At 35.7% G+C, this 72,089-nt stretch overlaps 3 protein-coding genes and 1 long non-coding RNA gene across 6 annotated transcripts; 3 read left to right on the top strand and 1 right to left on the bottom strand.

The window, feature by feature from the left end:
• Window positions 1-4,033: 4,033 nt before the first annotated feature.
• Window positions 4,034-9,841, top strand: LOC110791678 (pyridoxal reductase, chloroplastic). 2 transcript variants are annotated; one of them, XM_056833684.1, is made up of 8 exons: window positions 4,034-4,532; window positions 7,991-8,075; window positions 8,306-8,422; window positions 8,769-8,849; window positions 8,920-9,007; window positions 9,109-9,188; window positions 9,337-9,448; window positions 9,547-9,841. In XM_056833684.1, the coding sequence occupies exons 1-8, from the start codon at window positions 4,235-4,237 to the stop codon at window positions 9,685-9,687; spliced, it is 1,002 nt and encodes a 333-aa protein (XP_056689662.1). In that variant the 5' UTR covers window positions 4,034-4,234; the 3' UTR covers window positions 9,688-9,841. The 2 variants fall into 2 exon arrangements, with proteins under 2 accessions (XP_056689662.1, XP_056689661.1); XM_056833683.1 differs by lacking the exons at window positions 8,920-9,007; window positions 9,109-9,188 and having other exon boundaries at window positions 4,047-4,532; window positions 8,769-8,833; window positions 9,547-9,829.
• Window positions 9,842-16,538: 6,697 nt separating this feature from the next.
• Window positions 16,539-17,401, top strand: LOC110791667 (uncharacterized). Its single transcript, XR_002534144.2, has 2 exons — window positions 16,539-17,014; window positions 17,143-17,401. It is a non-coding gene; the product is annotated as an uncharacterized lncRNA (long non-coding RNA).
• Window positions 17,402-24,534: 7,133 nt separating this feature from the next.
• Window positions 24,535-29,825, top strand: LOC110791666 (uncharacterized). Of its 2 annotated transcripts, none has more exons than XM_021996431.2 (7): window positions 24,535-24,650; window positions 25,758-25,814; window positions 26,157-26,306; window positions 26,459-26,532; window positions 27,068-27,186; window positions 27,885-27,968; window positions 29,390-29,825. In XM_021996431.2, the coding sequence occupies exons 2-7, from the start codon at window positions 25,808-25,810 to the stop codon at window positions 29,487-29,489; spliced, it is 534 nt and encodes a 177-aa protein (XP_021852123.2). In that variant the 5' UTR covers window positions 24,535-24,650; window positions 25,758-25,807; the 3' UTR covers window positions 29,490-29,825. The 2 variants fall into 2 exon arrangements, with proteins under 2 accessions (XP_021852123.2, XP_021852124.2); XM_021996432.2 differs by lacking the exon at window positions 24,535-24,650 and adding an exon at window positions 25,087-25,293.
• A 403-nt stretch (window positions 29,826-30,228) lies between these two features.
• On the bottom strand, window positions 30,229-57,762 carry LOC110791677 (DNA polymerase epsilon catalytic subunit A). The gene is made up of 49 exons (XM_056830536.1): window positions 57,486-57,762; window positions 57,305-57,370; window positions 57,157-57,216; window positions 56,918-57,013; window positions 54,948-55,112; window positions 54,722-54,806; window positions 54,413-54,630; window positions 54,003-54,089; window positions 53,782-53,916; window positions 53,377-53,499; window positions 52,229-52,312; window positions 51,527-51,691; window positions 51,264-51,440; window positions 50,103-50,216; window positions 49,702-49,806; window positions 47,665-47,783; window positions 47,435-47,576; window positions 47,262-47,356; window positions 46,956-47,061; window positions 46,768-46,847; window positions 46,502-46,678; window positions 46,291-46,378; window positions 45,831-45,911; window positions 45,609-45,752; window positions 45,133-45,228; window positions 44,735-44,935; window positions 44,423-44,477; window positions 44,193-44,335; window positions 43,690-44,117; window positions 41,798-41,945; window positions 41,514-41,711; window positions 41,364-41,438; window positions 40,287-40,477; window positions 39,132-39,315; window positions 38,982-39,046; window positions 37,628-37,760; window positions 37,438-37,539; window positions 37,269-37,352; window positions 36,845-36,919; window positions 36,521-36,580; window positions 36,171-36,433; window positions 36,039-36,087; window positions 35,352-35,512; window positions 35,216-35,282; window positions 34,335-34,481; window positions 33,510-33,680; window positions 33,193-33,405; window positions 32,040-32,146; window positions 30,229-30,751 (listed from the first exon to the last, which is right to left on the bottom strand). The coding sequence occupies exons 1-49, from the start codon at window positions 57,645-57,647 to the stop codon at window positions 30,391-30,393; spliced, it is 6,651 nt and encodes a 2,216-aa protein (XP_056686514.1). The 5' UTR covers window positions 57,648-57,762; the 3' UTR covers window positions 30,229-30,390.
• Between the last annotated feature and the right edge of the window lie 14,327 nt (window positions 57,763-72,089).

Genomic DNA, 72,089 nt, shown 5'->3' with positions numbered 1-72,089 from the left:
ATTTGCACCGCATGATCACTTGAAGTGGGAACGACAATCATCGCAATTATGACACTTGTCAAGTTGTCATAAATGCCCGAAATCATAAGACCTTTTTGAATTAAAACGGCGGGACTTTTGGACTTCAAAACCGATAAGTGGAAAATTAATACCCATTCATTTAACCCTAAATGAAATGAGTCTGGGGGGGCATGTTATTTGGGTGCCAAATTGTCTATCAATTGGACTTGCTGCCCAAAATACCACTTGGCTAGCACAAACATAAAGACAACTCTCCCTCATTGGCTCTACACCTCATATAAGCGGCCCAAGGCTAATTTGTATCAAAGCCCTACATGCATTTACTACACGCGCGCTATAAATATGTCGCCTTAGCGCACATATCAAGATACGTACGTTCATTTATTTCTTTCACACTTATATTTCTCTAGAGAACTCTCTCTAGATCCGAACATAGTGTTTACTTAGGCATCGGAGGGGCTTTCCTCGAAAACACCCCAAGACTAGTAATCTCACTTGTATGCAGGTATTATTGGACTCACAACAAATCAAAAGCAATCTATATCTTCCACATCAAAGAAAGGGCCTTCATCTCGAAACCCATTGTTTCATACCTGAACGTAAATGTATTTTAAAAGTGGCTTATGGAACCACCATGTTATCGGTGAACCAGTTTAACTATTTCCATTGTTTCTTATTGTTTATATTTTAGAGTACGGTAAAACCTCCTTACCCGTGGTTCAAAGGGTACGATTCTTGTTAGGGACATGGGGAGCGGGGTTAAAGCGATGTTTGTGGGATAGCCTAAATATGTAGACACATGTCTCTAGTACGTGTCTAATTTAAGATATAATGCAATTAAACTGCTAAATTTTGTTATTAAAATTAATTTGTTGTTGTTACATAGATGGAGCGAAGGATAATCAGACTGAAGAACAAGCAAAAGAAGTGAGGAGCATAAAATGAATTGAAGTGGAAAACTCAAGAAAGTTTGTCTTACATTTCTGCTTGTATACACATTTTTATATTTCTCCAATTTGACTCCGCTTAATTTGAGAGACTCTCAATTTATCAACATTGTCTAATTAAGATAAAAACCTTGATTTCATCTGTCATCTTTTGTGAATATCAACTAGATTACTTAGTTGGTTAAAGTAATAAAGGTCTTTCATGACCACGTACTGGTATATCCATGATTATCACATAGGGTATGTATGTTGTATGCAAATTTATATATTACGACAAAAGGTAACATTTATTTACTTTTTAATTAAAACTTTAATATGAATATGACAATTAACAAGAGAGGTAAGTAACGATAATAAAAACATAGGAAATGCATCATTACAAGTATAGGTAAAAGATAGAAAATTAAACTGTCAAAGATAAAATAAAGTAAAAAGTATAATGTACTCCATCCGTAGTTTTACAGGAGTTACATGTTGACCGGCACAATTATTAAGGAATGAGAATTGAATTTCTTATAATAATAATGCATGCAAGTGATGAGTGTGTTAATTATTTATTGTAAATATTTGATATTGGCTGATTTCTCTACAAATTGTTAAGCTAAAACTAATTCCCAATTACATTTGTTTATAAAATATTTCTCGTAGGTTCAGGTACGAAATATAATAATATTTGTTTTAGCACACAACCGCTAACATATGTTAAACCGCTAACATATGTTAAACCGCTATCATTGGTAGTGGTTTTCCTTTAATAAAAAAAACTTCAAACACTGCATGCTCATTCTTAGTTATTCCTACACAGTTAGTCACACAAATATAAAACATAAAAGAATCGCAAACACCAGTAGCAGTTCCTATGTTAAACAACTACTGATGCTAGCGGTTTTTCTTATTAAACCGCTTACCGGTGTTAGCGGTTTTATGCAAAATTAAAAAAATTAAAACAAAAAACCTCGTATCCGATCTTACATGGACGGTAACACGGGAAATAGTTTTCAATCTAATAAAAATTGAGAACTAATTACTTCGTATTGTTTTAGCTATTTCTAGGGAAGTCATTCTTTGATATCGGGTGAATAATTTATTCTGAGAAAAGATGATTCTCTTATTTTCTCTCCTATTTCTCTACCTATTTTATAATTTATTTATTCCATTCTCCCTCTTGAACATCAATTGTTGGATGTTGCTAAACATGCTTTAAACAATATTGTTTTATTTAATTGCAAAAGTGAAACTAATGTGCAAAAGATAGAAGATACTTTTGGTGTTTGCTAAGTGTTGTTGGAGTATTTTATTAAGTTGAAGTCCAAACTCTTAGATGATACTATGAGGGAATAGAGAGAAATTGTGGTAGTCCTTCTATGTTTAGCTTGGTAATTAAGATAGTCTTCCACCATTTAACAAAAGGAGAATAGAAAAATCATTCTCCGAAAAATATGTTCGTCAATAGACTCAATCAACTCTAGTTTTTGTATGGGTAAAGATATTGCCAAATAAATATTAATTGTGTTGCTAATATTTAATTATCTTCTTATACAATGGATTTTACTTATAATTTTCCTTTTAAACTTGGTGAAATAAATAATAGTCTTTCATCAAATTGTCTAATGGAGACCTTTTACAAGAATTAAAATAAAGTACATAAACAAATAATAAGGCTTTGTTTTGTTCTACTTATTTTGACTTATTTCAGACAAAATAAGTTTAGATAAGTTCAGATAAGTTAAATTAAATTTAGTTAAGTTCAGAAATATCTAGGAGTGTCTCTCTCTTCTAGGAAACTATCTGTTATGCAATGTGAACCTTTGATAAGAAAGGACGTTGCAAGAATTGAGAGTTGGACTTGTAGATTTATCTCCTATGCCATAGGTCGGGTGTAATTGATCAAGTCAGTTCTTTTCAGCATCCAAATGTATTGGTGTCAGGTATTTTTTATTACCAAGAAGGTTCTTAAGCTTCTCCAGACTGCTTGTAGAACTTTTCTTTGGGCTGGTCACACAGGTGTTTCGAAGAGAGTTCTTGTGGCCTGAGAACATCTTTGCCTTCCTAAAGCTTCTGATGGTTGGAATATTATTGATGCTTTCTTGAAATAAGGTTTCCATATGCAAACTCCTATGGTGTCTTTCTCAAAAGAAAGACAAGTTGTGGATCAAATGGGTTCATTTATATTATGTTACGAACAGGAATTGCACTTCTATGTCAGTGCCTAATCAACATCTTGGGTGATTAAGAAGACTTTTGGTGGTGGTGCTGCTTATCTTGGTAATGAAAGACATCTGATTGGTAGCTCTCAATTCTCAATCAGGAAGACTTACCATATGATTAGGGGAGATACACCTAGGAAAATCATTTGTAATTCCCTTGCCCCTCTTAAATTCATTTTTATTGGTTGGCTCACTTTGTTGGGTATACTTGCTACTTAATTCTGACATAATCACTAAATTTGGTATTCTCTGTTATCCATGTTGTATTTGTGTGAGGTGGAGAATGAAAGTAGGGATCACTTGTTCTTTAAATGTGGTTTTGCTGCTGGTGTTTGGCAACATATTTTGACTTGGCTTGGAGTCAACCGAGCTAGTAGAGATTGGCCTACTTACTGAGATTCAGATTGTTTCTCAGTTTAATGGTAACTCTGCTACTCATCAGGTTTATAGGATGTGTCTTTTGGTCACATGCACTTTGTTTTATCTGGAAGGAAATGAGCCAAAGAAGATTTCAAGGTACAAGACACATTATTTTGAGCATTATTAGGCAGGTGCAATTTGTTATATATAGTAGATGTTTCCACATCCAGAAACTTCATTTTGTTGGTGATAGACTTTAAAGACTTTGAGCATAGAACTTGTACGATTCCTAGCTAGGGCACTTTCCCAGAAGGGTTGTCTAGTCTTGGTTTCTTTATCCTGCTCCCGTGTCTGATTTAGCTTTTGTTGTTGAGCTTGTATACATAACTTTGGTTGATAAAGTTTCTTTCATTCACCAAAAAAAAATATACTATAAATTCAGAAAAAATAAGTTTTTATTCAGCATTTTTACATACAATAAGTTTTTTAGATAAAATAAATACAGTTAAGTGCAGTAAAGTATAGATAAATTTTATTAAATTTAAATAAGTTCAATTAAATCCAAATAAGTTAACTTCAAATCCTAACATAAGTTTAATACGTTTGAAAAATTCAATTCAATCCTCGTAACTTCTTATCCTCGTCTCACAACACTCGCTACTCTACTCCGATTCATTTCATTGGAAAACGAGAGAGAAAATGTTGACATTCCTTCACCTCAACTCTCTAAAAGCCATTAAAATCAACACCCATACTCGGCGTAACTCGATAAGACTTGGTCGGAGATCAGTCAGGTGCGACTCGACGGTGGAGATGTCGACGGAGAAACACCAAATTAAGGTGAGTAACGGGGACGATTCGGTGGAGATATGCCGAGTTTTGAACGGAATGTGGCAAACAAGTGGTAGATGGGGACGTATCGACCGAGATAACGTCGTTGAATCCATGCTCCGCTATTCTGATGCTGGGCTTTCCACCTTCGACATGGCTGATCACTGTAATTTTGCTGCCCCTCCTATTTGGTTTATTTTCGCTTTTGTCCTTAGAATTTTCTGGTCATAATCTACACCACTTGGCCTAAACATATCCTCATTTCACCAAAACAAAAAAAAGACATATTCTCATTTCAACTTTATGTTTTTTCTATTTTAGTATGAAATTGTCGCTTGATAAATGTTGATAAACATAAAAGTTGATAAACGTTCATGTATACGTAGTATGACATATTTCGTCAAACACTATTTGTTTCAAATTTGTTAGGGGACATTATGTAGTTTATTTGACCCATTAATTGTCCAAGACTCAAGAGTGTCCATTGTACGCCTCACCAGTCACCGCTCTTGCTCGGGTATTGGTATATTGCACTCTACCTAACATAGTTATAAACTTACTCCCATCATGAGTTTTGGCCATAAATAAATGTTTTTCATCTTGTGGTTGTTTCTTTGTAGGTAAATGTCTTTGATTGATTTCTTTTGTTACACCCATTATAGGTGGATTTTTCTCTATCTTTTATGGCAACTATGTGAACACTTGGAGGGCATAAGTACGTGAAATTACGTGTAGGAGCATGACCAGTTGTGTAAATATGTGAACGCATAGAGGGCATTTAAGTCATTGAGTTTTTTAATAACAAACGGCTGGCTGCTGAACAAGGGATGCAGATAGAATACAAAAACCAAAACTCAGCTCATAAGTTCCTCCGTTTTTTGTAGCATAATAAGCAGGCCTAAAAATGATAGAAATCTTACCTTATTCTTGCAACAAATTGGTGTTTTCTTCTGTAAGAACTAAAACTAGGACAAGAAATGTTACTGGAGCAGTTAAATTGAGGCCAATTTCTTGTGTAGCAACTGAAGCTGAAAAGAGTAGTGTTGTAGTTATGAATGGTAAGGATTGTTTGGAAATGTGTGGAGTCGTTAATGGAATGTGGCAAACGAGTGGTGGGTGGGGAAAAATCGATAGGGACAATGCGGTTGATGCCATGCTTCGATATGCTGATGTTGGGCTTGCCACTTTTGATATGGCTGATATATGTAAGCAATAAGATAGTTGGAAAACAAAGAACATATAATTTGGTCTATAGGTTGTTTTCACTTTTGGCATGTCAAAATACTTATTTTGGAGCAAGCTGTTCATTAATGTGTACATGAATGCAGTTTTTTGTAACTGAAATGTGCTTCTAGTATTGTAGGTGTGTTTTTTTTTTTCCGGCGAAGTATTGGATTTCGAATATCCCCTATGGGTTTTGGAAGATTTTTGAATTTCGTAGGAGTCGCCACCAAACATTGTTTAAGGGTCCGGTTTGGGAGGACCTTGATTGACTCTCATAGATAAGCCATTGAATCTTAGAAACGGATGGGTGAGATCTGGGCAAGGGAACAAGATGCTTATTTTACGAGCTTTTGAAATTGTATTCGAGTACATGACAAGAATAGTTTTCGAATAATCCTAGTCATAACACTAAGTTGGTTTGAGCATGCATTTTAGAACATAGAAATTGCTACTTGTACGTGGTCACTTCGCTTTAAAGTTAATTAAAGGAACCTAAGGCCGGTTTGTCCAAGAATTATCTTTGTTAAGCGTGATGTAACCTTTTGTATGTTATTGAATTTAGCATGTGAGGTCATGAAAGCAATAAACACGTAAAGCATCATCACAATATAGCAGGAATTATTGAAATACGTACAAAACCACATAACCTTGGAAAAGGTGAGTAAAGAGTGCGGAATTGAAATTGCAATAGTAAAGGTGCGATATTGAAATGCGGTATTGAAAGATGCGATATAGAAATGCGTTATTGAAATTGCGATATTGAAATTGCGATATTGAAATTGTATTATTGTATTTGAGATCCGAACGCCAAACGACTACTTAATAATAAGTGCGTCCGACACGAATTCAATTCTAAAAATCTCAACTTTAGGATGAGTTGCTCATCACAAAGTGTCTTAGATTTTGATTGTTGAAATTGAACTTTGAACATTGAACTTTGAATATTGAATCTTGAATATTGAATCTTGAATATTGAATCTTGAACTTAGGAGGCTAAATGCTTAAAGTCCAAATCTTTTAATGTGAAAAAGATCTCAACTTTAATATGCTCCATAACTTGACATTGATTCTAGTTTAAAGAAGTGATTACAAACAACCTTAAACATCATAGAATCCATAACTTGTATTTGAATCATAAAAGGGTTTTGATTTTGTAAAAATGTGTGATTGTTGTAAGTAACACTTTTTAAGAGTAATAGTGTCAACTTTACTAATCATTTTTGGAATCAAGATTGAATCTTGTATGACATAATGGAAATGGTGTTTTGGATAATCATTTGCACAGGGTTTCAAGAGTGAAACCTCCCAAAGATGACACCTTTTCCATAGTTTTTCCTAGTTAATCAAGGGTATGAACCCTAATGATAACATCATTGGATTTTGCATTTAGAAAGGTAGAAGAGTAGAAAACATTATAGATTTAAGTAGGGATTCGGAATTACCTAGTTAGGATTAGATTGGATTTCCGATTAGTGCTCCCAATTGCTTAAATGCTTGAAATTGTATAGGAAATTGTAGTTTAGGATTTGATTTTGTATTTTGATTTTGAGAGCAGATTTTGAAATTACGACGATGTGTTTGTGATTTGCTGCCCCAAATGCTTAGGAAATGAGGGCTTAAATAGAGAATTAACCGGCTAAAATCCAAAATCTAGTTGCGCCTAGCGCAGGTGGCGTGGCTCAAAATCCGCCAAAGCAAGGACGATGACGTCGTCCTTGCCTTTGTCTCATATGGTTGTACCTTTGTACGAATGGTACGAAATTGGCACATAGTGATTGCTTAAGGATTAAGGCTTTATTTGCGTCTAAAAACAAGCCGTTATGAATTTCGAAAGCGTGTTTGAACTCGGTTTTACGGGACAGGGCCCGGCATGCTCGATTTTGTGGGTCGACGCCCGAATTTGGATTGATTAATGTCATTTTGACTGAAAAAGGCCTTTTAAAGCCAATGGAGAGGTCCATTGGGTGAGATTGTGTTTGTATTTTGAAATTGATTTTTGGAAATTGAACTTTGTACCGAGTTCCGTAATGGGAACGGGCTCGGGAATTGGATTTTGGATTTTGGAATACATTTTAGCAATTGGGACGAAGTTGCACCAACCATCTAGCAAGGATAATAATATCGTCATCATCCCATTAGGGGAGACACGATTTAGGTGTCTACAAGTATTCTGCAACTAACTAGGAAAGATATAAGAACTTGATTGTGCACTTGTATTCTTAGTTCTTTCTTGATGATTACTTTCCCCTGCATAGCTGCGCTGATTATATGTTTTGTTAATGTATCGCCTCATACTTTGGAGAAATCATTCTGCTCTGCCTCTTCGAGTCTTATATCAAGGAAGAATCTTTTTAGAAATCAATGGTAGGTGATTCAGTTTCTAGCCTGTGCTTGTTTCAGATGGACCTGCTGAAGATCTTTATGGAATTTTTATTAATCGAGTCCGTCGTGAGCGCCCACCTGATGTTTTAGAAAAAGTCAGAGGGTGAGTTAGAATTTTCAGACTCTACTAACTGTTATTCTTTTTGTTGATTATTGTCCTTCACATATTGTTTTTTTTTTGGACATGGGACAGCGTTGTAAACTGATACACTTCTAGCTGTTGATTTGAAAGATCTCACTCAGCTTAGATATGTAATATTGTAGTTGAGTGGTTTTGCTGGTGTATCTAATTGTTTCAACTCTAATTTTGCTTCCGAATGATGGTTTTTGTAGTCTCACAAAATGGGTTCCCTCACCAGTTAAAATGACGAGGAGTTTTGTAGAAAGCAATATTAATGTTTCAAGGAAAAGAATGGATGTTTCTTGCTTGGGTATGCTACAGTTCCACTGGTATGAATGCTCCGGATTTTATCCATCTTCCATTTGCAATTTGAATGAAGTGAAATATTTGATGTTGTTAGAAAATAATAGTGTGTCCTAACATCCTAAGTACTACATTTGGAACTTTTGAGTGTCTTATGCCATGTTGCCTAATTTGATCCTATATTATTTATTCCTTCTATGTATTGTTGATTGAGAATAATAATCTTTTAAATCTGCAATGTTTCTGATTTCTGCTCTTAATTACTATGCGTATGGAGTATACATGGAATCTTGCTAGAAATTGCTTCTGACTCTTAGCGGTTAGGTACTTCAACATTCAACCTTCTGTTAACCTCTTTTCACCTTGAAACAGGTGGGACTATGCCAATTCTTGGTGTCTAGATGCATTGAAACATCTTGCAGATCTTAAAGATGAAGGTTATTTCCCTTTTAGGTCTTGTTCTCTACCATCAATGTCAGTAACCTTAAAAGTCTGAAGGACTTGAATCATTAGATGTGTCAAGAAAAACTAAAATTGTGGCTCTTACAAATTTTCATACGGAGAGATTGCGAATAATTCTTGAAAATGAGATTTCCGTTGTTAGCAACCAGGTCAGTCAATCTGTTGGTGTGATTCTTGTTGTCTGGGACTCGTTTTTAAGATTTTCAACTCAGTAATCAGTATGTTTAATCTAATGCCTGAACTACTTTAGGTGCAACATTCGATTATTAACATGCGTCCTCAACAGAAAATGGCAGAGTTTTGCCAACAAACTGGAGTTAAACTTATAACGTATTTTTTTAACCTTTTTTCTTCTTAATTTCCTTAACTCTTAAAACCAAATATTATGTCTTTAGTTGATAATTTGGATCCAAAGGTCCATCTGATTGTGATGATGACAATAAAATATGTACAGGATCTTATATGATTATATCTGCAGGTATGGAACAGTTATGGGTGGTCTTTTATCAGAGCAGTTCCTTGATACCAACTTATCCATTCCGTTTGTTGGTCCTTCACTTAATACTCCCTCCCTACAAAAGTACAAAAGGGTACACTTTTTCCTAAAACAATCTTGTTCTTGAACTTCAAAACTAAAATTTCCTTTTTACTTATATGCATTTTGTGATTCCCTGTATATGGCTGGAAGATGGTTGATGCATGGGGAGGATGGAGTCTATTCCAAGTATTGCTTCAAGTGCTGAACAAAATAGCTAGGAAGCACCGTGTGTCCATTTCAACTGTTGCTGTTAAATACTATAGGAAATACATAATTTATATTATTATTTAATCTATTTTCCATAACTGATTTCTGTTATTAGTTGGTTAGGGTCTTTGTATATATTCCCTAGTCTACTTGCTTCTCAAGGAATGAATTCTGTTTTCATTCATTTACTACATTCTGAATATAATTCTCTTCTTCTCTCTCTGATATTCTGCTCAAATTCTCTGATATTCTGCTCGAACTCTTCATGGTATCAGAGCAATAATCTCTGATAAAGAGATTGAGGTTTCTCAATTTGAGATTTACTCTTCGATCTTCTCAGAATTAATAGTGTTTGATCACTGAAGTTCTTGCTGGAATTTTTGCTGCGAAATTTCTTGCGATTGATTGCGAAATTTCTTGCACAAAACTGAAGAAATTGATTCTTACTAAAACTATCTTCTGCAATGGCGATTGGAAACACTGAAAGTGAAGGTTCTCAATCAAATTCTGAAGGTAACAACAATAATTTTGATCCTTATTTCATAGCAAACTCAGACAATCCTACTTCCAGTTTAGTTGCTGTTCCTTTTAATGGTGCGAATTTTGTTCGATGGAGTAGGAATGTCAAAAGAGCTCTAATAGCTAAGAATAAGGAAGGTTTCATTAATGGTGAATTGCTTAAACCTACTGTTAATCATAAGGATTACTTGAAGTGGAAACGAGCTGATTTTATGGTAGTAAGCTGGATTTTAAGTTCTATGAATCATGATTTAGCTGATGATTTTGGCTATATTGATAATGCTGCTGACCTATGGCTTGAACTGGCTGAAAGATTTGGACAGTCTAATGGTCCATTGATTTATCAATTGAAGAAGGAAATAGAGAATTTGACTCAAGAAAATATGACTATAGTGTCATATTACAGTAAACTGAAGAAGTTATGGGATGAGATGCAGACTCTAAGAGCCTTTCCTACTTGTACTTGTGGTGTTATGTTGACATGTAGTTGTCAATTTTTAAAGAAAGTGGCTGAGTTTGAAGAAGAGGACAAAATGATGAAGTTCTTGCTTGGTTTGAATGGAGGTTTTGACAGTACCATCACTAATGTGTTAGCTATGGATCCTATGCCTAATTTGAATAGAGTGTTTTCAATCACTCAGCAGATTGAAAAACAGAAGGAAGTGAGTAATGCTGTTGTTGAGCATAACATTCTAAATAGCAGTGCCATGGCTGCACAATTTTACAAAGGCAATCAGGTCCAGAAGAATGATGGAAATCATGGAAAGAAAGATTGGAAAGAGCTTAAGAAAGAGAAGTTGAATAGGTTTTGTACTCATTGCAAAGGGAAAGGTCATACTGCAGAACAATGTTTCAAGATAATTGGTTATCCTGATTGGTACAATTCTATCAAGGCTTCTAAAGGAAGTAACTCAAGCAACACTAGATTTGCTGCCAATGTAAATTCTGCAACTGATGCTGGTGATGATCCTCTTGATAATACAGCTGCAGACAATGGTTTGGTTAACAGTACAATGCTTAATGCAATTTGTCAAGAAGTCATGAAGGTGATGAAAGGACAACAATCTCAGAATACAAATACTTCTGCAGCAAGTTGTTCTTATGCTAACTATGCAGGTACTATTTCTCATTCTTTTAACTGCACTACAACTGAATTAAGTCATGATCATTTATGGATTGTTGATTCTGGTGCTTGTGATCATATGACCTTTGATAAAAATATATTGACCAACATAAGAGTTCTTATTCAGCCTATCAAAGTTGGTTTGCCTGATGGAACTCAGATGACAGTTGAGAAAATTGGGGATACTGTCCTCAGTGATGATTTGGTCTTACATAATGTGCTACTAGTGAAAGGTTTTAGGCATAATTTGCTGTCTGTTGGGAGATTGATTGAACATACTGGAATCCTAGTAACATTTACCAAAACTGGATACATTTTCCAGGACCCCCCTAATTCCAAGAAACTTGGTGCTGGAAAAAGGACAAATGGACTCTACTATTTTGTCACAACTCCAGTTGATATCTGTCAAGGTAATAGTTCTCAGTTACCTAGATGCAATACAGTTGATAGTATGGTTGATGTACATATGATGAGATTGCCAAATAAAACTTCCACTAGTATTTCTAAGACTAAGGATGATGCTAGAAATACTCTGGATTTGTTACATGCTAGATTGGGTCACCCTTCTTTGTCAAAAATGAAATTTGTGAATGCTGAATGTTGCAAAGGAATCACTGAATACAACTGTGATATCTGTTATAGTGCCAAACAGCATAAATTTCCTTTTTCTGTGAGTCACAGTAGAGCTGCTGCATGTTTTGATCTGATTCACATTGATCTTTGGGGTTCATACAAAGTCAAAAATTTAGATGGAGCTTCTTATTTCTTAACTATAGTTGATGATCATAGCAGAATAACTTGGACTTATCTGATTCATAACAAGTTGCAAGTTCAGAAAATCATCTCTGAATTCCTCTCTATGGTTCAGACTCAGTTTAATCAACTAGTGAAGAAAATTAGAACTGATAATGGCACTGAAATAATCAAAGAATCTTGTAGAAACATGTTTGCCAGCAAGGGCATTTTACATGAAAGAAGTGTGCCTTATGTTCCTCAACAGAATGGTAGAGTTGAGAGGAAACATAGAAGCTTGCTGGAAATTGCTAGAGCCCTAAGATTTCATGCAGGTCTCCCTAAGAAATTCTGGGGAGAGTGTGTTCTCACTGCTACTCATTTGATCAACAAAATCCCTTCCAAAGTCTTAAATGGGAAAACTCCTTTTGAGATCATGTTTAATACTCCTCCTGTTTATGAAAATCTCAGAGTTTTTGGCTCTCTGTGTTTTGTTCACAATTCTCACATTCAGAGAGACAAATTTGACTCAAGAACTAAAAGGTGTTTGTTCATTGGGTATCCTGCTGGATGTAAAGCTTTTAAATTATATGATCTTGACACACACAAAGTGTTTGTTTCAAGGGATGTAATATTCTTTGAGACTGTTTTTCCTTACAAACTAGCATCTGTATCTGATATTCCAATGATTACTTCTCCTCCTATGATTGATCTAAGCACTAATTCTTGTCAAACACCAATCTTAAACACTTCTTCTTCCACTGTATCCACTCCTACTCTAAATTCTTCACCCCATATTTCCCTAACTTCACCAAATGACATTGATCATATTTCTCCTCCTACTTCTCCTACTCCTTACATACAGACCACTTCTCCTAATTCTTCACAATCTATGCCTACTTCTATTACTTCTGACTCCTCTACTCATTCTCCCCTTCCTCTTGTTCCTAATCTGAGTGCCATTCCTGTTCAAAGGAAATCTACAAGACCTATCAAACCTCCTGTTGTCTTAAAAAATTTTGTTGGAAGCTATGTTCCACACAGAGATGAACCAGAACCACAGACTAGTGATTCTCTTTCCTTTTCTGTTGATTCTTCTATTCCTACAGAAACAAATAATTTTGATGATGATAGTTGGTTATTAAATCTAGCTTTGGACAGTTATGATATTTGGGATTCTCTTGCCTTTTCTGTAAGTCTTTCTTCCAATGATCCCAAAACCTATCATCAAGCTAAAGATGATACCAATTGGATACAAGCCATGGAGAAAGAAATCATTGCTCTTGAGAGCAATGATACTTGGGATTTAACCTTGTTACCCAAGGACAAAAAGGCAATAGGCTCTAAATGGGTGTACAGAACAAAACTGAATCCAGATTACTCCATAGACAAGTACAAAGCCAGATTGGTAGCTATTGGTTATCAACAAATTGAGGGCAAGGATTTCACACAAACTTTATCTCCTGTTGCTAAACTGGCTACAGTTCGAATTGTTATTGCCTTAGCAGCTGTTAAGGGTTGGAATTTGTGTCAATTGGATGTGAATAATGCTTTTTTGCATGGATTTCTGGATGAAGAGGTGTACATGAAACCACCTGTTGGTTACACCAAAGCAAAACCAGGTGAGGTTTGCAGACTTAAAAGATCTCTTTATGGCTTGAAACAAGCTTCCAGACAATGGAACAAGGAGCTTAGCAAGTTTCTGAAAGTGTTGAAATTTCAGCAATCAACACAGGATTACTCTCTATTCACAAGAAATCTAGATGGAGAGTTTTTGGTTCTCTTAGTCTATGTTGATGATATTTTGTTGACTGGAACATCATTAACTCAAATGCAAGAAGTCAAGACAGCTTTGGATAAGGCATTCACAATCAAAGATCTAGGTCAGTTGGCCTATTTCTTGGGGATTGAAATTCACAGAACTGACAAAGGTATTTTTCTTTCTCAAAGAAAATATATCACTGATATACTTGCTGATGCTGGTATGCTTGATTGTGAATCTTCTCCTGCTCCTTTGTCCTGTGGTTTGAAATTATCCACTGAAGCTGGTGATCTACTGGAAGAACCAGATGTTTACAGAAGGCTTGTTGGAAGATTGTTGTACTTGGGCATCACTAGACCAAACTTGTCTTACTGTGTTCAACATCTAAGTCAGTTTGTGCACTCTCCAAGAATACCTCACTTGCGTGCTGCACTTCATGTTCTTAAATATCTCAAAGGAACTTTGGACAATGGCTTATGGTACTCTTCCAGTTCTGACTTGCAAATCTCAGCTTACAGTGATGCTGACTGGAGTTCTTGTCAATACAGCAGCAGATCACTTAGTGCCTATGCTGTTTTCCTTGGTTCTAATCTGATATCTTGGAAAACTAAAAAGCAAAGGAGTGTGAGCAAATCTTCTGCTGAAGCAGAATACAGAAGCATGTCTGCAACTGCTAGTGAACTGGTTTGGATACAAGGATTATTGGAAGATCTTCAAGTTCATATTCAGCTGCCTGTTACTCTTTACTGTGATAATACATCAGCTGAACATCTTGCACATAATCCAGTTTATCATGACAAAACTAAACATCTCAAACGAGAAATGCATTACATTAGAGAACAGGTGGAAGCTGGCTTCATCAACACTTCTCATGTTCCTAGTTCTCAGCAATTAGCAGATTTGCTTACCAAACCTCTCCCTTCTTCTCAACACCATTCATTATCTGCCAAGCTTGGTCTCTTATCCAAGGTCCAGCTTGAGGGGGGAGTATAGGAAATACATAATTTATATTATTATTTAATCTATTTTCCATAACTGATTTCTGTTATTAGTTGGTTAGGGTCTTTGTATATATTCCCTAGTCTACTTGCTTCTCAAGGAATGAATTCTGTTTTCATTCATTTACTACATTCTGAATATAATTCTCTTCTTCTCTCTCTGATATTCTGCTCAAATTCTCTGATATTCTGCTCGAACTCTTCAAATACATACTAGATCAGGTAACATTGTCCTATTTATCTATATTTACTAAGAAATTGATTTTAAGAAACTGAATTTTGCGATACTGGTGGAGCAACTGCAGCCGGCTGTAGCAGGCTCCATGATAGGTGTCAGACTTGGGCTATCAGAGCATATTAAAGATGTTAATTCTGTATTTTTGCTTGAACTTGATGAGGAAGATGCCGACAACATTCATGAAGTGTCTATCAGGGGGAGGGATCTAATGACAGTGATTGGTGATTGTGGAGATGAGTATAGGCGCGCTTAATTAATGCTGAAAATGGGGCTGTTTTTCATGCTTGATCTTTCTGCCTGTTTTTCATATAGTGTAATACGGATTGGGAGTTTTGGACTTCGTTTACTTTACTTGTTTTCTTACAAATATTGCGAAGGGTTGTGGTTCTTAGATGCGGTGATGTTGGGAAGGTGATGACTGCCCGACTGGGGTAGGGACGGAGCAACATGAAGGAGGCGTCGAGAGAACCACTGCAAAGCATCAATGCTCATAAAATTATGATACTCTTATCCAAATGATCTACTACTTAATAATGACGAAAACATATTACTTCATAAATATTATCGAGTATTTTGTACATCATCGATCATAGATAATTGGGCTATGAGTTCACGAATCAGGGGCGATGCTAAGCTTGGGGTTTAAATCATAAAACCATGCATTCAAGCATGAGCTAGGTTATCAAGCATTTCCAAGTTTAAAGTTTTTAAGTTTAATCTACCTTAAATTCAACTTGAGTTTAAAATTAATCAACTCCTTTATGTCAACAATTCATAAATAATTTTTTGATATATATTTTTAGCTTCTAATCATATTGGGAAAATCTTCACTATTAACAAAACAAAATAAAAATTATCCATCAAAGTTGACATATACTACCTCCGTTCCTCAATGATCTTTACGCTTACTATTTGCACGGTAATTAAGGAATTTTTGTGAACATGTGATGGTGGGGTAACAAATGGAAAATGAGTGACTATAAATTGTCCAACAATGTGAGTGGATGGAAATTAATACAATCCCTTTATTTTCTATGTTAATTTCATGGTTTTATATTTGATCTAAATAAGATGGTTTGATTAGTAAATGAATAAATTTAATTAAGAGAAAAATTGTTATTCAAATAGATACATTTTGTGCATTAAATTTGTATAGAAGTACATTCATAAGTACGACTTTTCTCTTTTAAAAATTATTTTAGAGTCATAAGTTGGAGTGATGGATAAAACTTTGCATTAACATACAAGAAGTCATGAGTTCAAGGATGGATGTCAACATTTTTTGTGAGGACATATATAATTAACAATATTGTATACGTGTATGACATGGCGAGAGGATGCCATGTCATTTGCCATGTCACCGCGACACATGGAGAGATGATATGAATTGCCTTGGAGTTTTAATATATATATTTTTGGAAGAACATAGAGAAAGGCTCCCGTAAGAACACTTCTTACGGTGAGAACACTTCCTTACGGTAAGAACACCTTCTTAACCGTTGGATTGTTTCTAATCTAACCACCCAAAATGAATCAATTTTAACAAATCTGGACCTTTAAATATTTTACGGTTGGGATTAAAAACAAAAAATAATATTTTTTTTCAGATTTTTTTTTTCACTATTTCCCACTCTCTCTCTCTCTTCAGTTCCTCTCCCTCTCTCTCTTTCGAACACCATGTTTGTTGCCGCTGTTGCTCGCCGGTCGCCGGTCACCGCTCGCCGCTCACCTATCGCTGGTCGCCTCTCGCCGCTCACGGTTGTGGCGGCGGTTGTTATGTATTTTCAATTCGATCCCCACTCTCCCCTTTTCGAACGCACATCGGGCCACCGCTCGTAGCCACCACCACCATCCAGCTCGCCGCCGCTCTCTGATCTCCGCTCGCCGCCGCTCTCTGATCTCCGTTCGCCTCCGCTCTCTGATCTCCGCTCGCCGACACTCGCTGCTCGCTGCAATTCTAATCGCCGGTGGCAACGCTGTTTCTGGTGGCCGCGAAATCGAACCAGAAATCCAGCAATTTCAATCGGCAATTTCAATTGGTAATTTCAATCCAGAAATTCTCATTTCTCGATTTCTCAATTCAGAAATTACAATCGATTTCAATTGAATTCTGGTGGCCGGGAATCAGATCCGTGAATTAGTTTTGGTGATTTCTCGTGATTCGCAGGTGTAGTTGGTGATTTCTCGTGATTCGCCGGTCTGTGTTGGTGCTGAGCGAGGCAGCGAATCCTAGCTCTTCCGAACCAGCAGTGGTGGCGGCAACGGCGGAGTCTGGAAGCACAATCATGAACTTCTTCCATATACCTGTAAACATCTTTGTTTGCATCATAAATTTATTCAAGCACAATAATGAACCTTTTTTTTATCGATTTTCAGTTTAAAATTAGACATAATTATCAAAATTTATCCACTGTCTTTTTTGTCAATTTCTGAATATTTGCAATAAATTTAAAACATGTTTGAATATATTTTAGAACATTCTTGAATATATTTTAGAACATTCTTGAATAGATTTAGAACATGCTTAAATAAGTTTAAAACATGTTTGAATAAGTTTAGAACTTTGTTCAAAATGTTAAAACATGCTTGAATAAATTTAGAACACGCATGAATAAATTTAGAAATGCTTGAATAAATTTTGAAACACGGTAGAACATGGTTGGATACATTTAGAAAGCTTGAATAAATTTATAACGTGCTTAATAATTTTAGAACATGCTTGAATGACTTTAGAACGTGAGCTTGAATTTTTAGAACATGTATATATGTATATGTGTGGACTAGTTCTCATGTTCTAAATTTAGAACATTGTTGAATAAATTTAGAACATCGTTGAATAAATTTGGAACATGCTTGAATAAATTTAGAACATGAGCTTGAAAATTTAGAACATGGTTGAATAATTTTAGAACATGCTTAGAACATGAGCTTGAAAATTTAGAACATGGTCGAATAAATTTAGAACATGCTTGAAAAATTTCGAAATATCGTTGAATAAATTTAGAACATGTTTGAATTAATTTAGAACATGAACTTAAAAAATTAGAACAAGGTTGAATTAATTTAGAACATGCTTGAACAAATTTAGAACATCGTTGAATAAATTTAGACCATGCTTGAATAAATTTAGAACATGGTTGAATAAATTTATAACATGTTTAATAATTTTAGAACATGCTTGAATTAATTTAGAACATGAGCTTGAAATTTTAGAACATGTATATAAATATGTGTGTTGACTAGGTTCTCATGTTCTAAATTTAGAACATGCTTGAATGGATTTAAAACATGTTTGAATAAGTTTAGAACATGCTTGAATAAATTTTGGAATACAATGAATAAAGTTAGAACATGCTGAAAGCTTGAATAAATTTAAAAAATCCTTGAATAATTTAGAACATGCTTGAATGGATTTAGAACAAGCTTGAATAAATTTAGAATATGGTTGAATAAATTTAGAACAAGTTTAATAATATTAGAACATGAGCTTGAAATTTTAGAACATGTATATATTTATATGTGTTGACTAGGTTCTCATGTTCTGAATTTAGAACATGCTTGGATAAATTTAGAACATGGTTGAACAAATTTAGAGCATCGTTGAATAAATTTAGAACATGCTTGAATAAATTTAGAACATGAGCTTGAAAATTTAAAACATGGTTGAATAATTTTAGAACATGTTTGAATTAATTTAGAACATGAGCTTAAAAATTTAGAACATGGTTGAATAAAATTAAAACATGCTTGAATAAATTTAGAACATGGTTGAACAATTTAGAACATCGTTGAATAAATTTAGAACATGGTTGAATAAATTTAGAACATGAGCTTGATAATTTAGAACATGGTTGAACAAATTTAGAACATGGTTGAACAAATTTAGAACATGATTGAACATCGTTGAATAAATTTAGAACATGCTGTTCTAAATTTAGAACATGAGCTTGAAAATTTAGAACATGGTTGAATAAATTTAGAACATGGTTGAATAAATTTAGAACATCATTGAATAAATTTAGAACATGGTTGAATAAATTTAGAACATGAGCTTGAAAATTTAGAACATGGTTGAACAAATTTAGAACATGGTTGAACAAATTTAGAACATAGTTGAACAAATTTAGAACGTGGAGAGTCAAATTTTAACATGCTTGAACAAATTTAGAACATAGGGAGTCAAATTTTAACATGCTTGAACAAATTTAGAACATGGAGAGTGTAAAAGTGTTCTTACCATAAGAAGTGTTCTTACATAAGGAGGTGTTCTTACCGGATCCCTCCCCTAGGGGAGGGATCCGGTGAGAACACCTCCTTATGTAAGAATACTTCTTATGGTGAGAACACTTTTGCACTCTCTATGTTCTATATTTATTCAACAATGTTCTAAATTTTCAAACTCATGTTCTAAATTTATTCAACGATGTTCTAAATTTATTTAACCATATTCTAAATTGGTTAAACCATGTTATAAATTTATTCAAGCATGTTTTAATTTTATTCAACCATGTTCTAAATTTTTAACTTCATGTTCTAGATTAATTCAAACATGTTCTAAAATTATTCAACCATGTTCTAAATTTTTAACCTCATGTTCTAGATTAATTCAAGCATGTTCTAAAAATATAAATGATGTTCTAAATTTATTCAACGATGTTCTAAATTTGTTCAACCATGTTCTAAATTTATTCAAAGATGTTCTAAATTTATTCAACAATGTTCTAAATTTAGAACATGAGAATGTAGTCAACACATATACATATATACATGTTCTAAACTTTTAAGCTCATGTTCTAAATTAATTCAAACATGTTCTAAAACTATTAAACATGTTATAAAATTATTCAAGCATCTTCAAAATTAATTCAAGCATGTTCTAAATTTATTCAATCATGTTATAAATTTTCAAGCTCATGTTCTAAATTTATTCAAGCATGTTCTAAATTTATTATATGATGTTCTAAATTTTTTCAAGCATGTTCTAAATTTATTCAAGCATGTTCTAAATTTATTCAACCATGTTCTACATTTATTTAAACATGTTCTAAATTCATTCAAACATGTTCTAAATTTATTCAAGCATGTTCTAACTTTTTCAACGGTGTTCTAACTTTATTCAAACATGTTTTAAATGTATTCAAGCAAGTTCTAAAATTTATTATAGCATGTTTTAATGCTGCCACTTTTCTTTATTGCCAATGTACACTTGATATATGTTGGCAATTAAGAAGAGATACATACAGAAAAATAAAATAAAGATAAACTAATTGCGCAACCATGTACTACGATAAGCCACGGTGTTCACAGCGTAATTTTGCAAATTTAGAGGCTACAATCAACACTTTGAGAGTGAAATATTTACCAAACAACTTCCAGGTTTACACAATCTAAATAGATAAACTCCGATATTCTACCGCACCAGCACCAAAGAAATAACAGAATATACCAGTATACAATTGCAGGTTTCCAAAATATTAAGGTCGTACTGATTGGAATGTAATTAAAAACATCTGGTAAAGTTGCTAGAAACATTCGAAGTTTGATTTGCAGGTTCACATATGTTTTGATTTCGAAGAATCGATTGAAAATTGCCGATTAAAATTGATTTTGAATTGAGGAGTGAGAATTGCTGGATTGAAATTACCGGTTGAAATTGATGATTGAAATTAGTGGATTTCTGGTTCAATTTGACCGGCGAATTTGTTCGAGCGGCGACGAGAAGAGAAGCAACCACCGCGAGCAACGACGGCGATCGATTTAGGCGAGGTTGAATTGAGAAATCAATTGTGGCGAGATTAAAATTGATTTCAATTCGATTTCGAAGAATTTCAGCGAGATTGAATTGCTGAATTGCTGAATTGAAATTACTTTTACCTTATTCGCGAACCACAGCTAACGCCACCACCATTTTTGGTTCGATTTCAGGTTCGGCGACCTACGATGGAATTGCTGGGAGCAGCGGCGATCTGCGGCGGCGAGCAACGTCGAGCGGCGGAGGCGAGCAGCGGCGAGAAGCGGCGGCGATCGGCGGCGACGAGCAGCGAACTGAGCAGTGAGAGAAGCGTTCGAAAGGAGAGAGAGAGAGGGGAATCGAAGAGAGAGAAATAGGGCTGGAAATAATGAAAAAAATGGTTAAAAAATAATTATATTGGGATATTTGTTCATAATAATTACGAAAATGCCAATATTAAAAAGTGTTCTCACCGTAAAGAAGTGTTCTCACCGTAAGGAAGTGTTCTCACGAGAGCCTCTCTCTCTCTCTCTCTCTCTCTCTCTCTCTCTCTCTATATATATATATATATATATATATATATATATATATATATATATATATATATATATATATATATATATATATATATATATATATATATATATATATATATATATATATATATATATATATATATATATATATATATATTAGTATGTTTATGGTGTTTAATGAGTATTTGATTGTAATTTTTAGGTAACGAATCATCGATTTGGTTAGAGCATTGTGTGTAGCCTACGCCCTACCTAACTTTGACCTGTCCGGATTCTTGCGTTAATTATTAATTTCTGATTAGTGCTAAAGTTTGTGAATTTATCTTGGTTATCCAATGAGTATCAATTGGTATCGTGTGGTTAAAGAATTTTTGTTATTAATATCTGATTGTAAATGCATCAGTGTTGATTTTGTGTATGTGTGGTTGTTGTAGTTCTTAAGTCAATACTGCTAATAAGAATAAGAGAATGTATACAGTGATTTCACGTGTACTAACTTTACTTTGGCCTGATTCTAGGGTTTCTCTTGAAAACAAAGAATTGATTTTTGAACATATATACACAAATTATTATTGTTATGCTTGGTATTAATTCTGATGTGATTTTGGAACAATTAAATTTTTGTTGTAAAAATGTAGGGTTTCAGGTTTGTCATTCAATAGGAAGTGGTACTGGATCAGGTATGGGAACCCTCTTGATATCAAAAATCATAGAGGAGTACGCACACAGAATGATGCTGACCTTTTTCGGCCTTCCCATCCCCTAAGGTGTCCTAGTTATAACAATTTTTTATTGCCTAAAATTTTTGGGGATAGATGTATTAGCACAATTTTTAGCTTTTAATACTCTCGAACGCATCGCGTGCATATAAGAGTAGTCATTAAATATCTCACCATACGGGTCTCACTTGCCCCATTAAATCCACTCAACTTCATTTTTTTGTTATCTATACTATTAAATCTCCATGGGAAATCATGTCACGCCGCTATGTGCCACCTTCTCTAAACATGACAAGACTTCACATCAACAATGACACGGAGGATATGCTTTTTCTATATTAATACACAAAATATTTCTGTTAGGGTTTGAACATGGAACCAACAAGAAATATAGTAGAAAACTTACCATCTTATCTATACTATTATTTATGTCTTTTAACTCTATTCAAATATATTTAAGTGGGATAGGATTAGTGTACGTGTATTTACACTATTTTTTCACATGTTTATGTTATTCATTTTCTAATTTCACCACATAGTGATTGCAAGAAAATTTAATTTTATTACCATTATTGAAATTAGTTTTGAATAAAGACTGCATTTTTAATTTGTCCGTTTTCTACATATAATAGAACACGTTTTTTCATTAATTAGTCAACAGTTGTGTTAGCATATGTGGATCATAACATATATATACACAAAACATTTATTAGATATTGGACATGATTTACAAATATTAATTAACAACCCAAAAGGGAAGAACACCATTATTGAAAATTGATACGTACCATACAATACATCACATCCAAATAAAATAAACAATCTCTGAATAGTTATTAAAAAAAGTTCAAACTCGCATACGCAACACATGTAAATAATGCGTAAAAAATTCGTGTATTATCCAACATTGTACCCGGGGCACACACTAGTTATTTTTTATATTGTCACATAGACACACGGTCACCTACTTTTCCTGACCTTATTACCTTATTGCAAATTTTAAAGAAAGAATTAGAGTGAATAATTTCTTAAATAACCATAATTCAATAGAACATATTAGGTGCACTCCGTGTGTACCTTGCACCATCTCACACTCCTTATATGTGAGGGGAAAATGTGAGAGAGACCATCAATGAACATTAAAATATTTCTGGTTGCACGGTGCACTCGAATGCAACTAATAATTTTTATAAATCTTATATTGACTATTGTAATATTATAAATTAAACACCATCCCTTTAGGGCGTGTTGAATTGTTAGATCACCAAATTGCACATGTAATACTTTCCTCTAATCAAACAAGTCCAAATCTTCAACTTAATCACTATCAATTTTCAAAGAACATAAGCATAAAATAAAACATTATGTTTAACTTCTAATGACTAAATTTTCATTCTTACTTTACGAGTCCAAATCTAACAGCACCCCACATAAAAACTATACGATTAATTACAAATTTAAAACACAACCCATGGCTGTAAATGAAAAACAAGAATAGGGGGTATTTCATAAACAACTTCGCCAAAATTTAGAAATTTTGCCAAAGTATTTCAAAAAAATTCATTCACCCATTTTTTTTGCTTTTCTCCAAGTGGCATATCCTCAATACATTCTTCACAAAAGTTCAATATACCCCAAATTTTCCCTTAATATCACACACTTAACCAGTGAAATACTCCCTCCGTCCCATAATATAGTGCCCGTTTGACCAAAATCACGGTTATTAAGGTAAAAGATAGCATTGATAATAAAAACAATAATTATTTGTACTTTCAACATAAAGTACATGTTAGTTGGCTTTTATGGAGAGATAAATTAAAGATTAAAGGTGTGTACATAATAAATACTCCCTCCGTCCCATAATTATCTTCCTGTTTGACCAAAAACACGGATTTTTAGAAAAGTGGAATATAGTACATGAAAAAGTGGAATAAAGTACAAATAATGATTGAGTTGTATGGAAAAGTGGAATAAAGTACATGTGAAGGAGAATATAGTACATGGGAAAAGTGGAATATAGTACATGGGTGGGGTTTTCAATTAAATTTTAATTAATGTAGTACATGAGAAAGTGGGGATCTTAGTAGCCAAAATTAGAAACAGGAATATAATTTTGAGACGCTCGTTTAGGAAAACAGGAAGATAATTTTGGGACGGAGGGAGTAGGCCTAAAAAAGACAAAATTCAAGCACATGAGTTGAATAAAAGTCAGAAAGTACAATTTTCAAAGTAAAAATTATGACTTTTTTAGACAATATTGGAATTACAATTAGTGCATGAGGGTATTATGGGTAAAAATTAATGGTTTAAAATAGAAATAGGCACATCATTTAGGGACACTATTTTAGGAAAACAGGCACTATATTATAGACGGAGAGAATATTCCCAAATCCCAAGAATTCCAAAACCCCTTTTGGTAATTTATGGGTCCAAAATATTAGTACACGCACCACTCAGCAACAGAACTACATAAGGCAGTGTTTTTGTGTGCAGTTCTGAATTTAGGAGAGAGAAAAGGCTAAAATGGTAAATACCTTTATATACCCCTCTTTTTTTCACCTCAACGACTCTCCCCCTCTCTGACTATTTTGTGTACAAACCGTACAAACCACCTTAAACCCCCATTTTCTCTCTCCTTTCTTCACTCTCTCCTCCAAAATTCTAAATTCAAAGCAGTGTTTTTATTCTAGTAAGTCTTTTAACTTCTTTTTTTGGTTTTGTGTTTGATTTCTTCATTTTCAGTGTTACATTTCGCGTTTTTGATGTCGAATGTCTCAGTAGTGCCGGGATCATCTGGGCTTGTTAATGTGACACGGAATAATTTGTTTTTGATGCGATTTTGCATGTTGTTTTTATTTTTTCATATTCGCGTATTTTGTTGAGGAATTTCTACAATGTTGTCTTACTTTTGCTAATGTGTGTTGAAATTTTTTGTCCTTTTTTTTTGTTCTTCATGTTTGTTTTGAAATTTTCCGGAAAAGTTGATAATTTTATTTTGGCGAAGTAAATGAGCGACTGTGATGAAATTATTTTAAGATTGTATATTGCAAATAGACTATATATTGCAATTTTTAGATTGTATATTTATTCATTATAATTAGGAGAATGCCGGGGATTGTTTTGAAATCTCTTGCTCTAGGCTAAAGAACCCTTGTTGTTACTTGAGAGTTGAGAGTTCTGAAGAAGTATAAAGACTCCTACAAAACAGGCAAGAGAGAGTAGCAATTTCTTTCCCTCGCTTCTGCAACTTCAATTGCAGTATATCTCCATAATTTATAGTTTCATACCCACCTTAACTCTCGTCAACTTCATTTCCATTGTTTTCTCATCAGGTAAGCTTTCTCTCTCTTCATCACTCTTTATCTCTCTCGTCTTTTCTGTTACTCCGGCAAAATCCCCCCAAAGACCACAACAGGAAAAACGATGAAGAATGGAGAAGTAGCCATTTTTATCCTTCATTAACCCCTTTATGAAATCTAGTATTTTAGTTCATTGATTACAATATCATGCTCCTCGATTATCTGGCAGACTGGCACGATCCTCATGCGGTGTGTTCTAAAGCTTGTGTTTTTCGGAATGCATATTACCTGTTTGATGAAATGCGGCAATGAATTCTAATTTGTATCCTTTCCCTTTTCTTCATTTTATTTTTTATTATTTCTTGTCTTTGATTTCTGGGGTTTTGAATACTTTTGGCTATCTTTGTTTCCAGTGCTGCAGAACCCCAATTATCATTTAATCAACTTTGTTCAATATTCTTACCCATCTTGTTGCATTGTGTTGTGGTGAATTTCAGGTTTTAGTGCTCTCTTTTTCATATCTAATTAAGAGGAGCAGAAGACAAACATGGATGGTACGTGAGATTTTGTCAACTTGTCATTGAAACAATGTTTTTGTTTATAGGCAAGAAACACCAAATGCACTAATATATTTTGAGGTGCCAAAAATGTAGAGGAACTTTGTAGATTTGCTTTGATAAGTTATTGCTGATTTGGTTTATATTAAGGGTGCTAAAAAGGATTGATTGTTTAAGATGTTTGTCTATATCAAAAGATTTAGTGTTCTTTAACTTTAAGGATTAAGGAAGGTTGCTACTGACATACTATACTAATAAGATTGGAATGTAGAAAGGAAAGATTTTGGCTTTGTTAACCAAAAGCAGTTAACTTCTGATTATTCTGTTGGGTATATGCAGTCGATTCGCAGGAAATGATGGAGGAAACCATTTTGGTTGGTGACGATTTAATGACGGGACCTCCATCACCTCTCATCCCCCCAGAAATTGCTCCGCATGTGCTTGAAGGCGTCAACTTGTGTGATGGGTTGCTGAGGAGTTTATATTTGTGTAAGGCTTTCTTGATAGTGTATTATTTATAATTTCCAAACCCATGCCCTGTTGTATAATACCTGAACTTTAAAAAAAATTGGACAACAGTCTATCCCTTTCTTCTAGAGCTGAGTGTTTTTTTGTGTCATGGTTTGCATTTTGTGCTGTAGGTTTACAGATTCATGATATTGAGCCATTCTGTCAAGATGAGATTGCTTTGTACCGACAGTGTGTAGAAAGAAGAGTAAGATTAGTCTGATATTCATAGTACTTCTTTTTCTTAATAATTTCCTCTGTCCTAAGTCTGACCTCAGTAACATCAATTATCCTATACTATGTACTTCGTGTTAAGAAGTGTTTTTAACCAAGTCCATATGCCATGTGGTGTTCTCCATTCTTCAGCGGTTTTCATTCCATGTCTTCTTTATACATAGTTATACAAAATAATAAAAATGTGGTTTGGAGTTTGGACAAGATTTCAAGCAAAAAAAAATTTGCTAAAATTTATATTCGTAAAGGCATATAATGAAAATTGCCAATATAATGAAAAAACAAATGAAGGATTCAATCATAAAATTTATATTCGTAAAGGCATAATTATTGTTAACGTACAACTAGATAAATTATGGTGAAAGTTTGATCGTACATACCTTGAAAAGTCAAAAAAGAAACTTTGTTTTGGAGCCGAGGGAGTAGTATAATTCATATGTGAGTCTAGTTTCTAAAATTTTACTACTCTGGTGCTAAATTCAACTTGCACCCCGTCTGCAAGTTTGTAGGACAAGGAAATCAGACAAAGGCTTCAAGAGAGTGAACACAAACTAGGATTGTCGATGCCCCTTGATCAAGCCAAGGAAAGAGCTGTTCTACTGGAATCAGAAGTCACGAAACTGGAAAGGTATGCAGTGCATGATTGGTTGATCTTATGAGTTGTCTCTTGCCATAATTATCATCTGGCAATTTTATGTGAGTTTAAAATTTGGCAAAGGCTGTTTTCTTGAAAAATGTTTTAGTGAGATACCAAGGAATAACTTGTAGTAAAATGTTTTAGTGAGATACCAAGAAATAACTTGTAGTAAAATGTTTTAGTGAGATACCAAGGAATAACTTGTAGTAAAATTATCCACTCAAGTTGCATGTCAAATTGTCAATAGTGAGATACCACTGAGGCCCTAGAGAGACTGGTTTGCACTTATCTTATTATTATCCTTGAATCCTGATTTTATACATACCAAAAGGCCAAAGAGAAATCCTTTAACCACCTTCCCAATTCCAGTTGCCACTTGAGACGCATCTTTTGCTATTGTATGATTTGTATCTAATGCATCTGCCCTTTATGCTGTATAACAAAGGAACTAAACTAGCACAAATCATTTAGCTTTTTTTTTTGTCTAAAAGTAATTGCTTGAGACACTCCCTAAAGAATGTTCCTTGGTTACTCTGTCAAATTGAGGGTTCGGTGCTTCATTGTATGTTCCCAGTTCCCCGGAAAAATGCAGAATCAGAAGTGTTCCCCTGCTGTTATGTGTTTATGTAACGAGGAATTCTCTATATCTTTGTGTCCTGTCTTACTAAGTATTTTCAAATGATTTTCAGGCGTTTGATTCTTGCCAGTGGAACTGAAGGCGTTGAAGGATTTCGCCAAAGATGGAGTTTACATGGGAGTCTCACAGACATGAGGTAAAATCTATTCAACTCGTGATCCTATGGTATATCTAGAATGGGCGAAGATCCCTGATGCCATCCCCCACCCCCAGCTTTTTTATTTGTATGTGGGAAGTAATGCAAGTTAGATGGTAAATTGCATATGCTCTCAGCTTATAGCAGAAGAGAAAATCTATCTATCTATCTATCTTCTATAACTTATACTAAAAGAAACCCCAACTGACATCACTACTGGTGACACGAGGACACGAGGATTTTCAGTCCTCTGCTCTACCAAAAAGCTGATGTCATTAATCTGTATTTTTTCTTTCCTTGGGTTGCAATTTAATAATACTCCATAGTCCATACAACATTGTATTTGGACTTAGCTTGGGAAAATTAAACTGCACCGTTTCTTTCCCCCAAATAACAGTATACCACACTCTCTCTTTCACTTCACTCTCTCTCTCTCTCTCTCAAATTTCTTTTGATTCAACAGTTTTGCAATTTAAGATGATATTCATCCATGGTTTTTAGTCTTTTCTATCTTCAATATGATCAAAATTTTAGAGCACCAAACAGCGCCAAATATCTCTGTCAAGAAAAGGGGAAAAAAATAGCACCAATGATTTTAATATCCCTTGTTCATGTGGTTTTTCTTTCTTTCAAATTTGTCATCTTTTCTATTTCCACAATCCACTATTCTTAAAACCTCACTTCCTTTTTTTTTTCTCCTTAAACCTCCTTTCATTATTTTATGAGGTGGTGGTTTGTTTAGAACTTTAGATTGCTTCTGTGTAATTTCTCTCTTCCATTTTCTCTTCCTTTTCAATCTACAAAGTATTACCAAATTCTTTCACTCTCTTCTTTTTTAAAAGCATTATTTGATAATATGATTGACGTTTTTTCCAATAATTTTTCAATCATTTTATATGTGGAATTTGAGGCTATGATTCGATTTGGTTGATTGTTGTCTTTTTTAACCATTACTCCGTATAAACATTATACTATGTACTTATCTAATGGGTATAATAGTTTAGCCATCATAAACATTATAAACAATAACCAATACAAGTTGGTGGAGTTGGTGGGGAACACACCTTGTGACTTGGAGGTCACAGGGTCGAGCCCCATCAACTGTGAAATGCTTAAGAGTGGCTCAAGCTATGACATGCGTAACTGGGTTAGCTAAAAAACATTCTAAACAATAACAATATGATGTGTTTTTTAATCTAAACTTATTTTGTCTTAAATAAACTTATTTGTGTGTGAAAATTTCTGAAAAAAACTTATTTTTGCTTATCTGAACTTATTTTGACTTATTCAAACAAAGCCTAATTGTAATAATGTAAGGGCTCGGTGTGTTTTTACTGAAATCTTTGAAAGAAAGTAAAATCTTCACTACAATAATCAGTATATCTGATTTATAAGCTTATATTTCTAACTTGGAATTACAGGAATAGGTTAGAGTCTTTGAAGCAGGGACTGGAAAAGAGAAAACCTGATGAGCCAGTTGAAACTCCATCAACCAGAAGATGGTTTTTCTGGACAAAGTAGACTGAAGAAGCGAGACGGGACTCTTTAAGATCACTGCAAGGATACATCACCATGAGAAGCAGTCGAAACTGGAGTCGCACAGATATATTTGGAGCTTAATTTATGAAGTCTATTTTTCCTTTTCTTTAAGTTTATTGTGATATTCTAAAACCAGTGCATCATATAATACCTGCCAGGTTATATTTTTATTTAACCTAAGGATAAAACCTAACTGATACATTTTGGTGTAGTTTTAGACACTCAGTTATACTTCTATGTAACAGTCAATAATAAACTAACTAGATTTTGGGCTCGGGCGATGCCCCGAAGGCCGAGTCATCACTTGAATAATTGTAACTATGCCTATTTTTCTGTGAAAAAAATAAAAACAAATCATAATTAATTCCTATTTTTATTAAAATCATTTTTCTTTCTTTACTATCACTTTATTATATATCGTTTGCAAAATATAACACGTACATTTGCATAGCCAAGTGGATAAGTCATTAGTGGTTTCAATCACCAAGTCATGGGTTCGAATTTTGTATTTGTAATTTTTGAATAATATTGGATGACACGTAATGACATGTGTCAAATTGAAAGAGGAGGGCGCCACATGGCATTGTATATTTTCTTACAAACGCCTTTTAATATACTAGTATAGATTACAGTGCCATGTTTGGAGTTTAGAAGTTGCTTTCAAAATTATTCGAACAAATTTGCCCATAGCTGAGTTAGCAAATAAAATGCTGTCTAAAAATTACTGTAAAATGATCATGAATTTATGGTACATAAACCTGAGAATGAATAATTGCACATTATATACACAAATGAATAGCTAATTAGCTATTTACATGCAAATATGGAGTATATACTAGTCGTATATACAACCAACAACCTAAGTAAAGATAAATAACTTGGATTACCTACTTTCTAAAATCCATGAGATACATTCTCTCAAAAGTTGGAAATTTTGTTGCTCTGCAATTCTATAGAAAACTTGCATCTTCTTGTGAAATTCAGATGCATCTTCCAGGCACTTAAAAGCACCGGCACATTTACACTGCTCAGTCAAGTGACTATCTTTCACCATATGACACTTCACACATACCAAGTCTTGCAGATGGTAAAGGCGTTCACGCTGTCTCACAATTTGAAGAAGTGAGTTTTCCATTATCTCTTTGTCGTAAGGCTGCCCGCACTGTGGCACTGTACACCGCCAATCTTGTGTGAGTAGTGACGGGTCTCTTCCCAGGTCAAGATCTCGGACATCATTGCAATAGCTGTTGCAATACAAATTATTAGCCCATTCCACAACAAGTGACTTAAAATTATGCACACTTATTAAGAAAAGTTTAGTTATCACATCAGTTATAACATCGCGTTTGGCAATTTATACTAGCAAGAAATATTGCACAAGTGACGGACATGAAATACGTGAGTTCAGTTTAATGGGTGGAAAAAATTATTAAAAAGTCAAGAGAGTAGCCCAACTCCTTATCCCATGGTAAAACTAAATCCAATACTTGTTATTTTTTTTAACACAAGCCTAGACAGAAAAGATAAAAACAATGCCAAAATGGGTAAAATCTCAACACCAAACAAGGGATGAGCAGCTCCAGCGCTGAACCTTTTACTCCAAAGGTCTCGGAGGGTAGGTCTGAGCCTCTAAGCACCATACAAGAGATTAAAGCCTAAAACACAGCTAAGAAGCCTAAGGATAACTAGGGTGAAGCCTGAGTCTGCTAACAGAAAGAAGGTTTCAGGAATCAGGAACAGGTGGATTCAGATAGTGTCCAAATAAGCAGGGATTTGGTAAGTATATATCCGATTTCCATGTTTATCTCGATTACCACCTAGTTCACTGAAACCACCCAAACAACCCCCTTCCCCAATTTCCCGAAAAAAATAAGATAAAACTATAGAGAAACGCTGCGATTAAGGACACAGACCATCATTACCATCTTAAAGTTCAGGATGAAATTCACACAGCTTCCTAGGTCAGGATAAGGTTGTTCTTGAGTGATACTGATAGGGGATATGGAAAGATGCATACATGCTACAAATAGTAGTCTAATGCAAGAATATCATTCCCAGAGAGGATCATGGGAAGGGGTTGAAAATGCATGTAAGCTTACCCATACCTTAGCTATAGTTTATGAGCAATAAGGGCTCTTCTTTTAAACCTCTGACCTCCTGATTCACAATGGAGCAATTCTATCCATAAATTTTGGTTCTATCACCATTTATTATTCTTGTACTTTCCCTCTATAATTTGTTCTAATTTATAAAACACCAGGAGAACACTAGGAGTTAGATGGGGAAAAGAGAGAGGGGTGGGGGGGGTGGGGGGGGGGGGGGGGGGGGTGGGGGGTGGTGGTTCTTTCATTTCCCCCCACTTCGGAGTACTAGCTTTTTAAGGTTGTCATTGTGGGGAGATGAGCTGTCTAAGCAATCGTACTAGCAAGCAGTTAAACTTTTGCTTCATCAGCAGTTAACATCACTGTGATTTTTTTGTTTTCAAACTTCTTAGAAAAAAGGGGAAAGATAAGGGATTCTTTGTAAAATTACCTGCAGATGATGTTTGGTAATACAAAAGATGGTGGAGGAGGAGAAAACTCTGCTTCTGGAGCAAACTCTCTCACATGTACTAGTCTTAGCAAATTCCTTCTCATAACCTGGAGTATACACAAGAAAATCATGCACTTCACATATTCCACTTAGAACAAAAGCTTCTGGATAAGAACATCAATCTCAAGCAATAAAGGACATGTCATAGAGGGTAGTGGGACATATATAGAGGCAAAGATACAAAAAAAATTCTATACATCCAGCAACAAATTAGCTATATGTTATCCAGTTTACTCCTTTCCATAACAGCTAGATGTTCAGTAATACAGTTTAGTACTACCATTCATTATCATTACAATTTAGTACTATCTGAAAGTAAAATATCTTGTAAAAGCGAATGAAACTAGTTTATACTGCAGAAGATTTAGCTAAAGCCAGAAAGTTGTCCGCAGCTGATGCAGCCAAACAAAAGCAATAGAAGGCCAACAACCAGAAGGTGTTTCGTAAATAAACTTTTATCTTGTATTACTTTTTCAATCTTTATCTTGGGTTAGTTTCTCAATTTAGCACAAAACAATGTGATAAGAAAATACACAACCATCCGTATGAACCTCGTATTAAGGATGAAAGGTTGAATTAATGAATGTATGCAACTAGATTTCCTGTTTCTCAATTCTCACCCATACCCTTTGTCAGCTGTTATATGTAAATTCCAGAATCCAAAGGGTCTCCAAAGGATGTAAAGTATATTGATTTCCAGAATATCACAAATAGGAACTATACATATTTATCAGTTATGAAATCAACTTATGGAACAAGCAAAAGCAAAAATGAACAAACAATTGTAAAAGAGGATCAAGAGAACAAAATTAATCACGGAACCATTTAAGAATTCAGTCTCAAATTCAAACATAAAAAAAGAGGCTTCGCCAGCCCAAAGGTCAGAAATGTCATTGTAAGAATCTGATTCTATCGTACAAATAGTAACAACTAACAACTGTCGAAATATAATGCAGCTTCGACAGCTGACAGTTAGATCACGATGTGGTGTTCACTTAAGGTTTAATCATACATAAACTACAGGGGTAAAGAGAGTCAGCAGACAATGTCATTTAGAAGCCCTTATATTTACAGAAATCTTAGACATGCTTACCAGAACATCATGCTGAACATTTTGGTCCATAGCCAAAACAGCACAAATGTGTTTGATAAATTCCAAAGCAACATCCTCTGTATGAGCAAGGCCAGTTAGCTGAGGGTCCACTTGTAACAATTCTTCATCACTCTGAAGCCTCTTTGTTCCCTTTGAGTGATGAGTTATCTCACGGACGATCGTAAAAAGTGATTTAGAGAAATAAGAGCTGATCTGCAGCATAAAACATCCTTCATAAATAACGCAGTATATATACAAACTATGGATACAAACAGCAACAAAATTGACCTATATTATGTCCAGTATTTTGTCTCAACCTGATCTTTGAGATATTCAGTCAAATGCGACTCAAACTTCTCGGCGATTGGAGCTGTGATTGATGGTGTACATAAGTCGCCATCCCCAAGAAATGCTTCATTTGCAGCATGACTCAGAGCATACTCCCATGGTTTATACATAAACTCAGAGATCATTACAACAAAATGGTCCTGTCAAGGAAGTCAACAAGAAGAATTGTGAGTTTTGATTCCTGATATTAGAAATGTTGAGCCAACAAAGGTGACAATATATAAAAGGAATCTTGTGAGTTTTTTTTTTTTTTTTTGCAGGGGTGGGGGTGGGGGGGTTTAGGTTCTGAGAGGGGTGTTCATCTGACCAAATCCTTACAGATCAATATGCCAATTTATTTATAGCAGAAATAGCATGAACAATTAGCTGCCACCACACCACATTACAAAAATTAGTATTCAAAAGAAGAAAAAAAATGTTCACTGGAAATACGTATTCAAACCCACATTGAAATGACTCTGGGAGATCTCATAACCTTTCACAGAAACATAATACTCTTCACGTTATAGATTGCTCGACTACATTATAGTTGTTTAGGATTTTGACCAACCAATGCAGTATCTAACATAAAATCCCATTGTGATTCAATCGTAGTTGCATTCAGGTTCACCTTGTATAATCCACAGGGAATTTTTTAAGCTTAAGGTAGAAATATCTCAATTTTCTGGTGTGCCATAGCAATTTCGGAAAATTTAAGTGTAGCCGCATGCATTTTCACCGTTTTTAAGTAACAATCGACTAAAGATTAATTTTGCAATATTTTCTCTTCTACTGAAATTTAAAGAAAGGATTACCTGAGTACTCTTTGGCAAGTGTTCAGCAATATTCCAACTCGACACAATGTCTACTTGTAGATCACCGGGTAAACATCTGCTAGAGGATGCAGAAATGCTGGTAGAAGTTTCATCCTGGTCTTTGGCCTGTATTCCTCCATAGTTAAACTGTCACGTAAAAGAGTTGGACTTTAAAAACCTCACGCATGAGCAACTTTTTATTTTCCTTATTCTTGGTAACTCAAAAAGAAATAACATCAAGCAGCCACAATTTAGGTGCATCAAGTCTATCAACTTTCAGATTCCGTCCCAGTGTGAAAATTGAAAAGTATCTTTGAGATAAATCTTTCAAAAAAAATAATAACCTCTGAAAGAAGAAAAGTGCTTAAACAATATTAGCTGATTAGCATCCATAATAACCCTTTTTAAGGCTTTTTTAGGTCGAGAAAATACCTCCAACTCTCCAACTATAATTTTCTTTCTAGTGTAGCACTGTAGCCTCATGCCTCATTATTTACACTGTGTTTGGTTAGAAATCTTATAGCAAAGGAAATGGATTGGACTCTTTCAAAGCTTTTCAATATTAGAAGGATCTGGATTACTAAAACGGTAAATAAAACTAGATCACTCTGGTTTCTTTCTCTTTCCTTCCCATTCCATGTATCCAATTGAGGAAAAATGAGTCCCTCAAACCCCTTTCCTCAAATTTTCTCATCCAAACACACTGTATCAATACAATCTGCAGTAACACATGCTGATTTTAACTAATCCTCTAACCCATCCACAATACGGCCCCAAAACCGCACAAAACTATGCATCAGAGGTCAGACTCTTTAAACTCCAATGAAAAGAAGTGTTCTTATGCTCTATGCACGGTGATTTTTTTGGATAGAAGAGCTTACTTGATCCATGAAAAGCAAGGAGTGCCAAAAGTGTTGTGGTTCAATCTCAATCCACTCAAACATGTCCCTGTGGAAAACAACTAATTAACCCCAGAAACACATGACAGATGAAATAAACCACAATCAGATATCTCACCTTGTCTGTAGTGCTTTTAGTAGACTATCACAATAAGCTCTTGCTGCAGCTAAATCGGCTTTCCCAGTGTCTAATATAACCTTGGAAAAATTTGCAAAAATGACTGTAGCACCCAATTTGCGAAACTCTGCCAATAGCAATGCAAACACCTTTTGCATAACCTGTGAATGTTAAATCATAGATATCAATGTTGTGATTAGTTTGGAATTGACTTGAATAATGCATTCTTAGTTCTTGTTCCAAAAATTGATACTCCACAATTTGAAAAAGAATATGCCCACTAAAGATCAACCACATACAAAACACGCAAGAACTGATGCCCAGGTATCTATCTGTTCATGTTCATGAAACATACATCACGAGAGTTAAGTCAATGAAGCACTGGAGTCACTGAGTGTCATTCAACAATCGTATGTACTCCCTCCAACCCCCCACCCCCATCCCACCCAACCCCATGATTAAGAACACCTTAATAACAGTTTTCTTCTTTTCATCCTCTTCATCATTCCTTTTAAGTGGGGTATGTTTGGAAAAGTTTTACCTATATCTACTTTTAGGAAATGTGACAACTTTTTCCACATATCCCAAAATAACATTGGGAACTATTTATCCCATAGAGGGAGTATCTGACAAGCATTAGTCTACTTTTTTGCAGCAGCTCTTCATCGTGTACAAATATGCATTTACCTTGCAAAGCATTCTATATAGAGCTGGATCATGAAGTTTCGATTGTGGGCTGAAATAAGAATGAAAACAAACTGATTAGTGTTACTTTCATATCATAAAACGGGCATCTCTAGAAACATCAAATATACCGACCTACAAAGCCAGCGATATAGATGTTGTAATATTGCATCAGCATACACATTTCCTGAAGTGACTGCATCTTGTAAGCATCTTTGTACTAGTTGTTTCAATACCCGAAATGCAGGTCCACAGAAGGTCGACTCATCAAAGTCATATTGTTCACTGGATGTACATAGATTTGAATCTGTGTCTTGCTCAAAACCATGTAAACCACTGCCCTCTATTTCATTAATTTGGCTGCTCTTCAGAAGGGCATTAACAACCAAGTGATGTATCTGCAAAGAGAAAACACAACAAATAATATTAATCCATAACTCTAGCACACCTGGGGAAGCTGTAAGTAGGGTGTAATTTCTCTGAACCTTTAGCTCCACAGAAATCTTTCTATATGCTCCAGGGTAAACAAGAACAGGTTGATTGACCTATAAAATGCCAAAGATAATGAGTTGCGTAAAATATAGAACTGGTGCCATATGTGGTCTGTTAATGCTTTTGAAGCGAAAGATAGGAGATAAGTAATAAATGTCTGTATGTATACAGGTTTAACAGCATAATCAGACAAGAAAACTACCATGGGAATCAAGGAATGCCAATGTACATTAAAGGGAAATGAAACAAAAGAAACCAGCTACAGCACAGAAGCTTTTTCAACACATGCAAATAGTATTTGGATTATTTATTCAAACCTCATCAACGAAGCATGCATCCTCTTCACTAAAGCCACCAAGATCTGGAAGACCGTCATTAGAAATCCAAAGTACCTGGAAAAATCAGAGCTTGAAAATCAGAATAAACCAATAATGGAATCACTATATAGAGCATTTCACTGGCCTGGCAGTTCTACACTCCCTTAAAGAGTTTCTGGCTGTCTTTTGCTCATTTTTTATATCCTTTGTCTTTCCCACATCCATATTAGTATTGTCATACTGTGTACCCTAGAATCGACAAATCTGAGACCAGACACCAATCAACAACCTAAGATCTTCTGGTGGAGAGTTGATGCTGATGAGCAAAAAGACCCATTGACGCTAGAAACCCTTGTGATAAAGTACCCCAAACTTCAATTATGTTCCGACGTACAAATATTTACATCAAGCAAGAACATGATACCTGTTGTTGATCCCGTAATGCTCTTGAGAAGAAGATATCTATAGTGTATATAATCCAATCAAGTTCAAGGTTCCCCAGGGGTACCTGCATGACGGGAAAAATAGTTCAGTTTCAGTTATGGGCAGTTAATGCAGAGTGAAAGCTCCAGCATTAGGCATTGAACACTTGCATGGGCATATCTTGAGAGAGAAATCCTCTCATTTAACCATTGAGTTGATGATGCACATCTCTGCAGAGCAATTTTTGCTGCCACAGTTTGCCAACCAACAGCCTGCACACAGCCTGATATTAATCACCATCCATAAAAAGCTAAAAGCATGCATGTATATTGAGGAACAATTAAATTAAGAGAGTAGTACCGGGTAGTGACTATCGCGAGCATTGGCAGGGATGCTCACACATGGAAGATCATTTAACGCTTGTATACCTGATTTCAATAGATGAACATTTGGACACTCGATGACAGCAAGGCCAGGTCTGTGATTGTCCGGCCTGCATATGCAAAGGAATATTCGTGAAAAAGATCAGTGAGGTTCACACAACCAAAATAACTTCCTAGCTAGTGGCAACTGGAGACCATAGAATTGATCACGCGGGGTTCATATTTTTCTTCCTTTTAGGAACTTTTCAGAATGGCTGGCAGCAAGTTATGATTTCCACTCTCCAGGGAGGAAATTGAGAGGGGGGGGGGGGGTGAAACAGTGAAATAAGATTAGGAAACTCTACCAAACAAATTACATGTCACTAAATAAGCGCCACAATTCCGCCAATATGTGTAGCAATTAAATACATTAAATATTTAAATACTCCCTCACGTATTTTATTAAGTGATACACTTTCCTTATTCGGCCGTATTTTAATGTGATACACTTTCTATTTTTGGCATGTCATGGTCCCCACTCCCAATTATATTAGTCTCTCTCTCCCTCTCATGGTCCCCACACTTACTCACATCCTCTTTTTACTATAATAAATCATTTCCCACTATCAATTTCTTAGTTCTTACAATAAATAATAACTCACTACCCCACTTCCATCTTATTTTAATAAAATCAACTCACTCTCCTAAAACCTCGTGCCGGTCAAAATGGATCACTTAATAATATACAGAGGGAGTAATTACTACTTCGTATATTGGTACCATATTAATGGTAGAATGGAACTATGGAAGTGACTGTTTCAATTGTCTAGATTTTTCACGAAGATTAAAGACGTGTATAAATGGATCAAATAAACTATTGGAAATGAAAAACGTAAAGAAAAATGACTAAAAGTCCAAGATATAAACCTGAAGAACATGATTGAAGTTTTATGAAAGAAGATTAAAGTCATTTCTTTAAGCTAGAATGTGCTTGAAACTGTTCTTGGAATTCCCTCCCCATTGAAACTTAGTGCTATCTTTTTATTTTCAAAAAAAAAAGAAAAAAAACTTCCTCTGTTTTCTATTTTATAATATGATAGCATAAGATAACACCCACATTAGCAATTTTGGTGTTGTATATTACTGTATGTTCTATTATCTCGAGTTTCTCGCCTTAAATGGTTTTTACAACTTGCATCCTCGCACACCCATACAAAAGTAGTAAAAGTATTAGAGAAGAGTATCCAAGCTTTTTGTTTGGGTAGTTTGGTTCAATGCAGAAGGAATTTTGACCAAGTGTGCTAATTCAATACAGTACTCAAGCACCACATGCAAAAGGATCTGAGTAAAACCTGTGTCCAGTTATTATTTTCTGCATGATCTTTTCAGCTTCATCATTTTGAACAACATAGTCCACCTGGTTTTCAGAGTACATAATAAGGATCAGTTTCATGTTTCTAGAAGTAAACAGCAAATTTTCTTATACAAGTTCTCCAACTTGCCTTGTATGATATGACACTCTGAGAAATTGAAGATTCCACAGATAAAGCTTGGCAAACTTCATGATAAAATCTCTTAATGTTAGTAGGATTCAAACTTCGGTTCTGGTGGGGATCCACCACAACAAAGGAAATCATGTTAGACACAGGGAAGTATCCACCATATACAGCTCTCCCTTCACAGCAACTGAAGTATTCAGAAGGAAAATGTTGGTCATAATAATGTTTGAACACACAAATGCATGTGTTGAAAATAATAAAAGGGACGACTGCAGTAATAAAAAAGATGCAATACGTTAATTCATGAGAATATCCACCTAGCTCTTCAATTTTTTTGGTAAGAGGAAGGGGGGTGGGGGGGGCTCAAGCGAGCATGTTTTTTTTTATAAGGGCTAAAGAAGTATATCCAGGGTGAGGAATTTTATAAGCTTATCAGAATCGATTATCGAAAAATGCAAACATCTATTTTGGGTCCCGTCTCTAGAGGGTGCCTAAAGGCCACATATTAATGGAATCTAGATGTGGTTTCTATTCATATTAAAGAACCAACATCACCCCTGCAACCCACTAAAATAACAACAAGATCCAGTGTGAATCCTGCAACTGCAAGGTTTAGGAAGTTCAGATATACATGGCCTTTCCCAGTTGCCCCTGAGTAATGAAAAGAGGCTGTAACAAAATGCATAACAAAAATATTTTTGTAGATGAAAAGATAACAATAGTACTTGAAAACGAAAAGGAAAGGAATCTTAAGAGAATTGAACAGTAAAAACATTAAAATAAGGGAGCAAACGGAGTAGATGATAACCAGCTTAGCACCTATACCTACCACCAGTTATTCGATGAGATTAAAATATTAATGAGTAGATTATAACCAGCTTAGTAACTATTTTCATGCAATTCAAGAACCCAGTACAAATATACCATGAAACCTACAGTCGGGAGACTCTGGATTCTTCATCCACTGATGAAGATAACATAATCTTAGAGAGGGTTAGGAAATTATCGAATCGGCGCCCCTTTTCAAATGTGATTGTTTACCTTACAAACAAAAGTACAGCAATTTTGCTCTTGCTTTGAACCAAATATCACACGTAAAGGATGGGCTGTATCAAATACCTCCAACTTACGAACAATTTATGAACTAAAATCACTTACCTGTGATATAAGTAAAAAAAGGGGAGAGAATTGTCCAGATATCGACACTCCGCTGTGGTCTTCATCTGCAATTCATTCAGACTCCAGATAGCTTGAACATTTCGTTTCTTAGCTGCTTTATCAACTTTACAGACACATCCAATCTGGAGCAAAGCATTAAGTTCTGGTGGCACCTTGGTTTCATAAATGCCCTAACCAAACAAGTTATGTTAAGAAACTTAGCACAAAAGAAACTCAGCAAACAATCACAGAAAGACCAGAGAACCACTATTCATATATCTGGAGTACAAGAGGAAGTTACAAAATTGAATATTTGCTATATTAAAAAAGGTTAATTATTGTTGTTGCCTATTTCAACCAAAAAATATTAAAGAAGGATAAATATTTCAACCAAAAAATAGTCTCTTATCCGGGTGCACCCGTTAGCGAGATCGCTTCAATTATAAAGCTTCCAACCAGATTTAAAAAGGAAAAGGCTGTTTATATCATTGTAGGAACAGTTTACATCACAACTCACTTGAAGCTGCAAGGGTGACTAATTAGCATGTACGACAAGGTGATTTGCTTCAAAATCAATGAAAAAGAAACCATCTTGATTTGACTTCACATAGAAATGGAAAGACTAAAGATACAAAGGGAAAAAAATTAACGGGGTAATTCATTTTTCTTATGCTTTCACTTTCCTTAGTACCCAAGCAGCTTTTATAGATTAAACCCTCTTTTCACTTTTAAGAAGTTGAGGAATTATTGTTAATTTCCTTCTTTGACGAGAGCCTAGGAAGCCAAATCTAAGAGCCACTACAGAGCTAAATACATTGTGTTCTTATTGATACAATAGTACTAGTCTACAGGTTCAGAAACTCAAATGATAGCAGCATCAATTTTTAAAGTATCTATTTTCATGAAATCTGCTTTCATTGCATGCTTTTATCCATATACTTTATATATTTCTGATAAATCCATAACTCCATAAGGCTGATCCTACCAAATGCAAGCCATTGTATGACAGCTCTAACTAATATGACAATCTAAAAAATTGAAAAAACGAGAGATTTTCAGGAAGGTGAACAATCAAACCTCGACTTCTGGATCTGCAAGATGAGCCATAAGTCTCTTGCTTTCTTCTCTGAATTCTTTCTCGTCAATTATTATCTATAGTGGGAAATAACAAATATTAAATCCTAGAACTTAACCAAATATCCAAATATGACATCGCAAGCTGGGTACCTCAATCAGGTTGTAGCTGCGATGTCCATGAGGAAGAATCTTGTTAACACGTTTTCCAGGAAATTCTTCAGTTATTGGAGCTTTGGAATTGAGATAGAACGCTCTAGGAACAGTGATTGGAACCTTAAGCATGCTACCTTCCACAATAACCCAAGCGAAAAACTGACCAGGAAAATCACTTGGGACAAGCTGCATAACCTGAAAAGGTACCAAGTTAAGCATTAGAAGACCAGGAGAGCAATAGTCCAAACACAAAAGCCAAAAATAATAGGAAACAATTATACCTGCCAGTAGCTGCTTGTGAGAGACAATTCTTGCCTTCTGAAGTAGGAAGTAACTCCTGTTTTCCCCAGATTTCTTTTCCGATTAGTCAAGCTCTCATGTAAGTCTGAAACACCAGTAGCTTGTTTTGGTGTCTTTGCATTAGATAACCTGTCACATCAAATCTTAAAAACATTACCAATAATATCGAACAGACAACTATGTAGTATTTACAACATGAAAGCAATGCAATTTCTGCAAGTAAGGGTGTTCAGAAACCGTTACAGACAAGAAAAAAGGACCTGTCCCAGTTTAGTCTCCTTTGGTCTCGTATGGTCCGGTAAAACCCTAAAAAAACGGTTTCGAACCGAATGCTTTTTAGTTTTAAAATATGCATACAAAAGCTTAATAAGTTTACTTTTCTCCCTCATTATGTTGAGAAGTTTATTATATTGTACTGAAGCCGGTTTTAAGTTTTAAAATATGCACGCAAAGACTTAATCAGGTTACTTTTCTCCTTCACTATGTTGGGAAGTATAGTGTATCATCCACCCTATAACGACATCAAATGATAAGTTTTCTTTCCTCCTTTTTTCCATATTACTCGAGGAAAAAAAACTAAAAGTGGTCTAAACTGGTTTGTTCGGGGTTTGGACCTGTTTTACCGTTCCGGTCTAGGCATAACTGGTTTGGTCACCAGGCAGTGTATTGTCAAAGTTTTGGTCTACCCTACCTGCGAATAGTCTACACCTATTTTCAAACTACACTAAAATTAATATTACGAGGATATGGGAAAAAATGTGAATAAAAATCTAACTCGTAAAAAATGATCAATTTTGTTCCCTTCTCCTTGTAGCCGTTGTAGGAACTAGCTTTCTCTCCTGATCTTGATAACCCCCTTTTAATGAGAACAAAATATAAGATTCAACTTCATTAAATGTTTATTAGCTCTTCCTTTGTGATTCAAGAAGAAGTAATAGAGACTCTCCTGCTTGGTTCAACTTATTTTAATTTAATTTGACTTATTCCCGTAAATCTAAGTTCAGATAACATCAAATTAATAGATAAATTGACAAAAGGAGTTTTATTGAAACAATGTGAGGAAGAAGAAAAATCATACAATTTTTCACATAAATAAGACGATTTCAGACAAAATTAAGTTTTTTGTCCAGACAAAAAAAAAAGTACAAATAAAATAATTTCAGAGAGGTTAAGTTAAGATGAGTTCAGACAAAATACGTTCAACAAAACAGAGTCTAACCTCTCGCGATAATTTTCTGATTGATAACCTTAAGATACAATACTTTAATTGTATGCCCTTTTCTAGGAGATTATAATGTGGAACCTCTTGCAGTTTGTACTTCCAAACACATAGGGGTAAATCAACCAAGGTCCAAAACAGAGCTTAAAAGGAGAATATAAGTTGATAGGATGTGATCGGACAAATCTTCATGGAAATAATATATCTATAATTACCAGTGATCATAAATGCAACAGTAGGTTCAGGGGTCCTATGATAAACGTATTCCCTAATCTACAACTTCAAGCAATTTAAAATTGAATTTCCATCCATGACCATTGTGCGTCTGGTTTCTCTTCCTTTGGTGTAAAATAAACATCTTACCACATGATTGCAAATTTGTTCAACGCATTTTGCAGATGCTAATATGCTAGTATCAAATATTTTAGAGACAATGGCCTTGAATCATCTTCTGGTGCACAAGATGGTGGCTTAACTGTAAATTGAGTAAATAGTTTTATGATTCTTTTAGGGAAACGGCAATATACTCTCCCGTATACAGGTTTTTTGTACAGCACTCTCCCCTTTACGTAATATAGAGATGTGAGCAAAAGAAAAACCACTAATGAAAATTCAAATAGGAGTATATGAGTTTTAAGGATATAAGAAAAGCACCTTTGTCTCTTTCGTTTCTCTCGGTTCTGTTTCCACTTTCGCTTCTTCTGCTCAAGCCATCCTGCATAGTCGTCAGTCTTATCTATTTCAATAAAGCTGCCATCGTGTGTATATGTACTTTCATGTTGACTTTGGTGATTTAAGGTTGTCGTTTGCAAAGTATGCTGTCCATTTACTTTATAACTATGCACAACAGGTCTACTACCAACCCCGGTTCCACTTGAGTTTCCAAAGTCCTCCAAATCCAGAACTTTGTGTTTATCTATTCCATTATCTACAGAGTTAGAAGCAGCATCAGCTTTTTCCATTGCATCCCTCTTAGAAGAGAATATATCCTTTATTTTCTTTTGGCGAAATTTGTCTTCCTTTTCCCTGACTTTCTTGTGTAACCAGTCAGGATGAACCACCCTAGGTACTGGGTTCGCGACCTGAAAGTTTAAACTCACTTTTAGAAGTTGCGATAGGGTTTTCTAAAGCAACCAGCCAAAATAACTCATTAGCACCTTCTGCATTGCAGCTGGAATTGTTATGATTTTCTGAATGGCTGAACTTAGACGTTGCTTGTAATAAGACCAGTCAATGATGGATCTAATGCCAACATCCGACGATGTCTTGCACCATTTTCGCACATAGAACTTCATAAGTTCTGAAAACAAAGGCATTAACCAGATGTACTTCCAGCAATACACAATGATAAAAATAAATAAAAATTGAAAGTGGTTAGCAGCATTACCAATTTCAGTTTCGAATATTGCGACAGGAATAGCTCGCTCACTTACTGGTGTTCCCTGACAATTCAAAACAAGAGTGGCATTTAGCATCAATGTTCAAAAGATATGCATTAAGAAACTAGTTCAGGAACCCATCAAAAATAAAATTAAAAAATAAACATGTGTTATGTGTCCATTACTACCCCTTAAAAGCTACTTTTATACCAAAAAGAGCTAAATAAGGGACCCTTAATATACAATAATATTTTGTGACAATTTGCAAAGCTGACTAGATGCGTAAACGAAGTAAATTTCACAAGATAGATATGTCCCACCTTCGGCTCAGATGCAACTATGTACTGACAGAGGAGCCCTTTATCTTTGACCATGGTATCTCCAAGAAAATCAGCAAGACGCTTGGCAGTGGTCACTGCACAAGATTTCTGTTGACCGTAGTCCGCCAAAGACTTGCTCATTGTGCTTGATTCAGAAATGTAATGTAGCAGCTCACTATCTGCTATATCTTTCCCTTGGCTCTGACAACAGTACAATGCAGTAAACTGATCAGCTATTGTATCTTGTTTTTCCTTCAACCTTTCCCTAAGTATGCTAATCATATAAACTTCATACAAAATAGAAACAAAAGAACTAAAAGGGTAGGCTGCTAAAAGCCTAAGACCCTGATACAAAATACATATAAATATTCCATTCTTTTCTCGTTCTGCTTACGTACATCAAGAAGATCAAGCCAGCGGTCGGCAACTGCAGCAACTGCTGCATAGCACTCTTCTAAAGTCGATCCATTGAGAAACTTGTCAAAAAGCTCAGCCTACAAAATTTTAAAAAAAAATCAAAACAGCAGGCTATAATAAAAATTAGCAACAAGAACTCAAGTAATATTTATTCAGATCTGGAAAGCATTATGATTTGGTGGCTTGTATGTTATCTAAGATATTGATGAACAACAAACCATAGAATTAGTGACTACTATTCAGTACTTTATGCATGAATTTGCCACTCCAGGTATAGTACGATTAAACCTCTGAAGAACATAAACGTGAAAAGACTCTTAAAAAGGTAGCAAATGTATTAAAGACATCCAGAAAAAATTTCTTAGGGCAACATAAAATATTAGCCAGAAAAATGGTTTACTGTGCATGAGTAAACATGTGGGGGGGACATCATCAGAAGGCATAACGACAGTGATACCTGAAAAACTTTGATGAGCTTAAGCTCACCTCTGCGCTTGATCTCAAAACCTTTAAGCTCTGCAAGGGTTCCATCATCATTAAAAACTGCATAGCGCTTCTTGATAAGTATCCCTTCTTCCTTGGAGGCTGGAATTATCATGGCCTATATTCCAAAGAGAGAGAATGGGCACACTGATAGATTTTGAAATGACAATGATATCCGTACAGAAATGCAGACTACCTTGTAAGGGCCGTCCACTTCAAACTCAATTGAGCATTCACTATGTGTTGCGTATGTTCTATTGACAGGATCCTTCAGTGTCTGTTGACAATTGCGATAAGAATTCAGAAACACAACAGAATTAGTTGGAGGGAGAAAACGAAAGAAAAAGTAAGTAAATCCTCTAGGGCATTACAGGAAATGGAAATACAATTATAGGTTGAACAATTTTTCAACATAGAGATCGTCTTAGCACTTCCTGATCCTCAATGCCCTCAGATAAATTGTCAGCTTTTTTACTTTTTCTTAAATTACATCTTACGGTAATCTTGCTCTGATATCTCCTTATTTTAATATCATGCAGAATACAAAGATATAGTAAAAGACAAAAGGCTTTGCTTTTGACAAGAATCACAAAAAAGAAGAGACTCCATAATAAAAAACTTTGACATTGAACAATCAGCAAAAGAATACAACAGACCTGGTACTGATCGTTTGTATTATTTCTCGCTACATCTACATTAAGCATCACACATGGATAAGAGATTGTCAGCTTCCTCTTTGAATCTCTGTGACACAAGATAAGAGTACATTATCAGTATCCCCAATTCATTATGGAAATAGGAATAGTACCATATGGTTGTATGTACTAATTTACAGGCAAGTAAGCAAAAGAAAAACTGAGACATTACTTTGTTTTGAAGGTGAAGTTCTCAGGAAATGAACCGGGTAATGCACACCAGATTCCATCTGTATCTAGCTCGAGTGGTCGACCAATTTTCTCAACCAATAAGCGAGCATTTTGAATGATTTTGGCTCCTGTATAAGTGACAACCCCAGCCATTTCCATGGAATACCATCTTGCACCCCTACCAAAAAGGGAAAAGGTAACCAAGAATTTATTATCTTATTCATGAGCCATAATCAAAATGAAAAGGGATTAAAGCAAGCCACTTACTTGCGCATGACATATCCGTAAAATGAATTGAGGATACACTTATGAGCAAGCTGCAAAGAATCATAGACAACAACCATATCCTGCAATCATCACAGCAATGGAAAAAGTTATTTGAGAAGTGCTGCAAATAAAGAGAAGCCTCTAACATGAGGTTTCAAGAAAAAATTAATACTTGCATACATCAATACCTGAGCTTCCTGGATCTTAAGAGGATCTTTACTTGCTTTTGCATCAGACAACTTTCCCTTCCAGACTTTATTGAGTCCTTTATATTCATATCTTCTATCTCGAAAGCTTGAACAATAGAAAAGTGAAACAAATTCAAATATTAAAGCCAACAAAATGCAAGTATTGCTTGACTTACGCCCGATGACAGCTAAACAGCATGTCCTGATGAAAATTAATTTCAAGAGTAGGAGCCTCAAAGAAATTTATATGCTGTTGTTGATGCCCCTTACTCCATAACACAAAACAAAGAAATTTCCAATTCTTACCTGCGCACGGTGTCAACATAAAATGGATTTTCCCTCATACAGATTCCAGCTTCTCGAAGCTCGGTAGAAGGCTTGTCAAGAACCCTCTTATACGCCTATGGATGGCATAGAAACTGATATCAGCATAGTTTATATAAAAAGAAAATGATGTCAGAAAAAGAAGCACGAAATACCTTCTGACAAAATAATTTAAGACGTTCCTTTAACTTAGACTGCTGGTCTGCCTTTGGAAGGTCAAGGAAAGACTTAGAATGTTGCCCATGAATGCTACCCGCCGATTCCGATTCTATCTGCCTCTTCAAGTGTTTGTAATCACTGATATGGTTAAAGAAACATGGAAACAGCGCTTAGTTCCTACAATACGACATTCCCCAATGAACTACTACATTGTGAGATTATATACCTTTTCTTTGCCGTGTAAGTTTCTCCACGCCAAACCCATTCAAGTGTTCGGAGACAAGTTTTTCCAGGGCGATTGAAATCACAAGCAGTACAGTCCTCGTCTGTAACTATTGATGGGGGCTGGAAGTAAAATCAAAGTCAAAAACACTGCATGTATGTATTTATGTATAATCAGAACAGAAAAACAAGGAAATCAAATGGAAAATGGGCAAATTGGAAACTAAAAAGTTTGAGCAAGAGAAGCCAAAAGCAGTCCCAGAGTAGTTAGGAAAGAAGAATCTGTAGCAATATTACAGTTTTTTTCCCTTTCCATTGAAGATACACACAACTGTCACTTGGACATACAGAATAAAATAACCAGTCTTTAAAATACAACACCCATTGCCTTTTTAACTTAACAAATCAATATTTATGAGTCATAAAGGTCTTTGCTATGAATCGTCCTTGCACCGTTCTGTTCCATCTAGGATTAGAAATAGGTGAAATCTGACCTGTTTGATACATCTCTCGTTATTTGGGACCGTATTCATCTCATCAGGCTTCTATTGAATCGAAAAATAGGTTTGACAGGGCGATATAACCAATGAAGGCTGATAGAGACCAATAACAAGCTGATACGGTTGTTGAATAAAATATATTACATTAATTACGAGTTCAAGGCCCTTCATGTGTCACCAACAAACTACCCATCCCGGAAGAAGTGGCTATCTAAAGTAACCTAAAGTAAGAGTTATTTTACTTTCTTTCTTTAGCTAACAAACAGTTATTCCTTTCTTTCTTATACCAACAAAGGGTTATTAAAATCACAAAGGAGCTCATCACAAAGTATTAATAAATTATAGCAATATCGGTTAACAAGCATGAAGTAACGTGCAATACTCTAGAGAAGATGACAACATAGTTTGAAAATTATTCACTTCACCTGAGCACCAAAAGGGAAACCAACGGAATTCTACCAGATTAAAAATGGTTAAGTTAATGAAACCTTGGGAGAACATTCCTTTTGCAAAGTCATTCGCTGATACTTCAGAACGAAGCTACTTCACCTAAATATTTGATACTCCCTACTTTATTGATTTTACTCTTTAAGGTCACTCCAAATGTAAAACAATCTTAATATTTTTCCCTAAACCAAAATAAAAGTATTCTGGATGGATCTTCTGGAAAGTCTTTCTGTTGCTTGTCTAGTTACTCTAGTATAGTTGAGGGTAAGGCCACATACATCTTAACCTCCCTAAACCCCGAGATCCATGTTAGTATTCATTTTTGCATTAGTATAAATAACTTTACCTTTCAGTTACCAAGTGCAAAGAGGTGTTTTTCTTGTTCTATGACTTCTATCCTCTCCTACATTATTCTATTTTTGGCAACAATATTTTACTATTTTACCCTTTTTCCCCATAATAACTTAATAAGTACACCATTCCATCATCTTTCTCCTACTTTTCCCATCTTTTCTTACACCAACCCACTATGGCACTATTACAGTATTACCTACGAAGTATTATTTTACTACCTCCCTCCTACTTTTTCTACCTTTTTCTTACACTCACTCACCATTCCTAGAAACAAGATTCAAGTAATTGGGTACATCAAAAAGAACGGAGGAGTACTTTATCTAACAACTAAATTTTGAAATCATTTAGATTAAACTATTGATAGGAAACTTATCCTTAAGTAGTTAGGATTGAGGATTTATAGTCTACCTTGTTTCCCTTTAACAAAACTCTATCAGGGCAGTCCGGGCGTTGAGCTATGCTGATGTAAAGACATGATAATCCCTTCTAATCTAGTATATAGTACATATACCTTCTTGTTAATTATATAATAACATGATATCATATAACATCAGCACACCTAAAGCCTGTTTGTTGCTCAACTAGTAAAGTGAAAATCTTTTTGTTGCTTATAGTGAATCCTAGTAATTCAAAGCAGACAGAAAATATACATAGTCCATACTCGAGCAAGCTCCAATTTCATGTCATATTTCCAGAGGTGATTAATGTAACTAGAGAAGAGTGGCCAGTAAACAACACACCTGAAGCCTGTTTGTCAGAATAATATTCGGGTACATAGCAGCAACATCCAAATGATATATCAGGGGGGATTCTTCACGTACAGGATCATCTCGTAAGCAAGAAAGCTGTAAACCAGAGAGAACATTGATAATTTCATAGTGAAACCTACAAGTATTATATAGGAGATTATGTTGACTGCAGATGATAGTCGACACTACAAGCACAACTGAGAAGTTCGAAGTGAAATGATGACAGAAATCACCGATCGTATGTAAAGATTAGGGATCCAAGAAAATATTATCATCATAATAAGCATTGCAAACGGAAGTTATAATGGGTGAGGTGTAGAAGTTTCATTGAAATAAAAGCATCTTTGAGATATCAATACCCAAAAAATGGCCTTTTAAGGAAGAACCTGCACCTTTTGTTTAATTTCACCCTTAACTTCATCGTAATTTGAGACTGAATCCAAGTCCATCTTCCCCTCCACTTTAATTGCATATTGCAGATCCCGATCAAGGTTGTCAATCAGTTGCTGAAGATGTAAGTGTTCAACATCAGTTAATAAGAAATAAGTATGACTTTGGACAGTTTGCCAAAAGAAATGACCTCAAATACAAGGATATAAAAACTAAAAAGGATATCCGCAATTATCACAAAGATACCAACAATATGGAGAACAGAGAGGCTATAAGTTTGGTGTCTAATTGTTACATGAGCTTTTCATGTATCATTTTGTATACAAAGTACCTTACGCATCTTTTTGTATACAAATTACCTTTCACGTATCAGTAGTTACAACTTACAAGCAATACCCAGAAAACAAAAGAAATTTTTATCTTGGACATAGAGAGTTTATAAGATCTGACCAAGAGATGCAACAAAAACGGCCCATTTTGTGACTTCAAGCAGAAATTCTAATTGCTCCACTGATAAAACACTGAACACAAGTTCTGAAGATAAACCAACACAATCTCCATAAAAATCTATCCATATCATTTCAATGGAAACTAATCCTCCAAAATCCTATGATGATGTCCAATCCTAAAGAAAAAACAATCTAGTAAACTGGCATAGCCAAAAAAAAATATTGCACTATTAGAAACAAACAGCAGGACTAGCAAAATTTAAGAAGCGAGGAAGGAAGAAAGGGTTTCTCTGTCTTATGCTGATTAGTTTTTATTTCCCAAGTTTGCAGCAAAAATACACTCTATGAAGGTTTCAGAACCGGAGCTTCTATTAAGCATCCATTATTACATATTTACATCAACTCAATACTATAAACCTTCAGTACAGGCTTGAACTAAAGGATTATGCATCCCATGAGAGAATGAAGCACTCTACAAGGTCAAGATAATCATTATCTACTTGTTTAGAGATGTAATAGTAAACAAAATGTGGAGCCTGAGAAGTAGAAAAGCAATCTGACTTTACCTTGAGGGGATTCACAAAATTTTAAATGAATGAAACTTCGCAAGTTCAAAGAAGAACATTGATCTATATTGGTACTAGAAGTACTTAAAGGGATATGAAAAGGTTTAGCTTCTGTAAAACATAAAAAAAAACTGAGCATATGACTAACCTGATATGCAGATGGGTCAACTTTGAAACTAGTTGGAAGATCAGATCTAAAAACACCGCTCTCAAGGCACTCCACGTGACCCCCAATGTAAGTTTCACTCTCCAAAAGTTTATTGTTGTAGAATTTTTCTGGTTCAGACTGGTGTTTGTTAGGACAGATAACGTTTGCCTCAAATGCCTGTGAATATCATAAAATTGTATGACAATTGTCAAAGTACAAAATCTATTCCACACATATCTACCAAAAATGTCGATAGAACTAACCTGGACCATCAATAGCATCTCACAAAGAGTTCCACTTCCTTTCCGCAAAACCTCATCTGGAGGCATGGGTATTATGGTGGCGAGGGAAAATATGAAAGGATGAACATACGTCATATACAAGTAATAAGTTGAAACAGCATCAGAAACAGAATAAGACGCCATCATCTGCATGGACATTTTGAAGATACACAAGGAACCCTTAGATATTTGAAGATAAAGAACAAAGATGAAAACTTTTATAAAAATTCCAAACTGGTTGACAAACTTTTAGAACTAATTGATATCAAACAAATTTTAGTTCTGGACAAAACAATGTATCCTGTGTTGTTAAGCCCGCACTAAAAATCAGTTTGCTAGAACACCATCTATTCTCAAGTCTCAAGAAAAGAAAAGGATAGTGGTTTTTGCTATCGAACAAGTTTAAGTCTGAGTTTTTAACCCTTTTCTTTGGCAGCTAAATTTAAAACCCTATACAACTCCTTCCTATACACTCCCATGTCAAAAGTTGCTTCCTATAATCACCTTTCCATTTATCAGAAATAAATAAAACAATGTTCAGTAGGACAAAATAAATATTACTTGCCTTCCCTCAAACATATATACAGACACACATATATACTACTTGCCAATAAGCCACAAGACAAGTACATATATGTGGCAGTAGCCATCAAGCTAAAGTTAACAATTACCAGCAACTCATACCTGAGGCTTTTCTTTAGCAAAACGAACCATATCTTCAGGATTCACCTCCAATGGGTCATAACCTAATTTTGCTTTGGTAACAGCCTAAAAAAGTTTAACCAAAGAAGTGAGAGATGCATAACTCCACTGCTGAACAAACAAGACTGTTTAAATAAAAGCAACAAAAAACACATTAAGTAGAATTACAGGACACGGACAGCAGAATGCAAACAATTGAACGACATTGCAATTTCTTGAATGAAGGCCAAATGGTTAATCAGATCTGTCTCATACAGATAGTTTAACAGTGACCCTTTCAAAGAAACAGACTGTGTAAAGGGAAAGGATAGCCATTTCCTTCCAACCATATATTCACTGGTCACCTTGAAAACCATGGCGATGGCAGTGGGAAGTACTAGAATCAAAAGACACCAGGACAGGAAAAGGCAGTAAACACTATTATGGACAAGTGTACAGTGGAAGTGATTTAATCATGATGGAGGAAGCAAGGACATGCAGTCTTCTAAGGAGTATAATCTTTCTTGTAATTCAATTCTTCAGTTCTTCACAAACTGAATTTTCCAATCAATGCACGGAAAGAAACAAAAAGGATGAGCAAACTTTTGCAAATCTGTTAGATGATATCTTGATCTACAAATGTAATTCATCGACGTTGTCATTTTAAGTGGGAAAAAACGGACAATTGCCAATTTTTAAGACCAGCCGAAATTGCCACACGTAAAAAATCTAATGCTACATAAAATCTAATGCTACATAAAATCTAAAAATGGGCATGTAGAATAATTTTGAGCGATATTATGAACCAAAAGCCTGAACAGTAAGCAAAAGCTTACAGAAAAAGAGAGAGTATAGGAACGATAACGAGAAAACTATCTATCGTATCTGTTGAAAGTACAATATTGTTGTATGTTGTATCAGAATCTTATGATCCTAATTCTATATCTATCCTAGCCCATATGACAGAACCCTTGTATGATCTTGTGTAGGATTAAAAGGTACAATATTCTCGTAATCGGAATCTTATGATCCTGATTCATAAACCTATCCTAGGCATTTGCCATAACCTTTACAGGCTTCTGTGTAAAATTAAGGTTCAGGAAGTGCAACAGACTTTGACTGTTTCAGAAACACCAATATCAAGATGTTACCTTCAGGCCCTGACTCCCTTGAGGAAGATAACTGTCACGCTTCACCCACGCAAAGCAGTCAAGGTGGCAGGAAAATCTAGCACGACATTCACCTTGAACCATATCGCACTGAAAACCAATCTCCTGCAATTTCCCAATCAACCAAGACAAAAGAACACAATCAAGATCACTTTTGTCTCATCTAATAGGGAGTGCAAAGGGAAACAGGATGAAAAACAATAAAACTTCCAACATCTCGTCTGCGCGAACTTAAAGTTATAACATTAAAATTACAGGAATTTTTTCAGGATCGCTTCCTAGCTAGAAGAAGTAATTTTCATATGAGCTGAAATTTGCAAATCTTAGTCTTAGAGAGCCATAAGGTGCATAACAAAGGACACGAAGCTATAGAGGCGAGGTACACACATCGCTCATTTTTAAACCATGGTGGGCTGCTCTGCGTTCCAAAAATGGCCAGTCAAAGAAATCTCCATTGTATGTAACGTATATACCAGGCTTTTTATCTCGCATATGAGAAAACCAGTGTTTTAAAAGCTCCTCCTGTAACAACAAATCACGTATCAGAAAGAAAAAGATGATTACTGCCCTTTTGGCTTTTGCAACATAACCAAAGCAATCAAAGCCACCTCATTTTTCACATTTGTGACACTGAACTCTCCTTTAAATTCTGGTTTTGGAGTGTACTCCAGATCCTCTATATCTTCCCCAACACACTGACAATATCCAAATGAATCATTAATATATACTGATATCCATCTAGGAAGCAAAAAGTAAAAAATTTAAATCGAAAAGGCTTGGTGTTGAATTCATGTTAGCAAATGGAATAAAAATATAAAAATAAAAACAAAGGTCACGAGAAAATTCAGCATCGATAGATATGTAATGAGTAGAAAGTAGAAACATGATTTTAAGCATCGATAGATATGTAATGAGTAGAAAGTAGAAACATGATTTTTTTCCAGAAGGATGTTTTACAAACATAAACCACATATTGTTTCAAAATAAATTTAAAGACACGTTGAGTTCTACATTTCACCTCTCGGTTTATAATCAAATATCCTTCTCCATCAACCATGTATGAGATCATCATTATCAAATCATACTCAGAATCTGGAAATTTTAAAGGAAGTTTTGTAGTCTCTATATCAAATGCGCAGACATGAACTTCAGCTCGTTGCAACAAATCAATCCTCTTCTCAAGCACAACACCAGTGCTGGATATACCGACATCATACCATTGTCCACATCTCAAATCTGCATCATATAAAAACAACTACTTTCAAAACAAAACTGCAGATTGCAAAGGTCACAAAAATAATATAGAGGATTACACAGTAAGGTTTACCATTATCAATACAAAATCGGACATGATAAGGTACATCATATTCACGGAGATCAGTTATGCAATCTACAAAATCTTGAGGTCTTTGCTGGCTGCAGATCACATGCACAAATTATATGAGATACTCAAACTCAGCGCTGTCCTTTTGGCACAACATTATGACGGAGAATAAGTAATACAAGACTGATGCTGAATTCATATAAAACCAATAAGGGCAGGGAAGGGAGACTTGCCCTTTTCCAGTGATGATTGACTCATACGCTTGAGCGGCTTCAAACTTTGTTTTGTTTCTATCAACAACTCGTAACAGGTCGTTCTTAACACTCATTAACTGTTGGACTGTATCAAATGATATCTTCAAGTATGACTTCCGTAACCCAGATAAGTGGTTTTTCTGTCTCCCGCAAATGGAAAATTGTTAACTGGGTGAATTCCAGAAGAGGGTGGTCTAATAAAGTATACTACTGTAGGCATAATGAAGTACTGACATTAAAAAAGAGTCCTTGTTCAGGATAGCAGAGCATAAAGATCTGATAAATATCAGACAATGCATAAAATGGAAACCAAGGTAATACACTTATTAGCAAAGAAATTTAATAATTACAAGACGTCTTCAACTGTCTTTCACAGAGTCTAGAACATCAGAAGTAACAAAACTAATGATATCATTTTTTTAACATTTAGAAAGCAGTAAAATGACATGGAATGATAGCATTTAAAGCCTAAAATGACATGGAATGGTAGCATCTAATGCCAAGTGTCTATCTTCAAAGAGTAGATGGTCAATGAACAAGAAGATTAAACTATATATTACAACTATTTCCTCAGGAACATATAGTTTGCAGCCAGAAAGTTGACCTCCTTCCTCTTTCAAACTATTCAATAAGAAAACCTATACTACTCCGTCAATCAGCAGAAATTTACCAATGAAAATGCATTAAGAGATTTTTTTTCTTTCACAAAATTTGAACCTACCAGCTTTTAACATCTGAATATATCTCAAAATGAAAATATGTCCTCGAAACTCCCACCACGAAATATACTTACAATTAAAATATTACTTGTAATTTCAACGCAACAATTTCTAAAAGCAAGTTATCAATCACTCAATCAGACAAATTTAAAAAGACTCTTCTAATTTGGTGTCTTGTGGTTTAGTGAAATTCCACTCTGGTGACCATTGTTCTCAATATTTCCATTTTAGTGATCCAGCACTAGAATTATTATTTACTTTGGTGATCTACGGATTACTTCGTCAACCCCACAAGTTAAATTAGTACACATGTGACTATATTTACTCGGTAGATAAGTGACACATGTGATGGAGAAATTCGCCTACCGATTCCCTGAAAACCTCCCTCTAAACCTGCGAAGTATAATTATACACATGTATTGGAGGACAACAAGAGAAATAAACGGGCAAGGGAAATGTTTAACAAAGGGAGATTTAAAGGGACTTGAAAGTTGAGTTTCATCAGTCGACAGGTGCAACTCATCTTAAAACATCTTTGTTTAATAACTTAAACATTAATGCAGTGAACAAAATTCTAAAGCCGGGTGACTGGTCATTATTGAAAACACATGCTACCAATGTAAACATGGAGTTAAGCATTAACAAGAAAAATATATCAGATGAATTGGATCGAGGATAAAAGATGGTTTTCCTTCGTGCATAAGAAAGCTACTATGGAGGGGAACGAATGCTGTATAAAAAGAGGTCTGCATTGTGTTTCTTTTGTTCACATTTGAGTATATAATGGCCCCAAATAACAAAAGTATGTAGATTAAATCTTTAGAATTCCCGAAAGTATCATCAAACAAGATTATCAACTTGTGGTTTGTTTTTGGAAAATAAAAAGTATTACACTGCCTCTATCCAACAGTGTCTTATTTGCCAAATAGTACTTATTACATTAATGATTAACTTTCAAAAATGTCCCCCTCTGGATTGAGAGATTGGAGGAGTGTCAAATACCTCAATTATCATACAGAGATCTCTAGTAAAATGTCCCTCCATCCTAAAGAATGTGTGATATGTGACAATCACTTTACACAAAAGGAATACCAGTAATAACTACTATGGACTGTGGTGGTTCCTTGTAGCCTTTGTGCTTTCTTTAGTGGGTGATGTTTATTTTCTCAACACTATTGACTGGCATTAAAAGGGGGGAAGGGGGCTTTAAGGTACCAGAAACTTACAAGATCAAGGTCTTCCTTCTCCATAATTTCGATGTTGGCTATGTCGTTCTCATACCGCCGCCTAAGATATGACTCTACATCAGTCTCCATTTTTTCCTATAAAGGACCCAAAAATCCAACAAAAAAATCATCACAAAATTCATCTAACAAGCCAATATTCCCGGCTCAATGATCAAAATTTAACACGTGATATTTGTTAAATGATAAGGATCGAACATTGAATATTTAAAAATACTTACTTTTGTGGCCGCGTAAAAATAAGGCCGGAACTTGTACTTCACCTTGAAACTAGACCCGTCCTACAAACCCAAAAAACTTCAATTTAGTAAAATATACTAAACAGAATCCCAGAATTCAACTAAAAATTAGGGTTCCAGCTCCAATCACCTGAGTGACAAAATACAAATCTACGCAACTGCTTACATTCCCGCTATCCCGATCTTGGAGAGACGACTATGACAATACAAACAATCCAATCAATCAAATTCATCAAATCCCTAACCCTAGAATTTAAACTCCATTTTTTTCCGACCTTTTGAGCTGAAATTGCTAATTACGACGAACTTACAGATGATAATGTAAGCAGCCAACCGAGGCGCTTATCGCCTTCGGTAAAAACATCAAACCCTAACTTAGATTCGAGCTCTTCTTCGGCAGTTCGAACTGATAGCTGCTGCTTCTTCTTTCTCCGATCATCTCGTTGATCACGTCGTCGGAAATCTCGGTTCATTTGAACCCAATCCGATGAAACTCCGGCGATATTGAGGAGAGAGAAAGTGTGGGGGAGTGTGGGGAAGTGTGAGAAAGTGTAGAGTGAAGATGCGGGTGAAATGGCGGGATAGAGATGGTAATTGTGATTTGTGAGAGGTTGTAAACTGGGATTTTCCCGCGCTTTAGTTTCTTTTTGTTTTGGACTGAAATACCCTCGTACCGGCTTACCAGTTAGGCAGTTACCATGAGTCCATGACCGTATTTCAATAACTCGATGGCCAGATGTAAGTCGGTTGTTATGGGTTTTATGGCGTCCGTTTGTATAGAGGTATAGACCTAGTTATTGAATATTCGGATTTTTCACCAAATGCCCTCGAGGTTTACTTTAATGCACCAAGTACTCCTAAACTTTCCAGAATGCACCAAATACCCCTGACGTTTAAAACAATATCATCAAATACCCTTGAGGCTGACAGACGTTAAGTCTCCGTTAGCGTGTGTTTACTTTTTTGCCCTTACTCAACCCATTTCTCTATTAATCCTAATATTAAACCTTAATTAAATGAATTAAACCCCTAAAATAATTAATTAACTATTATCTTAAAAAAAAAAAAAAAAAAAAACCCAAAACATCTGTTGGGCTTCCTCTTCACTTCTGTCCTCTGCTAAACGCCATCATCATCATCCTCTTCTTATCCACCATTGTCAAAACTCGAACCTCCACATCCAGACCAACCCCTCCCCCTTTTTGCTTGCTACATCGTCGGCCAACTGCATCCCTTAGACCAATGCTAATTTCTATTAGTTGAAACCAATTTCCCCAAACCACCAAATCCAACCACCACGGCTCCGCCGCTTCCGACATTTGAACACCATCCCTCAACCACCGATCATTACTTCAATCGTACCTAGTTTTCTCATATCCAAGTCAAAATTTATCAATTTTTCAGATCAACAAAAAAAAGTGAAATTGACGAAAATCCCAATTGAATCAAATTGATTTTTTGCTAGGTTTAAGCTACAATGTTCGGTGATTTTTTTGGGTGCTCACAGTCGGCTACCTCGGGTTTTCCAAGCACCACAACTTGCATCATATCACAAGTTTTAATCTGGTTTCTTTCCTTTTGAATCCCAGAAATCTGCATCACCATTGTTGAAATTTCAAGAGAAAATTCGAGATACCCAGATGAAAATTAAAGCTCATTAAGTATATAATTCGATATACAATTCAGTTTTTTTTGTGCGAAATTGCTTTGGATTTGCTCAAAAAATCCCGACGAATTTTGGGTTTGGGCTTCACTACAAGGATGGGTGGAAGAGAAAAGAAGAGAGGAGACCGAAAATGCAGATCGGAAGAAAGAGGATAGTGGGTGGAGATTTCTGGCTAGCAACAAACAATAGTAGTGGATGGCTGCGACATTTGAAGAAATTGGTGGATAATTGATGATTTGGATTCAAGTTGAGGAAGAGGATAAAGATTTCCATGGGAAGGGGAAAGAATAAAGAAAAATGAGGAAAAGAAATGTTAACGGAAAAGTTAACGGAATAGACGGAAAATGGTCAATAAGGGTATTTGATGATATTGTTTTAAATGTCAGGGGTATTTGGTGCATTTTGGAAAGTTTAGGGGTACTTGGTGCATTAAAGTAAACCTCGAGGGCATTTGGTGAAAAATCCGTTGAATATTTGAACATAATAATAGCTTCTTTTTTTCCGTAATGGGGAGTCAAATCTTAGCCCACTAATCACTAATGTTCTTTATTGACCCATTTTGACCCGCCTGTTATTGGCCCTTTTATTACTTGATCCGTTTTTTACTCAAACCAACTCCTACTTGACCCTCCCAATAACCAAGTTTACTTTTGCATTTTTCTTAATAATTTTTTGATTTCTCAAAAGTACCCTTAAGTTTTTGGTTAATAGTTACTACAAAGTTTTTGCACTTGATACTATTGGTTTGTCGCATTTAATAATAAATATTTTTAAGATTTTAATGCTACATAATAAAATCGGTATAAAAGCTTGAATAAGATGACTTGTTTGTGGCAACAATAACAAATATTGTTGAAACGCCTAAAATAGTATGAGTAGTAACTTTGATCATGACTTTAAGGTTGGTGCAAAGTGCAAAGCATGGTTTTGAAATTAGGGTGACGACTAATAGGCTACGATTATCAACTTATTGCCTTTTCAGTCATATCTTGAAAATTATAGTGCGGAAAATATTCAAGAGTACCATGTTTTGTAAGTATAAACAAACCATTAATGATCTTGTGTCTTTTTTTAGCTTAACGTCTCCCTTTTACTTTTTAACTCATACGATGATCAATCAGTCAACTATTTTGCATCATTGTGAGCTCTAAAAGCTACTTGGCCTACTTCCTCCAACCAGATGTCAACCCGCAATTGTTGGAAAAAAGCACCTCATATCTACACGCGTGATGAAATCACTTTGTTCATTTTAATTATTCAACTTAACACTATAACCTCGTACCAACTCAACATGATCACTTAAACGTGACATTAACATTTATGTAATCCATGAGCATGTAGCACAAACGTATAATGTTTAGGCTCATTTAAACATATTATTTCCTTGTATATGAGATTAAACGTGATAAGTTAATTGCCACATTGTGTGTGTGTACAAAAAAGTAATACGAGTGTTACTAAAGCAAGTTATAAGGCGTGAAAATAATTACGCAAGAAAACTAACATAAGTTGGTGGAAAACTCATCTTGTGACTTGTAGGTCATATGATCGAATCTCACGAGCTGCGAAATGCTTGAGAATGGCTCGAGCCAAGACTTGCATAGCTGTGTTAGATAACTTGTGATAGGTGTTGGTTCAGTAGGTCGGGTCTCTTTTTCTTACCACTCAAGAATCAAAATACGTGGAAAACATAAAATGAGAGAAAATAAAATATAGGCATGAATGAAGCATGAGAATATGGAAAAAGAGGAATGTTGTATAAAAAATAGAATAATAAAAAAAACAAGGTTGGGTAGAGTGGTGTAAGGGAAAAAAAATAGTTTAAACGGAAAGTTTTGAGTAAAAAGAAAATATAAAAATAGATTGAGTGAAATGTTGTAAGCAAAGTGGGAAAAAGAGGAGTGTAGATGCATTAAATATGGTGAGTCACCCACCAAAAAGTAGAACAAAGTAAAGTGTCTCTGTTATTTTGAAACACCTACTTATGAAAACCGTCCCCATTGTGAATGTGCATCTTTTACCATTACTTTCTCTACTCATCTAATATTACATTTTTTGGGGGCAATATAAATTTAAACTACTACCACCATTCCTTAATGTTCTTTATGCTTACTATTTGCACGGACTCCAATGCAATATTTAACCACTATTATATCCAAGTCCGTATGGATACAATTATAAAAAGTTGATATTCCGAAAACACATAACGAGACCAATATAACAATATCTTATATGATAATGTTTTGATGTCTATAATAGTAGAATTTACGGTCAAATTTTTCATATTTTAGACACATATTCCAATGCGTAAAAAACATTCAGGAATAGAGGTAGTATTAAAAAAAACATTCTACATATTAACCCTTTGTTTAATACAAACATATTAGTAAAATGGAGTTAAACTTAATAAGTAAGTAGTGCAAAAAGTTAAAATGATACATTTATTGCGAGTGAAAGTAATAGATAATTAACACTGTTGCGCAAATACTTATTGCAAAAATAATGGTCTTTGGATCCTTAGGCCCCGTTTAATTTCACCTTATTTCTCCTGATATAATATGATCTATTTTTGTCTGGTCTGAACTTAATTTTTCTAATTTGGTTTGATCCAAACTTTTTTCCTGATCTAATATGACATGGTCTGGTCTAATCTGATTTGATTATTAAGAATTAAGAATTAAATAAACCTACGATTATAATTAATTTAATAGGTTAAATCGATACTACTCGTAAAATAAATTTCATCCAAATTTATAATATTGCAGCTATTGTAAATTATACATAATTGATTTAAATATTCTCATGATATAAATGTTAGGTTATGAACAATCTAATTGACATGCGAAAAATTATAATGGCTAGAAACCAAGTAAATTAACATAATCAATTAGCATAATTTAGGAATACATACAACATGTGATGCGTGTCTTCCCTAGATGCTCCCAAAATCGAACAAGAACAAGTCTAAAGCTAATGATTTTAGAGCTTGGTATAAGATAGTAGTATCAAGGTCAAATCGTTATTATGATATTCTATACATTTGGGAACAACGAGTCTGTTTCCCTAACAACTCTGGAGTGACTATGTTACCTATTCATCCGAACAATAATAGAGATATTCATGGGAATATTATTCCATATATGGAAGAACATTATAAGGCATGGAGCTACAGAATGGTTTGTGATATCAATCCACTTCCTAATCTAAATGATGATTTCTTCCATAGACTGACAAAGTTCCAGCAATATATATTCAGGAGAGCTCAGCGTTATGCTAAAGATTATAACTACTTGGATGTCAAGATACAATGTGCTAATATATAGGTTGTTGAAGGAACAATAGGTTCTCTTCATTACCTAATGATCTTCGGAAGAGAGAAGTATAAAATGAAGGATCCTATTGAAGGAAATAATGCCCTTGGTCCAAGTATGCATTCTATGTTAAGTCTAATAAATGCGGTTCAATATTAATTAACAAGTTAATAATTCAGTGAGATCAAGTGAACTGAATGCCTAGCTAGAGGCCGCTTCAGATCAAGTGGAATTAATGATATTAATCCACAGCTTACTCTTGACTGAACCCGTAGGGTCACACAAATAGTACGTAAACGGATCAAGTATTTAATGGCATTAAATACTCCATCTATGGATATTCGGAATCGACGGATCTTGGTTTCAGTGGGAGCTGAGATCGTCACAAGCAAGAAATGAATACTCCGGAAACGATGATATTGCCGGAAACGGAAATATGGATCGTATCGGAAATATAAATATTATCCAAGTCGTAGATGTTGCCGGAAACGGAAACATGGTACGTATCGGAAAATATTATCGGAAATGGAAATATTGCCAGAATCGGAAATATTGCCGGAAACGGAAATATTGTCAGAATCGGAAATATTATCGGAATCGGAAAATAATTCCGGAAACGGAAATATTAAACATTTGTTCGAAACGGAAATTAATTCCGGAATCGGAAATGTTAAATATTGTTCGTATCGGAAATGAATTCCGGGATCGGAAATTTAATCGGAAGCGTATCGTACGAATAAGCATCGGACGAGGCCTGCCGGACGAGGGCCCAGCTCGAAGCCAGGCCATCGCCCAGCAAGCCAAACGCGCGCCACAAGCCCAGCCAAGGCAGCGCCCAGGCCTACCGCAAGGCAGGCCCAGCGCGCGCCAAGGCCGCGGATGCGTGGGCCTCGCTGCGTGGGCTGCTGCTCGCACGCACGCGCATGGGCGGCCCATCGTGGCTGCCGTGTGTGTGTGTGTGAGTTTGTGTTCATGCACGATTCCTAAATCGTGCAGAGTTCGGTTAATGATTAAATTCCTAATTCTATTTGATAAATTAATTAATTAGAGTTCTTGTAGGATTCTAAGTTTAATTAATTCGTATCCTAATAGGATTCCAATTCTCTTTCCATACCCCTATAAATATGTGGCCTGGGTTCACAATTTATAACGAGTTTTCAAGTATTCAAAAGTGAGTTTTGAGAGAAAAATTCAGACACACATCTTGCTCAAAAAGTGCCGAAAATTCTAGTACCTTAAGGGCGATTCTAGTTGGTCAATCTTAAGGCGGATCCGGACGTGCTGTGGACTATCTACGGAGGGACGACACTTGGAGTCCTAAAGACTTGTTCTTGCTCGGTTCGGGCGCAGCTAGGGAAGGCACGCAACAAAGAGTATGCATCTAAATTATGCTATATGATTATGTGTAAATAATATGTATTCCTGGGTTAATGGTTGTTTCCGCATGATTTATGTATTGTCATATGTATCATAACCTAACAGTGGTATCACGAGCCCCTTATTATTTTCATAATCTAAATTGCATGAACATGGTTAAATATTACAAATTTGCAAGAATTAAAAGGGGTGATTAATTTTCGTAATTGTTAATTAATTGCAAATTGCGTTTATTTAATTATACGTACGCAGTTTTTCGGCAGTTTCTTCGTTACTCATCCAAATCGAGTGATTTTTGTGTCAATTTCGCATGTAAAAGGCATTCTAAAATTTTGACAAAAATAGTACTTTTCTGCCGAACCCAGAATTCTCAAATTCGAAGCCTAACTATGACTTTTCGAAGGTTTTAGTTTTTCGAATGCAAAATTTCGTAAATTTAAGATGTTAAATTAAATATTTGCGATTCTTGTTGATAAATCTTAAATTTTTGATTGACCTACTGTATATGTTTAACAAGTTTGAATGCCTAGCCTTGTTAATTATGCAATCTAATTTGTAATTATGATTAATTTGTTGAAAATTAGAATAATTTAGAATTAATTTGATTTTCGTAATTAATTATAATTTAATTAGAAACCTATGATTAAAAACCACCATAAAAATTATAAATTTATGATAAATTTTAAATTTTTATGACCTAGACTTGAATCCATGATAATCGGAAATCAATTGGATAATAAATTTTCGATTTTTCGCCCTAAAATTATGAAATTAATATTATTTATTAATTTGTCATTAATTTTAAATATAAATTTTAAATTTTTATGCGATTCGTTCATATAACTTGCACGCACAAAGCAATGGACGCTTCGTGTTACCCTTAAGGGGTGTTGTATAGTGCGGGCATGCGACGACGAGCAAGGGAGCTCGTCGCCCGTGCGGCACGAATGCAATGAGCAAGGGCGTAGTGCACGGGCACAAGGCAGCAGCCCTGCCTTGTGTCGTGGGCCACGAGCTATGAACAAATGGGCATGGGCGAAAGGCAAGCCAAGGCAGTCGCGTGTGGGCAGCAAGCGAGCTGCGCCACAACGCGCACTGCCTCGCGCAAGAGCGCGCAGCCTCGCGCGCAGCGAGCGCAAGCTCGCGTGCCACGAGCGCTGCGCCCAGCGTTGCTCGCGCGCACAGCGAGCGATGTCGCGCGCACAGCGAGCGATGTCGCGCGCCCAGCGAGCGATGTCGCGCGCACAGCGAGCAATGGCTCGCGCGCACAGCGAGCTATGGAGCGCGCACAGCGAGCGCTGGCGAGCGCGCACTGCGAGCGATGGCTCGCGTGCGACGAGCGCTGGCGCGCGCGCAGCGAGCACCACAGCGTGCGATGGCTTGCGATGGGAGATGCAGCAGCTATGCGACGAACGCATGGGCTGCGCGCACATGGCCAGCGATGGCTGTGTGCGTGCGGCCCATGGGCGTGCAATGCGTAGGGTGTTTGCGTTACGATTAGATCGTTTTGAATGTTTAATTTGAAAATTTCAGTTCACGTAATTTTAATTAATTTTAAAATTAATAATTTAAATTATTTTCTTGGATTTTAATTTTGAATATTGTAATTATAATAAATGTTATTTATTCTAATTATTTTACTAAAATTAAAATCATGAATTAATTTAAATAACGACTGAAATTAAATTAAACTTTTTGGATTCAATTATAAATTTATATGAGCTTTAAATTTTAATTAAATTTGTATGTTTCCGGTTAGACTAGAAATACATTTTTATGTTTAAAATTAGTAAAGCATATGAATTTATTGGTTTAAGTGGGAGCGCTTTTTAGTCATAAACTCTTGATTAGGTCTACAAATCCTTAAGGTTAAAACAACTTGATTAGAATTAATAAGGACTGAATAATTGGTAGATTATTGGTGCCCTTGATTAATTGCTGCAAATGTTTACGTGATGCATAATGTGTTTTACTAACCAGCTATGTGGGCCATTCATGATAATGAATGGGTGAATGGTATATATTGTATATGTACTGTTTTGCAGGTTATGAAGTGACTAGTATGGCCCAAATAGGATAGAAAATATGGTCTGCGTACCATTAATTTGAATGTAATTGGTCTAAAGTACCAAAGTTATTTTTCAATTCAAATATGGTCTGCGAACCATCAAATAGTTGTAATTAGTTATAGCTTATCCTATTTGAAGAAAATGGTGCCTCCCACGGAGATTTTCAAGACGGACTTTGAAGTCAAAGCTTCAAGATGAAGTCGGGCCATACTAGATCACATTTAATCTTATGCATGTTTTAAGTTATTTATTGCTTTTAAATATGTCTTAAAATGCATGAGATCAAAAGCTTGATTATGTTGCATGATTAAGGATTTTAGTTCACTTAAAATCTAACCAACATAGTAAGAGCCTTAAGTTCCAAACTTAAAAATTGAGTTAAAAGGTGCCATGCCAAAATATACACTTGCTTGGATATCCTTTACATCAATCTAGTAATAGTTTTCGCTCAGCGAGGTGTTACTTATTGGTCCTAAAGGGGCAAGGTACACAAACAATTGTGAGTACATGTTAGTTTTGGTGAAACTCAACGATATAAGTAAGGAGTCCTTTTATGTCGTGGCAAAATCGATAGGTTTACCTAATAAGTTCTTAGACGTACCTATCAACCAAGAATAGTTTCTAGACTATTAGCAAAAGACTTTTGCTTACCTAAGATGTTCTAGGATTAAGTCGACAAACTGTGCTTAGTTCTTCAATGATTTTAGGATCTTGGAATCATTTTATTCACACCTGCCGGAACACATAACCTGAATAAAATGCTTAATAAACATTGAATTATGCATGTATGCTAGAATTTAAGTTTATTAAGAGAAATTGTGAATGGTTATTTATTTGTTTATTCTTTTCAATTGTAGTTTTTAATATGGCAAACAACAATTCATTCAACATTCGATCAATTCTCGAAAAGGAGAAGTTGAACGGGAAAAACTTCCTTGACTGGCAAAGGAACTTGCAAATAGTTCTTATGCAGGAAGAAAAGGAGTATGTCCTAGATGAGGCGATGCCCGAAGCTGCAGGCGACGGGGTCACTCAGGCAGCCCTCAATCGTTGGATTGATGCCAACAAGGATGTGGAATGTCTAATGCTCGCCACCATGAGTGCGGATCTGCAGAAAACGTTCATCAACTCAGATGCTTTCACAATCATCAGTGAGTTGAAGAACATGTTCCAAGATCTGGCTCGAGTCGAAAGATTCGAGACTCATAGGCAAATTCTTGAGACCAAGCTTAAGAAAGGCGAGCCCGTAAGTCCACATGTTCTCAAAATGATTGGACTCATTGAGAATATGAGTCGGCTGGATCAGCAATTTTCTCAGGAAATGGCTATAGACACCATCCTCCATTCTCTTCATAGCGGGTATGATCAGTTCAAACTGAACTACAGTATGAATAGTCTGGACAAAACGCTCACTGAGCTTCACGGTATGCTGAAGACCGCTGAAAAGACGCTCAAAAGTGATAAGCAGGATGTGCTTATGGTGCGTGGGGGCAAGTTCAAGAAATCTGGAAAGAAGAGGAATGCTAAGAAAGGTGGCAACAAGGCCAGCCCAACTAAGCAAACTGGCGCCAAATCTGTAAAGAGGAAGGTCAGTCAACCCACTTCTGAATCCGAATGCTTCTACTGCAAGAAGAAGGGGCATTGGAAGAGAGATTGCTTGAAGCTAAAGGAAGATCAGAAGAACGGAACAGTCGTTCCATCTTCAGGTAATTTCGTTATAGACTGTATACTTGCTAATTCAACTTCTTGGGTATTAGATACAGGTTGTGGCTCACACTTATGTTCCAATCCACAGGGACTAAGAAGAAGTAGAAAGTTAAGCAAGGGTGAAGTCGACCTACGAGTGGGAAATGGAGCACGGATTGCTGCATTAGCTGTAGGAACTTACTATTTGTCGTTGCCCTCCGGGCTAGTTTTGGAACTGGAAGAATGTTTCCATGTTCCAAGTCTTAATAAAAACATCATTTCAGTTTCTTGCTTAGATGCTAAGGGATTTTCCTTTTTAATAAAAGACAATAGTTGTTCGTTTTATTTTAAAGAGATGTTTTATGGATCTGCTAGATTAGTCAATGGACTTTATTTATTAGATCACGACAAACAAGTATATAACATAAATACCAAAAGGGCCAAAAAGGATGATTCAGATCTCACCTATCTGTGGCATTGTCGATTAGGCCATATAAACTTGAAACGCTTAGAAAGACTTCAAAAGGAAGGAATACTAGAACCATTTGACTTAGAGGATTATGGTAAATGCGAATCATGTTTACTTGGCAAAATGACAAAGCAACCTTTCTCTAAAGTTGGAGAAAGAGCAAATGAACTATTGGGTTTAATCCATACAGATGTATGTGGACCAATGAGTACAAATGCTAGAGGTGGTTTCAGATACTTTATCACTTTCACTGATGACTTCAGTAGGTATGGTTATGTCTACCTAATGAAGCATAAGTCTGAATCCTTTGACAAATTCAAGGAATTTCAGAGTGAAGTAGAGAATCAATTAGGCAAGAAGATTAAGGCACTGCGGTCTGATAGAGGCGGTGAATATCTGAGCTATGAATTTGATGACCATCTGAAAGAATGTGGAATTCTATCAGAATTGACTCCTCCTGGAACACCACAATGGAACGGTGTGTCGGAACGGAGGAACAGAACCTTGCTAGACATGGTCAGGTCAATGATGGGTCAGGCCGAACTTCCATTAGAATTTTGGGGACATGCACTAAATACAGCTGCACTCACTATAAATAGAGCTCCGTCTAAAGCTGTCGAAAAGACTCCATACGAATTATGGTTTGGAAAGCCTCGTGTCTTTTCTTAAGATTTGGGGATGTGAAGTATACGTCAAACGATTAATTTCAGACAAACTTCATCCAAAATCTGACAAATGTATCCTTGTGGGCTATCCAAAGGAAACAAAGGGGTATTACTTCTACAATACATCTGAGAACAAGGTATTTGTTGCTCGAGATGGTGTCTTTTTGGAGAAAGATCACATTTCCAAAATGACAAGTGGGAGAAAAGTAGACCTCGAAGAAATTCGAGTCGAACAACAAACTCTAGAGAATGCTCAAGATGACATTCAGGATGAAACTCAGAGATCTTTAGAAGAATCTAGTGAGAATCATGGTCAATCTAGAAATGTTACCCCGCGTAGATCGCAAAGATATAGATCTCAACCGTAAAGGTACTTAGGTATTTTGACGAACGAGAGCTATGACGTTCTATTACTTGAAAGTGATGAACCTGCGACTTACAAACAAGCTATGACGAGCCCTAGCTCCAAGCAATGGCAAGAAGCCATGCAATCTGAATTGGACTCCATGTCTGAAAACCAAGTATGGGATTTGGTCGATTTGCCAGATGGCTACCAAGCCATTGGAAGCAAATGGGTTTTCAAACTGAAAAAGGACAAGGATGGGAAACTTGAAGTTTTCAAAGCTAGATTGGTTGCAAAAGGTTACAGGCAAGTCCACGGTGTGGATTACGATGAAACTTTTTCACCAGTTGCAATGCTAAAGTCTATTCGGATAATGTTAGCAATCGCTGCATATTACGATTACGAAATATGGCAGATGGATGTCAAAACTGCTTTCTTAAACGGCGTTTTAACAGAAATTGTGTTTATGACACAGCCTGAAGGTTTTGAGGATCCAAAGAATGCTAAAAAGGTATGCAAGCTAAAGAAGTCAATCTACGGATTGAAGCAGGCATCCAGGAGCTGGAATATACGTTTTGATGAAGCAGTCAGTGACTTTGGTTTCATCAAGAACGCAGACGAATCTTGTGTATACAAGAAGGTCAGTGGGAGCAAAATTTCTTTACTAGTATTATATGTCGACGACATATTACTTATCGGAAATGACATTCCTATGTTGAACTCTGTCAAGATTTGGCTTGGGAAATGTTTTTCGATGAAGGATCTAGGAGAAGCACAGTACATATTGGGCATCAAGATTTACAGAGATAGATCTAAAAGGATGATTGGACTTAGTCAAAGCACTTATATCAATAAGGTGCTTGATAGGTTCAAGATGGCGGACTCCAAGCGAGGCTTCCTACCCATGTCTCATGGAATGACTCTAAGCAAGACTCAGTGCCCAAAAACACTTGATGAGCGTAGACGAATGAATGGGATTCCATATGCATCATTGATTGGTTCAATAATGTATGCTATGATATGTACACGCCCGGATGTTGCGTACGCACTCAGTGCTACGAGCAGATACCAGTCAGACCCAGGAGAGGCGCATTGGACTGCTGCCAAGAATATTCTGAAGTACCTGAAAAGGCACAAAGATGACTTCCTGGTCTATGGTGGAGATGATGAATTAATTGTTAAAGGCTATACGGACGCAAGTTTCCAAACCGACAAAGATGATTTCAGATCACAGTCTGGGTTTGTCTTCTGCCTCAACGGAGGAGCAGTAAGCTGGAAAAGTGCTAAGCAAAGCACCATTGCGGATTCTACAACTGAAGCGGAGTACATTGCTGCACATGAAGCAGCAAAGGAAGCTATATGGCTAAGGAAGTTCATAGGTGAACTTGGTGTAGTCCCCTCCATTAAAGGACCAATAGCCCTGTATTGTGACAATAACGGAGCTATTGCACAGGCAAAAGAGCCTAGACACCACTAGAGAGTCAAGCATGTACTTCGTAGATTTCACCTTCTACGAGAGTTCGTTGAAAGAAAAGAAGTCGAGATAAGCAAGATTGGAACTGATGACAACATATCAGATCCATTAACTAAACCTCTGCCGCAAGAGAAGCACAACTCGCACACTGCAGCTATGGGAATCAAGCATATTGGAGAATGGCTTTGATGTCTCTATTTAATGTTTTAAAGTTTTAGAGTTTAAATCTTTGTAAAACATTATTGGTTAATCATTCACAATAAATGAAAATAATTCATTTTTCCATTTAGTTTGTGGTTTATTAAATGATGAGTCCCTTCAATTTGACGATATATTCAAGATAGACTGTCAGGACCAGTCTTGTGACTAAGAAATGTCTATCAAGTGAACTTGAATGTCAAAGGTTGAAAATGGTCCCTAATCGGAGTTTCCTATAAAATTGGACGCATAGAAAACGTTAGACGATTAGAATGCAAGATGACTAGTAGTTCTGTTTCTTGAACTATGTGGACATGGCAATGTCATAATCATTTGCATAGATACTTACTTTGGGAAGATTAGTATCGGACAAGACCTATGAAACTTTACTGTAAGAGATGAAAATCTGTCATAAGTAAATTTCATTAAATTATTAGACACTAAATCCTCAATACCTGAGTGATTTGAGATTACTTGTTTGAGAACTGGTTGCTTTGACGTTGACCAACCGTCGCACCGTAAAAGGAGGCTATAAAGGCAACGCTCAGGTAATCACCTATCAAACGAAGTCTAATCTCAAGATCGCAAGATTGGGATTGTCCTCCCATAAATCGGGATGAGATGCTTAAAAGTTGTACAAGGCCACTCGGAGAGCTAGAAACTGTGAAATGCATGGCCGTGCTCGGATGAATCATAGGCTATGATTATCTGTTTATTTGATCAGTTGAACTCTGAAACCGAGGAACACCTCTGGACATAATAAGGATGACAACTCTTACCTTATGTTCAAGAGCAAGCATCGAGCGACAAAGGAATTAGGAAATGCACACTTGTCCCTAAGGACAAGTGGGAGACTGAAGGAAATAATGCCCTTGGTCCAAGTATGCATTCTATGTTAAGTCTAATAAATGCGGTTCAATATTAATTAACAAGTTAATAATTCAGTGAGATCAAGTGAACTGAATGCCTAGCTAGAGGCCGCTTCAGTTCAAGTGGAATTAATGATATTAATCCACAGCTTACTCTTGACTGAACCCGTAGGGTCACACAAATAGCACGTAAACGGATCAAGTATTTAATGGCATTAAATACTCCATCTATGGATATTCGGAATCGACGGATCTTGGTTTCAGTGGGAGCTGAGATCGTCACAAGCAAGAAATGAATACTCCGGAAACGATGATATTGCCGGAAACGGAAATATGGATCGTATCGGAAATATAAATATTATCCAAGTCGTAGATGTTGCCGGAAACGGAAACATGGTACGTATCGGAAAATATTATCGGAAATGGAAATATTGTCAGAATCGGAAATATTGCCGGAAACGGAAATATTGTCAGAATCGGAAATATTATCGGAATCGGAAAATAATTCCGGAAACGGAAATATTAAACATTTGTTCGAAACGGAAATTAATTCCGGAATCGGAAATGTTAAATATTGTTCGTATCGGAAATGAATTCCGGGATCGGAAATTTAATCGGAAGCGTATCGTACGAATAAGCATCGGACGAGGCCTGCCGGACGAGGGCCCAGCTCGAAGCCAGGCCATCGCCCAGCAAGCCAAACGCGCGCCACAAGCCCAGCCAAGGCAGCGCCCAGGCCTACCGCAAGGCAGGCCCAGCGCGCGCCAAGGCCGCGGATGCGTGGGCCT

The sequence above is a fragment of the Spinacia oleracea genome, chromosome 6 (genome assembly GCF_020520425.1).
Source record: "Spinacia oleracea cultivar Varoflay chromosome 6, BTI_SOV_V1, whole genome shotgun sequence".
NCBI lineage: Eukaryota > Viridiplantae > Streptophyta > Magnoliopsida > Caryophyllales > Amaranthaceae > Spinacia > Spinacia oleracea.
Note: the sequence above shows the minus strand (reverse complement) of the source record. Positions and strands in the feature narration are given on the sequence as shown.

Coding starts and splice junctions, on each gene's coding strand:
- LOC110791666 (XM_021996431.2), top strand. Junction 26,533..27,067: donor GACAGTGTGTAGAAAGAAGA/GTAAGATTAGTC, acceptor GCAAGTTTGTAG/GACAAGGAAATCAGACAAAG. Junction 27,969..29,389: donor GGGAGTCTCACAGACATGAG/GTAAAATCTATT, acceptor TTGGAATTACAG/GAATAGGTTAGAGTCTTTGA.
- LOC110791677 (XM_056830536.1), bottom strand. CDS start 57,647: ATGAACCGAGATTTCCGACGACGTGATCAACGAGATGATCGGAGAAAG. Junction 39,316..40,286: donor TTTTTTTACTTATATCACAG/GTAAGTGATTTT, acceptor TGAATACTTCAG/TTGCTGTGAAGGGAGAGCTG. Junction 36,920..37,268: donor CATTACGGGATCAACAACAG/GTATCATGTTCT, acceptor TGATTTTTCCAG/GTACTTTGGATTTCTAATGA.
- LOC110791678 (XM_056833684.1), top strand. CDS start 4,235: ATGTTGACATTCCTTCACCTCAACTCTCTAAAAGCCATTAAAATCAAC. Junction 4,533..7,990: donor CTTCGACATGGCTGATCACT/GTAATTTTGCTG, acceptor TGCTTGTTTCAG/ATGGACCTGCTGAAGATCTT. Junction 9,189..9,336: donor ACTGGAGTTAAACTTATAAC/GTATTTTTTTAA, acceptor TTATATCTGCAG/GTATGGAACAGTTATGGGTG.